General features: G+C 37.5%; 3 protein-coding genes across 4 annotated transcripts; 1 reads left to right on the top strand and 2 right to left on the bottom strand.

The window, feature by feature from the left end:
• Nucleotides 1–7,546: 7,546 nt before the first annotated feature.
• LOC140242332 (organic cation transporter protein-like) lies at nt 7,547–27,763 on the bottom strand. Its single transcript, XM_072322071.1, has 11 exons — nt 27,614–27,763; nt 22,779–23,033; nt 21,679–21,782; nt 20,284–20,438; nt 18,021–18,189; nt 15,272–15,410; nt 12,368–12,459; nt 11,787–11,995; nt 9,767–9,875; nt 8,749–8,967; nt 7,547–7,679 (listed from the first exon to the last, which is right to left on the bottom strand). The coding sequence occupies exons 1-11, from the start codon at nt 27,761–27,763 to the stop codon at nt 7,547–7,549; spliced, it is 1,734 nt and encodes a 577-aa protein (XP_072178172.1).
• A 7,607-nt stretch (nt 27,764–35,370) lies between these two features.
• Nucleotides 35,371–37,596, top strand: LOC140242331 (protein-glucosylgalactosylhydroxylysine glucosidase-like). The gene has a single exon (XM_072322070.1). It carries the CDS (start codon nt 35,371–35,373, stop codon nt 37,594–37,596), a length of 2,226 nt encoding a protein of 741 aa, XP_072178171.1.
• Nucleotides 37,597–39,216: 1,620 nt separating this feature from the next.
• LOC140242618 (dimethyladenosine transferase 1, mitochondrial-like) lies at nt 39,217–49,050 on the bottom strand. 2 transcript variants are annotated; one of them, XM_072322371.1, is made up of 7 exons: nt 48,884–49,050; nt 46,111–46,262; nt 44,983–45,091; nt 44,052–44,203; nt 42,805–42,924; nt 41,567–41,694; nt 39,217–40,920 (listed from the first exon to the last, which is right to left on the bottom strand). In XM_072322371.1, the coding sequence occupies exons 1-7, from the start codon at nt 48,945–48,947 to the stop codon at nt 40,746–40,748; spliced, it is 900 nt and encodes a 299-aa protein (XP_072178472.1). In that variant the 5' UTR covers nt 48,948–49,050; the 3' UTR covers nt 39,217–40,745. The 2 variants fall into 2 exon arrangements, with proteins under 2 accessions (XP_072178472.1, XP_072178471.1); XM_072322370.1 differs by having other exon boundaries at nt 48,888–49,050.
• Nucleotides 49,051–55,001: the final 5,951 nt, after the last annotated feature.

Here is a 55,001-nt window from a genome sequence, read left to right as displayed (position 1 = left end):
TTTTTTTCTTCATATTCTATGTTGAAATAAGTGCCTGTATAGGCGAAAGAGGAAAAATACCTTTGGGTAATTAAACTTTGCTGTAAGACAAGTGATATGTTGCTACAAAATGAATGAAGACTAGCAGCAGATGACGTTATGACAAGCGGTTGAGGCCACTTTTATATCTGCTCAATATTAACTCAGCACCATTTGAAAACTTTTAATTCACACAAACATAAGATCATTGGCATTTTGAGACCGTTGCCCAGAGAGCGTCAAGAAAGAGAGAGAAACCAAGAACAGGTGATTACTTGATAGACATCTTTCCAACACATTCTTTAGAAATGTGATCTTACACTTTCTGCACCTCTGTGGTGTGAAATTTGAATATTTGTTTGTTTGCATGTTTCTCTTTCTGTCTTGGGGTATAGAAAAAAAAAGGTAGGCCTACAGCTATTCATCTCTTCTACCATGCCAGACCTGGTGAGTGTGTTGAGACTGGCCGTTTGTAAGCGTTAAGGAATCATACCATGATGTTATTAATTATAGCCAAACCAAGTAAAAAAAAAAAATAATAAATACACACATATACAAGACTCAAACAAATGTTAAAGGTACTGTTTACCATATTGGGAGCAGTAATTAAAAAAAATAATGTTCGAGATATCACATTTGATGCATATGTGTAGGTCAGTTGTATCACAAAACATCCTGCAAAAAACACTACAGCTGGATTTTTATTTCATCAGCAAATGGAAGATAATGCCTTTAAAGAAAATAGTCCTCTTCTTCAGCCGTATTATGAAATACGAAGGGAAGTCATTATAAGTTATGTCCAAGCTTCTTCCAATTCAGACCAGGACAGCATCACTATGTAAATTTAAAAATGTGAAATCTTCATATAGAATCAACTAAGAAGATGGATGACTTTTCATTCATCATTGTATTCATCACGTTCATTCCAGATATTAATGTGTATTTTGATCAAAGGATCCGAACACCGGTTCTATGTCATAGTGTGATGAAACGTATAGTTCGTCGTCACTACTAGTATGCTGCTCTGAAAGTCTCTTTTAAGCCCCATTCTACTTTCGATGATTTAGGCAGATATGATATTCGCTACAAGAAGTGAAACGACTCGTGTAAGATGATTATAGTTGTATAAAAGATTCTCTTAAACCATGTTTGATAAATACTCCATCTCTAAATGCTTAATGGAGAAAAAAAAAACTACGAATCACTGCAAGAAGATAGTTTGCGTTGAAACAGAAATTGATAATTGTCATGACGTATTGATAGCGAATACTTATAATAGGACCTTCAAATTACCGGCATTGCGTCCTATGAATAAGGACCTATTTATGAATTTATGAATTTATAAATTGATGAATTTATGAATTTGTAAATTTATGAATGTATGAATCTTTGAATTGATGAATTTATAAATCTGTTAATCCATGAATTTATGAATTCACAAATCTATGGCTTGATAAACATTTATAAAATATTTATGGATTAAGTACACACGTTCAGTATGCTCGCTATGAAACAAGTCAACAGGGGTTAATAAGGAGCACTGTCGTATAGTGGATAAAATTCTTGACATTGAAACGGAGGCCCCGATTTCGAGTCTTGCCGATTGCTTAAGTCCTTGGACGAGATGTTTTTAACCATGATGTCGCTCTAGACCGAGGTGTGAAAATTGGTACCGATGCTGAGGTAATGGTAATAATGGCATGGCCCTCTATGAGAACAGTACTAACACTTAAAGAGTCTATTCCCTGGGAAAAAGACTGTGTTATTATCTTTATGATTATTTTTACGTTACCTCAATTTCATAACCATGAAACAACACAATCGGACAGCTAATTTTCAGTTCACTTGATAGGCCTAGACCAATGACTTATAAATTCTAAATTACTCATATGAATGCCCAGATATGTATAGACAAAGATTTTCTGTTTCAAATATATTTCATAATTCCCCTATTTTCCCGTACTTAGGTTACGGTTCGGGATTCATACAAGGTTTGTTATTCAAAACGTTCGTTAGTCCGAAAATGCATGAGATGAGGTTCGTAAATTTCTAAGCTTTGTTAATCCCAAAATTAGATACGTTTTGTAATTTCTAGGGTTTGTTGGTACGTATATACTTTCTTTCTTTCTTTCTTTTTTTCATTTTCGGATTAGCATTTAATTTAATCCCGATTTGTATTTGAATTTCGATTCTAAAAAGGTTTGGAAATTGTGGAACGTGTCCTTTTGTACATAAATGGTAAACAAAGAAAAGAAAAGGATTGACAAAATAACACACACACAAACAAAAGAGAAAAACAGCTCTAGGCCTTGGCATGAAATGAAGGAGTTAAGTTTTCCATATACTAGTATCTTTTAAATATATGTGATACAATCAAACTCGCCACAACTATAGGTTAACCTACATGAAATCCTATAAATAGCATGTATAAGCAAAATAGGTTAGAATACTGGAGATTAAAAGTTACCGCATTTTTATTTACCTCCACCCCCCCCCCGAATTTAAAAAAAAAAAAAAAAATCTTTCATGTGGCTTATGTCCCTTTGCAACCCCTGATAACTTCACTGATTTCTCCCTCAAAAAATGCAAACAAACAAGAAAAGCTACTACGGTCACACAAATGTTCTTTGATTTTAACAATGATGCATGTATAGTGAAAGCGATACTGTGAAAACCGGTCCATGGAAAGTATGTTGTTGCGACAATGCTGCTACCATAATTTTGATTTTGTAGTTGTGACATTTCTGCCGCATATGTCTGTCTTACCTGACACCAGTGATCAGATTCCCCGGCCAGGAACACCTGGGCCATTTGATGCATGGCAACGGGGACAGCAGTTAAACAGAGAGTAAAATAGATCCATCGCTGGTACCGCCCAAATTCTCCAAGCTGTCCCAAAATCTCGTCAAATCCCATTCTTCCTTCGTCACATTCAAGATGTTATTAATCCAACACTTTCGATCCTGCTGAAGTGGGAGTTTTCTTCAGTATGTCTAATGGTCTAATCGACAGTTGACTGCCAAATGTGATCTTAATATTGCGGCTCTTAGCTTCATCACCTTACGTCACAGCATATCTTGCATGCAATAAATCATTACAAGGATGAAGACAATTTCGGGTAGATAACCGTAGTCTGCATTTTGCGTTCAAGGCGATGCGTATTACATCACGCAACTCTGCAATTCATGAGATAGTATCTATCCTCCTATTGGTTCTAAAGACAATAAATGCACCGGAGACAATGCATACATTTTCACGGATAATATGACAATAAAAAGATTTAATATCATGGTGCCTTTGTTACCAGGGGACTAATAAAGATGAAAACCGTTATTAAAAAGAAAAAATCAAGAAAAAAAGTGAGCGAAGCCTGGAAAAAAGAATATTAACGACCTTTGTATCCGAGCTTGTTCTTGGCCGATAACAAGTGTAACTCTGTCCAACAGCTCAAAACTAAAGACCGAAGAAGTTAACGCCCCTCGTCCGAAGGACAATACCTGTTTTTCGATCATTTATTACCAATGCCTTAAGAACTGTTGATTTTCTCTCCTGTTAATGGTGTTGATACATTACGTGACAACGAAACGCAATGCTCGCCAATGCTTAAAACTGTGAGAGATCTTAGAAAAAGTCAATCTTATCCGTGTTTTTCGAAGAATACTAGTCCCCCTTTAACTGTGAACCTCTGTGGAACGCTCTGCTCCGTATACTATGGATTTAGTTTAGCGTTTTAAGGAAACAATAATGATTAAAGTTTAGCGAATCTTTTTAGGAGGTTAAGATTATTTTGATCAAGTTATAGAAGCAGACTACCCAAAAAAAAAGAAAAAAAATACTCGAACAACTTGAACAAAGGAATGCGGTATTCAAAAGCACGAAACTGAAAGAAGGAAGGACATGTGTAGGCCTACTTGGAACGAAAGAAAGTATGGATGATTGGATGTATTTATGCAATATAAACTAAAGAACAGGATGATGAGGAATTTAAGGTCATATACAGTCACCCGATAGTTAAACGCGATGTGAATGTCGCCTTTCCTTCAAGTTTGGAATACATAAAAAAAAGCTTTGTATTAATTTCTATTTACTGATAGTAAAGTCCGATCACTCGTTATCAATGCTAATTTGCTCATCATGTTGGTCGTTAGGCATTGTGGATGTAGTTGCTTTTTTTCAGGCAAATTATCATGTAGGGCATTAAAAGCACTGGCGTTATAGCAGCATTCACGTTTTTAATTCATAAACTGAAAACATTCGGTTTGTAAGGGAGGGAAACCATATTATTCGTTCTTTCAGTAACTATGATTGTGCAAGTATTTAGGCATTGGTCCCATCAAAATCGACCTATATCCCAATTAATTTATCACGAATCTTAAAGCTCCAATTATAAGACTACGCATGAAGATGTTAGTACATATCCCCATTATTCCATTATCGTCGCGACCTATTGATAAAAGCGAGTACACCGCACAATCCTGAATACTGCAAGTTTCTTGTTATGAGAGATAATGTGGTTGACATGTCATAAAAGGCTATCGCACAACGCCTGGACCTACGAGGACAGCCAACGGGAGTCCTAATCGTATCTAAACCTAGTTGGCCAAGTTACTTTGTAGGTAAATTGGTAATATGAGCATGCTGGTTGTAGGAGGCGAGCATATGCTCATTTTGTCATTTTATTACTGATTTGATGACTCCTTAGCATAGAATGGTCTCAAATGATTACATAATTTGTGGGGTTTTTTTCTGTTCTGTCTTTTCTATAGGGAAACCATGTGAAACGATAGTGAAAGATTGTGTCGTTCTCTTTTTTTTTTTGACGTATACACGTGAGACACTTATCTATATATACATATATGTATATATATATATATATATATATATATATATATATATATATATGTATATATATATATATATATATGTGTGTGTGTGTGTGTGTGTGTGTGTGTCTGTGTCTGTGTCTGTGTTTATCTGTTCCATGCATTCATTATACTGACCATGAAATATCAATATACATCACGTGAATATTCGTGAGTTGTTTTTCCACAGAAGAACATATCAACTGTATCTCGTTATACATGATATTGTATAATTATACTCAAATGAACATGTATAAGTACATAACATATCATACTTACATGTATTCATGCATGTTCATTTGTACTTGTAAGCCACTTCTCTCACATAATATAATTTTGAAAAAACCCGATTTTTAAGGCAAAAAAAGGCGTTCTGAAAATATCATAGCAATTTAATACAAATCTCTCTCTTATGAATACACGGTTGAGTGAGATAAATGTTATCACAACTGTTCCACATAACGGGAAAGAGCGTCAAGGGAAATTAATATAATGACCAGCGAGGCTACTCTTACTCCCTCTCAAATTCTGTTTCTAAATATTACGAGTATGGATTGCAAGGGGTTTGTGGTGCATTTAACACACCGGTAATTAGCTTTATGACCGCTACAAAAGGTTCCCTGAAGTATAAATGCTTGTTGATTTGTGTGGATTTATGACATCCTCAACATTACTTTTGCGGTAAAACGAATATCTAGAAACATTCCATTTATTTTTAACAAACCAACATGCATTTGTATTTCAGGGTACCTTTAAATATTGTCAACGACACAGTGATATTGTAGAAATTTCATAAACACTTCTCAAAGACATATCTTTCTTTAAAAGTTGATATCAGATATTAAGCCAATTGGCTTTAAAAGAGTGCCGAAGTAAGGATGTCACTGTCTATTGTTATAACTTATGGAACCAGGTGCAAGCATGGTTAGCAACAAGTGTTCGTAGACCGCTTAAGGTGTAGAACCGGTTTCCATGGCGATGAATGGTTATGACATCACACTTTGGTACTCTACTGATTCACACGTCATCACAACCATATGCAAATTATGTTTATCTATAAGTTATGAGTTGCACCATGTGTTACAAAAAAGGAAACGTATATAATGCCACTAAAACAGGAGAAATGGGATTGGTACAAGTTTTGAACGCACAGCACGAAATGAGATATGTTCTTTCAACATATTCAATGTCTCAATTTCGTTGAATACCTCAGGAAATTTAACAAACGGTTTCAGCTGCATTAAGTCAGATAATACGTATTTTTCCGTGGTTGTCAAAGTTGCAAAGTTTTAAAATATGATCAAGCGCATTTTTACATACAAGTCCTTACTGCAATAATTTTCCATGTGTTTACATAATTCCAGAAGCTCACATTTTGATTCCACTCGTAAATAAAACAGCTTACTTGGTTCTGGAGACTTTTTTTTGAAGATCTAGAAATGGATTCTAGTACGACGTCGTAATAGAAAAAAGGAATGAAGAATATCGATGCAGTCATCGGAAATTTGTCTGTTAAATTTGAAACATAAAATCGTTGCAACAATGCGAACTTTTTGTCGTTTTCTTTTGTTGTTGTTTTTTCTTTGCCGAAAATTATTGTAAATAATGATTCATCAGTACATATGTCTACAAATATACAAAGTAAACTTACTCTAATTTTCTTTTGTTCCTTTAAAGAGAATGTACATTCAAACATTTGAGTCCATCTGATATGCATTGTCGTATACATCACCTGAAAAGAAGATAAATGAGGTTGACAAGGTATACGTTTAGTAAGAAATATGTGAAAACGTATAAACACTATCAAAACAAGGTCCTCAGTTAATGCAGCTATAGATTACTCAATACTTTCGATGCCACATACTGCTTTTGTTTCTCATGTTTCCTTTTTTCTTTTTCTTTTTTTTTTTTTAGATAATCCCATTTCACTCAAGAGAAGTGAAGGAATTGGTTTACTCTGTAACGTCTCACATAACTCTCTTTCTTTCGAAGCATTCTAGGATTTCCGATCAGTGGTGACCCAATCACATCTGTGTGGAACCCTTTGAGACCCTTTGAGACAACTTCCAAACACCAAACAATGATGCGGATGCGTACACATTTAAATTGATTATAGACAATAAATACAATAACCTTCTAATCTCCATTTTTGTGCCTTCTCCTCTGATATCTCTTCATTAAGTCAAGGATGAATTTCCTTCTCAGGGAGACTTTTGCGATGCCTTACTGGCATGACTGGGGCCTACGACGTGCAATAAGGAGATACTCGAATGTTCCTTTTTTCTTCATCATCATCTTTCTTAATCTTCAAAGGGCTATGAAGCCTATATCAAGAAGATCAACGCGAGCTCATGTTATGAGGAGGTGCGTGGTCCTAATCAGAAGCTGTTGCGAAATGGCCTATAAGGAGATCTTGAGGTTTGTTTTTTGTTTTTTGTCTTTATTGCGATTGGTCTTATACATGAGGATTGTACACCAAAAGGTCTATAGCTGGGACTATCTATTACCATTTTCTTTTCTCAGTTATGTGACGGTGTACAAACGCAACCCAAACATAATATGATGTTATAATCATAAAGATACGTGTGCTTAAAAACATGTCCAGCAGAACTACAGCAAGACGATTGGCAGCGACAGTATGAACCTGAGAGCATCACTCGATGGGACTAGACTTTCTCCGTCGACGTGGAGTCGTCGACGAACCCCTTATTGACGGCCCCGTTGCCATTCTCCTGGTAGGCGTGTTCTTTCTTGTCGACAGAAGATGAGACCGTATTGAGTTCGTATTCCTTCTCCTTCCTGCAGCAGTAAAAAAGAAATCAAGCATGAAGATTATGTATAAAGCTTCATTGATTTCCATTGAAAAGACAGAACAAGTGATTACAACGTATAACATAGCGTTGTATACTAGATCATTATGGTGAGAGGTCCATGCAGATGATTCATCACAATTTCAAACTCCTAAGACCTAAAAAGGTGCTAGTATACTGTACTGTTCATTAAAAGGATACCGCCATTATTATTACAAAAAAAAAAAATGTTACGGACGCATGCACGAAGTGACGGCGGGGATCTGAAAGCGTACCACTCCTACTTTTTGGCGTATAGGCATGATGACAAAGGTATTGCAACTGATTGACAAATTGCCCTGCATCGACGTGATTAAGCACTGAATTGATCAGTGTTTTAGTAGTAGCCATGATAAAAAATCATGGGCGTACATACTCGAGCGGGATTCGAACCCACGACCTTCTGATCACCGGACAGGCGTCATCTCCACTAGACCACCGAGATTTCGTCCGACAGCAAGTGTTGGTTCTAATCCTATAGCATGCAGCGGGTACTGCGTAACAATATTCCAATTCATGAATTCTTCCGTCGAGATGCTTTCATTGCAACTGATTGACAAATTGCCCTGCATCTCGACGGAAGAATTTCATGAATTGGAATATTATTACGCAGTACCCGCTGCATGCTATAAGATTAGAACCAACACTTGCTGTCGGGAGAAAGCTCGGTGGTCTAGTGGAGATGACGCCTGTCCGGTGATCAGGAGGTCGTGGGTTCGAATCCCGCTCGAGTATGTACTCCCATGATTTTTTATCATGGCTACTACTAAAACACTGATCAATTCAATGCTTAATCACGTCGATGCAGGGCAATTTGTCAATCAGTTGCAATGAAAGCATCTCGACGGAAGAATTTCATGAATTGGGACAAAGGTATTGTTTTCGAATGAGTAGATTAAAGTAATTTATTACGATCAATGGGGTCATTATTCTCCAGGTCAATGCTTGATGTAGTATGCCTGCATGAAATACTAGTAGTACACCTAGCCTTGAGATGACGATGCCATAAAATGACTTACGCCTTGCTTGTCCCGAACAGCTCTCCTTCCTCGATGGTCTCCGGAAGCCTCTGGCCCAGAGTTTCGGGTAAGAAAAGGATGAGCAGACCGGCGGCGATTGAGGCGATGCCAAAGATAAGGACTGGCAGTGGCTCCCAAGTTTCGGCGAGTAGGAGGATAATAGGGGCTAGGATTCCAGCTATACGAGCGCTCATGGAGCATATTCCCACACCAACGCTCCTGGATAGAAGTATAGATATAGGGCGAGAACTTCAAATGTGTAGGGTCCTATACTTCCTTCACTTTTCCACAGGTGCGCGTGCGCCTTCACACACACACACACACACACACACGCATACACAAATAAATTCACATATATATGCATTACATAATATACAAATGTATGATATAAACAATAATAATAAGGCACATTTATAATGCGCAGCTACTATAATAATATACTCTACTGCACATTACAAAGTAATAATCACGATATACATAATTCAAACATAAAATGCATTGTTTAAAAGATGAGCTTTTGACCTTGGGCCGTTTCATAAAACTTGTTATCAATGACAACTACCCGATTTCTATCACAAATGTGCTCTTAGCCAATCAGATGTTAGGATTTCAGTAGCTTATAACAACTATGGCAACTTGTCACTGATAACAAATTTTATGAAACCAGGGTCCTGGTCTTTATCTCATTAACTGGAGCTGCTTGCCTTACAAACAGTGGTGATATAATAATAGATGGAAAAGAAGAAATGAACAAAGGGAAATACTGAGAGGGATTCAGTATCCACGGATTAAAAGTTATCGCCCTGAATTTTTACTACATCCTCGATGAAAGGTTCAACCAAGTGATATCCTGAGTACCCCGAGAAAATACTCAAAGTAAATCAACAACAATAAAAACTAATAGGTAAATTAATTGATATATTGATTATCATATGAATATAATCTTATGCAGGAAAATGAGATATGAAGAAATGATAAATAAAGTTCAGGGGGAAAAAAGTAATACTGGTAGCAGTACCTGACTGGTGTCGGAAAAAGTTCTGCAGAGTAAACGTAGATGATAGCGAAGGAGGCTGCGATGCCGAATTTCCCCAACATAGCAACAGTAGTGCGCCACGCACCGAGTGCTGTAGAACAGGTGAAGATCAAAGTGACGTCACAATTCATGATGGTGATAAAATGTGGACTGAAATTAAGATGATAAGATTATGATGTCATAGGAAGACGTTGATGGGTTTGTGAGAGAATGACGCATGTACATTAAAGGCATAATTTACCATTTGCAGATGAAAGCATTAGTGCTTTAAAATAATACTAAAATGTGAGTTAGGGATAGAAACAACCACTGTCAAAATTTGAATCCGTATAATGGATGTTAAGTGTTGTTAAATACACAAAATGTGAACAACAGTTATAATAAAAATGTTTCCAGACTAAACCGTATACAGTTACGGTTTATTGAGAAAAATCCTGATATCTCCTTATATTTTAGGTTTTATGGCAAATATTTCATATGGTAGGATGTTTTATGATACAACAGACCTACACATATGCATTAAATGTGATATCTTGAACATTTTTGAAATCACTGCTCCCAAAGGTAAACTGGACCTTTAATGTACCTGAGATTCAAGAAAAATGAGATGAAAATTTAAATAGACCTTCGTGCCGAACCATTAACCCATCATTTAAAGGGATGATATAGTTTTGGCTGTGGTACTGATAAAAGTTGTGTCCCACCTTTTATCAAGACCATTGTTTGTTTATGGATTTTCATCAAATAAACGTTGAATACCTCATAGTAATGATAAGAAATTTGTATGATCTTTCATAGTTAAAAAGTGGTTTATTTGATGAATACATTCTTTCATAATTCATAAGTAGTTTCATATTTTGTCACAAAAAAAAAGAATGAAGCCCGATATCAACCAAAACTACACCATCCCCGCCATTTACGTCAGTAGCAACTATAAGTCAGATGAGAATAAAGGATGGCTGGAATGATGCCAACAACAATGACGAGCAGTGATTCTTAGTGGCGGATCCAGAGGGGGGCCCACCGGGCGCGTGCCCCCTCTTTATTTTTTTTTTGTTAAAACAAAAGAAATAAAAAGAACAAAAGGGGGTGCCTGCGCCCCTCTAGTTTTGCGGAGGCGCCTCCCCTTTACGGAATTCCTGGATCCGCCCCTGATTCCGACATCACATCGCGTGCCATAGGAAGAGTTCTAAAGTAGGGCACAAGGATGGCATAAGAATAGCAGGTGGTTTGTCGATGGATGAACCATTTCACTGTAACCTGTCAGTAAACGGTTTACGCTCTGTCTTTTGCTTTTGCTTTTCTTCTCATTGTTATTCTTCGTTTTCCTGTTGGGGAAGACCAAGAGATGTCCTGTTTCGGTCAAGAAACGCCTGTCACCTGTTATCAGATGTACATGAAACCATGAATTCGGGAAGGACTTGTCGCAAACGTCACAGTCACATCATGATGACTTTTTGTGTTTACCAGATCGAGATAAAAGTGGTTTTTTTTTTTTCTATTTCATTTTTATGGAAGGGGCATGGTACAAGTACGTCCACCACTAACGACCCATTCCATTCTTTGCCTTTTCCCCCTTAGTTCGACGTGCAAAAAAAAAAATAAAAAACATCGAGAATAACTGACATACAACACATACTCATAAAGTGTGTGTATGTGTGCGTGTGTGTGCGCATGTGGAGGAATTCAAACATTTATCCGAGTCCCTGCGCTCATATTGTTTGCCATTTAATTTCCCATTTCTTGCGGTAACCTTCAGTCATAGCTCGAATTATTTCAAAGTGCATTATAGTTTTCCGATTAAAGGGCAACTTCTTAGTCCATCGAGCAACTGGATAAAGGTGTGCCCTCGGACATGCAAGATTGTATTCTTTGGCTTAAAAGGCTCTGCCCATGCACTTTTTTATATAACAATATGTGTGTAGATACAATGTATGTCATAATATAATGTGAGCGTTTTGCTTCCCACAGTCCGAACTCATCAGTATCCATATACACGTACGAGTGAAAATAGTACAGAGACACGCCACGCCGCCAAAGACCATGTAGCCGAAGGTGCTCCACTTCCTCCCGATGTACTCGATGGCGAACATGCCAGAGATAATGGCGGGAATCTCCACTCCACCGGATATGAAGAACGCTACGTAGTCGTTGACCCCGAGGTCGGAGGTGCTCAAAGACAGGCCATAGTAAACCAGCGTGTTGACGAACCTGAGGTTGCGATGACAGACACGGCTAATTTGCTATCACTATAAATGTGATTAATCTTGCAACCATTAATAACTTACATGTATAACTGTATAATTATTACCCGCCGTCATATTCATCCATAACTCCATTATCAACACTTTTTTCTTAAAGTTTTGAAAAGAAACATATTTGACAGTGCATAATGAAAATGTAAACAGTGAATTTTCTATAGTACTGTTGTTATCAAATGGTTGCTACAGAAAAGAGAGATATATTATTTTGTTTTCATGCAGATGGTTTGTATACTTTTAACTTTTGTTTGCGGTGGAAATCGCTGAAGTACGTTTCGTATGAAATACAGAGTAAGAAAGAATACGAAAGCGTAGCACTCACCAGTTAAACATACAGTTCAGTGTCCGTAATCTCAGATTCCTTGTTTTGAAAAGATCAAGGGCTGTGGCTTGTTTCGCTTTCAGTGCAATTTCCTGAAGTTCAGTAAATGAAACAATCCAAAACTGGTTATCATTCCGCCTACAGATCGTTCTGATCGGAGTTCATGAACTCGAGCAGAAATTTTCAAGAAAGAAACCTAAAGTACAGGTCATTTCACAGTACCCCCTTTGAGACAAGCCCAGGGCTGTCACCAACATTGAACTACAGTGGATTCCCGTTATAACGAAGTCCTCGGGACCGGCAGTTTTCTTTTGTTAGATCGAAATTTCGTTATAACCGAAAATAAACTATCAAAAACATAAAGCAAATAATGTTGCGTCCTGAATTTTTACTTCGTTGTAACCGGAATTTCGTTATAACCATGTTCGCTATAACGGGAGTGCACTGTATAGGAGGAAGAGTACATGAGACTTTGTCAGGGATCGCAGCTACCAGGGGAGAGGGGGGAATAGAGAGGCTCTAAAAGTGAATATATCAGAACCTTCTTCAGTTTTCATCATGACGACATCATGGCTACGGGTGTATTATTTCAGTAAATGTATTTGCGTTATGCATATATTAGGACTATGATTACGGTCCTGAATGGGTTTCATAATATCAGAATGAGAATCGCTACACATGAAATGGTCGGGCTCTGATCAGGCAGAAGTATTTTTTTTTTTCAGTTTTCAGTCCAGTAATATTTATGATGCTTGTCAGATACTCTTTCTCTCTTGTCCCAAGTGAGATTTCATATTCTATCAGCCCAGGAAATATGGAAAATTAATGTATTGAGTGTCACACGCTCAACGCACGCGACTTGACAGCAATGCACAAAGAAAAATCCACTGTCGCGATAAAAAAAAAAAAGGAAATCTGCTACACGCGGCCGAGTTTTCAATGTGCCTAGTGAACATTTAGTGAATGGCATGCGCAGTGGATAAAGTAATGGATTCAGATCGTGGTCTCAACGTTCAATAACCAATTAAAGGTCCAGTTCACCTTAGGGAGAAGTGATTTCAAAAATCTTCAAGATATCACATTTGATGCATATGTGTAGGTCTGTTGTATCACAAAACATCCTACCATGTGCAATTTTCGCGATAAAGCCTAAAATATAAGGAGATATCAATGTTTTTCTCAATAGACCGCAACTGTATACGATTTAGTCTGGAAACATTTTTATTATAACTATTGTTCACATTTTATGTATTTAACAACACTTAACACCGATTTATACAGATTCAAATTTCTACAGTGTTTTTTTTTTTTCTATCCCTAACTCACATTTTAGAACTATTTTAAAGCACTAATGCTGGGTTTTTGTTTCATCTGCAAATGGTAAATTATGCCTTTGAGTCACTGATCAAGATGTTTTATCCCCTATGTTATAATCTTGGTGCAGCAGCATTAAGAGGACCAGGGGGTGTTTCACAAAGAATTTAAGGCTAAGATTTTAGAATCAACTGAAAATTTTGGCAGGTTGTGTGTGATTTCAATAAAATTCAATTCTTCATAAAAGAATGAACATTTTGGAGACTTTTTCATACAGATATTGATAAACAAAATGAAGTAAGGGATAAAGAATTTTTTCAGCAATTTGTTATGATAACTTGAAATGGATTCTGAAATTATTAGATAAAATTGAAAAGAGAAACCAACGGCGCATGCCATAATTTTAAGTCTGCCTTAACTTTTAAGTTCAACTTAAATTCTTCGTGAAATACCCTCAGAAATGTTAGGGTAGGCCCTATGATAGTGGCACTGCCGTTTAGGAGAACATGCAGCACATCTTGTGATAAGATCATCTCGGTATTGTCATAATTGTCAATATCAGTGTTTCTGAAATGATTAAGTTTTATGTACAACATATCATTGAAAAGACACCAATAGTATGATGCATTAATTAAGTTGTGCCTTAATTGATTTAATAAAATCGCAAGCTCAACAGACAATTTCTGAGGAATATTCCATACACTGAAACCTGATTTGAGTCAAAGAGTGTACTTTTGGTTGAATTGGCGAGCTCAAAGATGATAATTTGCGTACAGGACTATAAAAAAAAATATATATATATAAACGCGTGCCTTCCCTGACCCTTTCTCGTCACTATATACTGTCATTGTTCTCTTCTATTTTCAGCTCCCAACTTTCAAGAACGCGAGATCAATTATCGAATTTACCAAAAGGGGATATCGAGCATGTTTCCATTTGGAAATTCCCAAAGAGGAAGATCTGGGGTAAGTGTGGCTCATTAAGCCGATGTTTATCAGAGCTGTGATAACATGAGTAGGCACGTCGTTTTCCCAGTGGCTTTCGTGGTTGGTAACAAAGGGAAACAATATGTTTATGTGTGAGGGTCAAATCCTGACTGAATTGCTAGGTCAAAGATTAGTTAGTGTTAATCCAATCCCATCATCATTATTCCAAATCTTCATATTCTGGGTCATTATAAAACTCAATATGTCAAAGTCAATATATCAAACTCAGGTATGCATCAGAAATGCTGTCAAATCCTGCATTGCATTGCTCTCTTCTGTTCTCATTGTTTTAGCTTGATCGTAAAAGAGAAAAACATCGTGTAATATGTAATGAGCAAATGTTTTGGTAATTCAGGGGCATTTTCTATACAGCTCTTAACAATTCCGAGAATAAAGCCCAACACTCTCCTTCTCCAGTTACACATTTATTCTCAGTTGGTATATCAACTAGCATAGATGGCGTTTTAAAGTCCACTACCCCCCCCCCCCCCCCATCTTGAACGGAGTTCGTCCACTTTTGAACCTTCTTATAGAAAGGTCAGAGGGTTTTAAGAATGATAGAATACGTATATGTCTTTCAAGGGCGTGCCTATAATGTACATACCTGCTCCTTGATTTCCTCGTCAGTGAAGATGGGATCGGGAAGCGTTGCTTTGTTCACCGTGGCGGCCTTCTCCACTACTTTGGTGGCCGCTTCAGTGCGGCCTTTACTGATCAGCCAACGAGCAGACTCTGGAATGAACCTATAAGGAGATATAGACAGATACATTTATAGAGACATAATGCATCTTAAAAACAAAAATATAAATACAAGAATGCTTTAACGATTTAACTAAATCAATCATTCCAATATAGCAAACATGCACGCAAAGAGATCGAACGCAAAAGAAAGAGAAAACGCCATTTTAATTCTTTGAAGTTTGGTCATCATCAAAATTGATAGAAAAATGAAAATATTTTCGATCTTTTACTGCATTCGTTACAAAACTATTAATATCTTTGAAGATATTGCTAAAATCATGACACATACTTTGATTACATTACATTATATTAATCACAACCTATGACGAATATACAAATTAGATGGGGATGATATCACGTCTGCGTTTCCTATTTGCTCGCACGCAAATCTTCAATAAACTTTCACCATTCTGTTTGTTTAACTTTTGGACTGCCATTGCCAGAGGCAACTCATCCAGGATTTAAGATCCCTGTTAGGAGTGAAGGGCGTATATCTCACTGAGCGGCGAATGTTTGCGAATAAACGCAGCGAATGGATGTTTCGTTATGGATCGTAAACAGTTGCAATTAAGTTCGTAAACATTTGCAATCGAATTGGGAAAAACAGTCTACAGTGTCGAAAACAACTTGTTGTTTGTTTTTTTTTCTTGCCGCAACTTGTCGCAAAGAAAGTTTGAAAGTATTAAAAATTTCTGTGCAACTAATTGACAAATTGCCCTACATCGGCGTAAATGAGCACTGAATTGATCAGTGTTTTAGTAGTAGCCATGATAAAAAACAAAAACATAACAAACATGAGCGCACGTACTACGTTTATGTCGATGTAGGGCAATTTGTCAATCAGTTGCAATGAAAATATCTCGACGGAAGAATTTCATAAATTTGAATCAAAAGAAGCTGCTTGCGACAATGGTAACTGTTTATGGATTTTATTGTTTAACTGATTTCGAGCCCTGACGAAATTTGAAATTCTCTAAAATTTCGCAGGTAGACGTTCTCAAACATTCCCTCTCTCAGTGAAATATTTCCCGTTGGGGATGGCGGCGTGATGATCCCAAATTTCTATCCCAAATGATGAGTTGATTATGATGACGTCTTAAACGACGATGCATAGTAATTCAATAATCACCTCAAGGGTATCTCCTTTGATGACAGTCATCCCCTACCTAATCATTTCTGAAATTCAGTGTTTGAGCATGGCAACGATCCCTATAACAAGCTCACATTATATTGTTACAAATGCAGTTCAATCGCACAGGATATTACCAAAACGATCACTATACTGAACGGGAATAAGCGACTCGGCGTTGCCTATCGATAGGTCTACAATTGCGCGGCTGATGTCTTGTGATGTACTTGGCTGTTGAAATACAATGACGTCCTTAATGGAGTCAGTCGGGTTCAGATTTGCGTAAAAGAAGGTCTTCTTTATTGTCCAATAAAGCTCATATAATTCTGATGGGATCCTACAGGACATGTCTAGGACATTATGATATGTGCATTTGCACTTCGTGTGCCCATGTCTGATAGTACGATTACACTTCCTCAATGTGTAAAACAATGCGAGTGAAAACTCTTAATCTACCAAGGTGAAACTTCTTTTTTTTTCAGCAGCTTTATCATGGGAGATTCTGTCCTCTAACATTGTACTACATTATTCTTGTGACCTAGATAAAATATTGTTCCTATTTTGCTGATGATGTGGCAGAACTGGCCGGATAAGTGATCTACATCACATATCTAATCGATTTGACTGGAGTCAAAGTCCACGATTTGTGTAGCTTAATTGCTTCGGGGAGGTTTGGAAATGAAACAAAAAGGCTGTTGTTAAGCTGATGTATACAATGTATGCGTGCGTCAATATTCGAGTTTGGCAGAAACACCGTTGCAACGTTCTGCAACGGGATGCAAGTTACAGGGTGTCATTGTTGCACCTTCATTTGGGTCAAGCTGTTCTAGCAGACTAATCATTTAAACAATCGCACCTTCACACACTACACCTTTGATAAGTCAACTCATTTTCGTGTTTCACCTGCACCCTCAAACCTATCGCCTTCCTTTACGTCTTCCGGCTAGTCTTTTGATAACGTCTAAGTGTCTGAGATCTAAACTGCCCTATTTCGGCAAAAAAAAAAAAGAAGCAAGTGACGAAAGTGTTGTTCCTTGTGACATTGCAGTTTATAAGCCGTTTTCAGTTACAGCTTTTCAAAGGTACAACGCCTTAAATATTTCTCAGGAGAATGAGTTCTGTGAATTGTTGTTCTTGTTGTTGTTTTTCTCGAAACTTTATCATTCAAGAAGAACTTACCGCGTCGAATCTGAAATAAAAAGAACGATCAACATACCACATTTTGGTGCGTTTTATTACTATCTTCACTCTACTATGTCTTCGTCCCGTTCCCAAGGTAGCTTCGTGTCGCTGTATTTGGAATGTATTTTCATGATATACATTTGTATATAACTATACACAAATTGTATATATGATTATTGCCACAACTTCTTGTCAAGAGGGTATACTTTTGTTTGTCTGTCTGTCTGTCTGTCTGTCTGTCTGTCTGTCTGTCTGTCTGTCTGTCTGTCTGTCTGTCTGTAAAGCCTACGCAAGGACTCACGGGTAAAAGAAAAACAAAAGGAAGGACGGGACCGTGATGACGAGTTGTAGGATCCACCAATCCCTGATGAAGTAGGCGTAGACGGCGATGATCATATAACCCACGGAGAAGGCTAGGTTGATCCCCATTCCGGCGAAAGTTCTCTTGCTCGGTCCCACAAACTCGGTCCCTAATTGTTGTCAAATTAATGAAAATAATGACAAAAAGAGAGATAGAAACAAAACACATTAATAAATCAATATTCTTCCTATAAGTTTTTTTTCGGGGGGGGGGTATTCGGCCCATGAGTTTCTGGTTTTGAGACTCATTGAATGATTTAATGTCTGCTTTTGTGCTATAATGACAAGCATGATTTTGACAAAGGTACCACACATATTTTGGTAATGTGTGAGTATGTAAATTATGTTTATGTTACACGTATACGCATGGATGCATTATGTTTATATATGCCTATATACGCGTAGATATTCATTACGTGTCTGTGTATATTACGTGTCCTTTGTGACCTTAAGTACATTACGTGTCCTTTGTGACTGTATGTGATGAAAGTTAAATATGTTTCGATATACATAGGCGTTGAACCAACTTAATAGGGTGTCATCCGCACATAACCAAACAAAATCCCGCTATACAAATATGTGCGCGCGGGTTTGAGAAGCACCGACAAAAGAATAAGAGGTCCAATGTTCAACATACGGGTGAACTGCCTGAACACCGTAGGATAAACAGTTTTGTCAATTAGGAAGAAATTGACTGAAGTATACTCTTCAACAAATCGTCTTCAGTACTGGCTGCCTCGGTCAAAATGATTACAACAGGGAAGTAATCTTCCGCTTCAAACGTCACAGTCCAAAGAAAACAGAGTCAATAATTTTGACGTGTGTAAAGTGCTTCCACTCGAGCTGGCGCCCGACAGCCTCACAATCAGTACGCACTGACAAATACTTTATTATCCTTTCATCGTTAAGTGTGCAGCACATGAAGGGTAATACATACAATTAATGCATCTCTCTTCTTAATCAAGATTTCACATAGTTACTCCGCCCTGACTGATGAAATTTAAAAAAAAAAAAAAGAATCTACAGATACTCTATATACGATCAAAATAAGAATATATTGATTCAACAACAAACGTGGTTTCTAGAGAGAAAAAAAGAGAAAATCACGCAAAATGGTCGTTTCGACATAAACATTCAACGATTTTCTTCAATTGCAATGTCACATTCTCAATACTGGCTTTCATATTAAGATAGTGGAGTTAAAGCTGACGTCACTATAATATATCAGAAATCCCCCTTTCGGTCTACACCCAAATCTTCATTTCGTTTTCCATTCTTTCACATGAAATATAGGGGGAACTTTATATCCATACAGTTTACGCGCACTTGTGTGTGTGTGTTTGTGCGTGTGTGCGTGCGTGTGTGTTTGTGTGAAGTGTGTGTTAAAGCGTGTGTTCCAATGACCTATATAGCAAAGAAGACTTTCACGGTGAGAAAGGGTTTTGGTTGCTAAAAGTACGTGATTTATTCCTGCACATTCCAACGGGTACCGGACAGACCGATCAAATAATGACATACCGGTAATCTTGATCTCAACAATAATTATACATCATTCGCAAAATCATTATTCAGTGGAAACATATTTATTAGTCTTCTATTTTCCATAACTTTGTTATCAAATTCTGATTCTAGTGAAACTCCTGACTATCTGTTGGCTAAGTTTACTATAATTCATTTCATCAAATTTATTATGTCAATCACACGTGTCAATTTTGATTTATTATCAATCAAAGTCAGCTTAACAATGTTAAACTATTTCAATATATTCTATATAATAAAAAAAAATAAAGGCTTTCAACTGCCCAGGGAATCCAGCTTGCATCTCCTGGGACTTGTTGCATAAAACTTTTGGCCTGAGAAAAAACCTCACTTAATTTCTAGCAATGTTTTCCCTGTGTTAAGACAATGGCAGCATCTTACCAGGGTTTTTCTCAGGTTAAACGTTTTATGCAACAGGCCACTGGTGGAATCGAGGGGCTATATCCCGGGAAAATCCTGAGTTTTAGGTTTGTGACTCATTGATGTTTATGTTTTTGCGGGTTTTTTTTTTCACCTGAATGCGGGGGAGCTGAAGGCCCCCCCCCCCCCCCGCCCATTTTTCTTTCCCCCACGATTGCGTGACCGATGTTAACAGTTTGTCTGTACATGTAAAGCTGTCAATTCCACAACTCAGTCCATTCATTATGTCGGACTGATGTGCTCACCAATGATGAAACATAGAAGGAAGACCCCCATGTTGGCCCCGGCCAAGACCATACGGAGACTAGTAAAGACCCAGTAACTAGGGGAGAAGGCAATCCCAACGCCCACAGTGCACTGCCCGAATAGGGCAATGAAGAGAGTATAGCGTCGACCAATGCTGTGAGAAAAGTGAAGAAGACAATGTTGATATGATTGAAAATGTGAAAACTGAATCTATTTCAACACGAAACTTACAGAACATTAAATAGGGCCGACACACACGAACACACTTGATATACAGCGCAATCCCGTTATAACGAACATGTTTATAACGAAATTCCGGTTACAACGAAGTAAAAAATTCAGACAGCAACATAATCAACTCTATCTTTATTACTTTCATTTTTTATTCGTTGAGTTATAAAGAAATTTGAATATAACGAAAGAAAACTGCCGATCCCAAGGACTTCGTTATAACGGGAGTCCACTGTATAGGTAAACATCATAATGCATCTCATTAACTCATGACTTTTTTCACTTCCGTCTTTGTTTTCATTAAGTTTAGTACTGCTGTACATTAGAATGTAGTAACTAATTTAATGTTCACAACAAAAAGCTAGGGGACGGTTATTATTCATGGACGCAACAACGCCAATGTAAAACATGTAGCCTACTGTTGAGATCTTATATTTTGAATGGTGTTGGTATATACACATGAAGAGACAATTCAGTATCAGTAAGTTCTATGTCTTCATTGTACGAAAAAAAAATGTGACAACATTAAACATATTAAGAAGTCATGAAAATATAAACAAGAGTTGTCATTACAAATATAATGTGCATAATACATATATTTCATGACAAATCATTAAGTATACAGGTGGTCACACGAGACCGTTATCAATTACGGCTTGTAACAATTCTTTCTTCTTCTTCTTCTTCTTTTTGGGACAAACAAAATACGAGAATAAGGGACAAGAATAAGAGGGTATCGAATAGGAAAAAAGAGAGAAAAGCAGAGAAGAGAAGGGAAGGGAATAAAAGCGATGGTATGCACTGTGTTCATGAGTTGGGAGCTTATAACAGTGTAATTTCCTATTAAAGTGGTACATTACTAGAAGAATTCAAGACTTTCATTGAAATAAGATGTGTTATGACGTGCTTATGTTGTAGTTAATTCATGTCTGTTGAAATGGCAGTAGCGGAAACGAATTAAATTAGGTGCGCTGTTGTTACATTTTCTTTTTCATCCAGAATTATATCGGGTTTTTTGTTTAACTTGTCAATGTGAGTTGTATCTATGGACACAATTTTCATAAAGTCAAACACATGACTGTTTATTTCGCTGTATGATGATTATACCATGATTTGAATGAAATCTTAATAAATATTAAAAAAAAAACTGCAATGTAACTTACATGTCGGAGAGGGCGCCAAACAACAAAGAGCCGACAAGCACGCCGACAAAGTAAAGCGACTGGGCTAAACTGTCAAGATTCGCGTCATCACATACGAGGTTGAACTGTGTAAAAAAAAAGTACATCAGACATGAGAGAAGAAAATTACATACACCGTGATCACAAATTACAAATCCACCCCCCCCCCACACACACACACACCGACAGCAGTCTCATTCATAAAGTAAGAGCTGCTTTAATTCATTGTCACCATGGATTACGTTATGAGTTAGTCATTATTTTATCAATACCCTCCTCAAATTTATTTAAATGTGTGGAGTTTCTACCATTATTTTGAATTGTGTTTCTATATTTGCTTTATAATGACGAAGATAGCGATAGCAAAAGCTGTCTGTGATTTCCAAAGATGAAATCAAAGAAATTAAACATAAGCCGGTTTTTTTTTTTTTTTTGATATTTTATTCGAGTCGAACGTTTTGCATTGTTATTGTATCTGCATTATCTATGAAATTTACATACATGATTAGATTGTGAGCACAGTTAAAGAATATTTTCGTCAAAGCCCAGCAGAATCCTATTCGATAGGGGTATTCGATAGGGGTATTTAATCAGTCTGGAAGGAATATATATATATATATATATATATATATATATATATATATATCATATTATATTATATTCAAGTGCTTGACTATTTTCACACTGAATCTCTTGGATGAAGTCAAAACATTATTTTTTTTTTTCACGAGCATAATTTACCCCATCCTTTGCTTCGAGTTCATTCATTTCTTTATCTACCTCCTTGTAGTAGAAAGGACACATACGTCATATCAGTCCTATACAGTTAATTCGACACTGGCAATCGGAGTGTTGTTAATCTTACAATGCACAATTCGTCGAAATTTTGGTTATCTGGGAATGTAATTTAAAAAGCAATATTTCTGCTTTCTTTGGCTTTGATTCGTTCTGTTCTTATGTTCTTATGTTCTGTTTAGTTCTCTTTTGTTTTGTTTTGCTTTGTTTTATGTGTTTTGCTCTGTATTGTTTTGTCTGTTCTGTTGGTTTTATTACAGCGCCTAAAAGTAGCAGATTGTCCTCACGTCTTGGATTATAGAAGACTTGTACTGGCTCTTGTCATAGACCCAGCCGTCGTTGCACTCGATGAGCGTGGTGTCGTTGTAACTTGTAGGATTCAGCCCCGGGTGGAACTCCATCTCGTCGACCACTTCGTACTTGTAGCACTGCAGCTGGTCTTCGGTGCCGTTCATCGGCGAGCTCGCGTTTCGCTTGAGATCGGCGCAGTCGGCGTCGGAGAGTCCGTTAGCCTCGCAGTCGTAGTCCTGCCACGAAGCAACCTACCATCCAATCATTGAAATGGAACGACATTATGTATTCATATACAAACAAAGAGACGTTCAGACAAATTGACAGATGGAATTGATGAATGAAACAGACGAAAGATTAAATTCAGGCGACAGTGCTCTGGATCATTTCAAAACATGTCGCAATGAAAATGGTAATCATTGCGAATCTGAATATAATAAGTAAGTACATTCAAAACACATAGATAACGGAGACTGAAATTAAAACTAAACAAGTATCTCAAAATTTAAAGTGCATGTACATCATACTAGAAATGTGAACCTGAAACTCAGACAAAATGCAAATATCATTAAGCGATTGGAAATATCAAGCAAACAAAAAAAAAACGTATTTCATGAAAACCATGCATGGACACATAATTATAAAACCGTCAAAATGGCAAGTTGTTGGTTAAGTTGTAGTGAGATTTCCATTTGGATAAAACGTGTAAAGAGTGACCAGTCAAAAAAAAAAATTGAAGAAGACAGTTTGTTCGGGTGATGTTCGTTATTCCAAAGGTCCATTACAGGGGAAGGGGAACGTTGTTTTTGTTTTTGTTTTTATTTGCTTTTAGAGCGGTGGACTGAGGGGGTCAGGGGTCTGTGGTACCCCCCCCCCCTCCTCTTTTGTGTAATGTATCCCTCTTATGTAAGTTACGTTGTTTGTCTGTCCATTATTATGTAATGCTTTAATCAATCGCAAGAACAGCACTACTTTGAACATAAAAACTAACAAAAATATACTCCTATGAGTATCATCTTCTTTCAAAAGTCCCTTGAGGAGACTTAATAAATGATTGTAAACGACTCAAGTCATCAACTTTTTCTTTTTGCTTTACGTTGTTGCAAATCTAAAAAGACTGACGCCTGACTAATGAATAAGTGGCATATTTCCATACGAAATGTGAAGAGTAAGATATTGAAGACAAAGGTGAAATTTGCACATTATTCAGTACATTCCATGATCACGACAGATTATCTTCTCGATATGAATGTTAATTTACACTGAAAGTGCAACATTAAAGATATTTAGTACTTATTCAAAATGTATGTCTGGCAATCACCTGTCTGCATTTCAAAATTTTCCGACTGATGAAGATTATAAAATCAGAAAGCTGGAGGATTTAGAATCTTTCACTAGTCCAACGACATTAAACACAGATAATGTGGAAGGGAGAAAAGGGAAAACCTTCCACCTCCCTGGAAGAGAATTTTTTTGTGATATACCTTGCATGATTGCGGTCTCTATTATTCACTCAATAAGAATGCCTTTTTTCTCAAACGGAGGAGATTTAAACGTACTCAATGTCTCTGCAGTATAAAAAAAAAAAAAAAAAGATGATCTGAAAGTTGTTAGGTGACTCCGGGTTTGAGTTTGAGTTTGAGTGTATTTTGTTTGACAACAATAACAAAATCAATGCTTAACAGCAATTAATAAAAGCAAAAATGTATCGTATAAGAGAGCAACTTATACACGTACTCTCTAAAAAAAAAATCGAGTGAAAATATTCACTCATGAAGGAGTGAATAACAAAAAAGAGTGAATTTTTAGTATAATTGGAGTGAATTTTGAGTGAAAATGTTAATTTTCACTCATTTTGGAGTGACCTCAGGGATCAGTCGAAGATTTTGGAGTGATCCTGAGGTCACTATAAAGTGAGTGAAAATGAACATTTTCACTCAAAATTCACTCTCTTTTCTGTTATTCACTCCTTCAAGAGTAAATATTTTCACTCGATTTTATAGAGAATAACATTAGTAGTAAAAATATATAGATTTACCTAATAATATTGCTACATATAAATACGAGACATTACGGTAAATATGATTACATAGAATGTGTCTATATACAGTGTGCATCATATACGTACTATACAATTACTTAACAATTTTTTTTTAAATCAAAGTTATTACAATAGTAACAATAATATCAGAGTTGATACGAAGGAACCAGAGAGTAGCACAAGTGCTAGCCGATCATGATTCCTACAATCTTTTGAAATGTATGAAATGAAATACTCGTTTTTCTAAAGGTTTGATATTCCGAAGGTTCGTAATTCCGAAAACAATGAACATTATGAGGATGGTTATTCCGAAAGCTCGTTTTATAGTACTCACTGTTTTTTCCCCTCATTTTCTGATTAAAAACCTCATATATTTTCTCTTTTTTTCGATTAACAAACCTTCGTAATAACTGAGCTTATTCTATGTTATTTAGTCTAACTAACGTATCTCTTGAACGACTCAATAAATGTTAGCATTAAGGAACTCCAGTTCATTTCGGATAATCGAATATAAACATATGTACACCGAATATGTCTGAATTGGAACGAATCTTCGGAATAACTAAAATCGCCCATCAATTTAACCACAGAAAAAAAAAAACATAAAGTACCTGCACAAATATCTTATAACATATAAACAATAACATTTTTTCTAATGCTAAAAAGTGGACAAATCTAAATATTTATTTGGTTTGATTTGATAGATTTATAAACAATTACGTTCAGATTAGTTTCAAATACTTTGTAACACCGTGTTGAAATGGGTTTTGTCATAGCTACGTTTGCAACCTTATTAAAAAAAAAAAATAATGGATTTGTTTACCTAGCTTACAAAGACCAGCGCTATTTTTTTGGTGTTGGAAAGTTTAAATTGTCTTTGAAGAAAATATTCTTTTTGGTATAGAAGACAGTTAAGTGATGTCTAGAGCTCATAAATTTCACACAGGCATGACAGGTTTCCATCCTTTATCTCTCTTTCCCGCATTTTTGTTATTATCATTAATATGTGGCACTCAACAGCAAGTTTCAAAATTACGCACTGAAAGCCTAAAAGTAATTGATGTTGATATTTATCCTGTTGATTCTGCACGGAATCTGGGAGTGTAGTTTGATTCACGCCTGGCCTTTGACAGACATATCTCTGAAGTATGTAAAAATTCATTTTATCATTTGTTTAATACTGCACATATTAGGAAGCATTTGACACGGGAAAGTACTGAAAAATCCATGCGTTTGTCACAAGCAGATTGGATTATTGTAACAGTTTATTTTACGGCTTACCTGATAATCGATTAGGTAAATTACAAAGGGTGCAAAATGCATGTGCTAGATTAGTTTGTAATTCTCCTCGTTTTTCTCATTGTAGTCCATTACTACGTATTACATTGGTTGCCTGTAAAGCAGAGAATCATATTTAAAACTCTGCTATGGTACAGCACCAGTGTACATACAGGAACTTGTAGAGTTGAAAACATCATTTCAAACATTTTATCACCTTCGAAGTTCACGAGATCAAACATTATTGAAATATCCATCGGGGAAATCAAAAGTTGCTCTTGGTGACAGGGCATTTTTGTACGCTGCACCAAAATTATGGAATAATCTCCCTTTGTTTGTAAGACAAGCAGTTACAAGTAAAAAGTCATCTCTTGAAGTAATGTATTTTCTGTTTGAATTTCTTGTATGTATGTCATTTTGTAATGCGCAGTAGAGTATATTATTATAGTAGCTGCGCAATATAAATGTCCTTTATTATTATTATTATTAACATTATTATTATTATATCGTCCCTCAACCCTCGGATATAGTTATATGGAATTCCAGCTTTTGACCTTTCCTTTTCTATATGTCATTTGATTTTCATTTTTGCCAAAAAGATGTTAGTTAGCATTAAAGGAGACCTCCGGATGATTTTCAGATTTTTACAATTGAACAACTATAAATTAGTTATACTGAGGACAGAGTTTCAGAATTTGTGATAATTGGGATGAAGAATAAGAATATTTTCAAAATCTAAAACAAATTACAATGAACAAGGATGATGACATGGCAGAGTCACCATAAGAATGCATGAGTTCTGGCTCAAGGAAGCAGAACAAAAGGAGGCATGCATAGATTATATACAGGTGAACTCGCAAGCAAGCGGTATTGTAATGGAACTACACTGCTACATCTCTGAAATATGTGAACCTCCTATCATCATCCTTGTTCAGTGTAAGTTGTTTAAGGTTTTTCAAAGTATTGTTTCTCTGCTCAAGAACCACAATAAATTTCACAAATCTATACATGGAGTTGTCGATTTATGTACTACATGATGTGAAATTATGAAAATCGTCTGGAATGTCCCTTTAAGTGAGAGCCACTCATGCCTGATGATGCCAAGGCGTCCAAAATCTCTGGCCCAATCTAGACCATTGCATCTGTTCGTAAAGACCCTGGGTTTATTCGCACTGTCAAACTGCCTCCTTATACAGTGCAATTCGAAAGAGACTGTTTTACACACGTATTCTCATTTTATGTTTAGTAAAGTACAGACTGTCTTCGTCTTTCACTTTTTTTCACGACGTACCCAACATGGACATAGCTCTAAAACATTTAAATCGGACTCAAAGCGCATTTTGAAAACAATGTGGTTGACAGGAATCTCTAGATTAATAGCTAGATTGAAATTGAAATTTCTCAATTCAAGGTCATAGGAGAATGATAACGATACGCATAAAGTTTGATACATTGTTAGTAAAGCGGTCTCAGATACGCATCGCGTCATTAAGACCCGCTGGTCTCACTTACCTCACACCAGTGGTCAGAGGCTCCGGCCAAAAAGACCTGAGCCATCTGGTGGAAGGCCACTGGGATGGACGTGATGATGACCATGGTGTAAACCCATCGCTGGTATCGACCGAACTCGCCGATTTCTAACAAAATGTCGTCGAACTTCATTGCTTGCAGATACAATGCACTTGGCAACACACAAGATTCACGCTGTAAGTCAAGTAACCGGTGGTTTATTTCCAAGCAATTACCACATTCCGTTCTCCACCTATTCCCCTAGAAGTGCCGGTTGCCATGAAAACAGCATCCAGCCAATCTTACGTCTTGCTCCAGTCAAAGGCTATCATACACTGACTCTATGTAATCCTTTGCCACACGTAAATAACAGGAGGGGTATAGCCTTGATGAATTCAATGCGAAGGCGATTGCAACCCTTGATACAGCGTGTCAAGAGTTTACCTTATTCTCCGTTCAAGGTGTTAAAAAATATCAAGGGCTCAAACGGAATAAGCCTTTTGATGGACTATGTATATAACATGATATTCTTTGTCATATCTATACTGACACAAATATCATTCAAATGAGAATTTTACACATAATTACTAGGGCGTGTCGAGATTATGATTGACGTTATGAGTGATGGTACGGACCCTCAGGACCACGCCCTCAATCTACCATTAACTTTGAGCGATGAAGATGGACAATGAAAGAGTTGAGGAGTACATATCGCCATCATTTACTCCAACTATAAGGCTTAGACGGCTGGAGTGTGAGACAATGTTCTTCTGTTTGTGTAATTCGTGCATGGTAATGGTTAACCCTGTCGCAAACTGTAGAAGGGTTAAACTCACCTAGTAACGATACCGACCTAGAATAGGCCCTATCTTTACACATCTGTGCTCAAGAAGTGTAGCAAAGGCTTAGTGCAAAGTCCTCTTTACAATCAGAAGCAAAGATAACCGGAGACTATCTCTGCTGGTGGTGGACAAAGGGGCGGGGTGAAGTGTTACTATGGATTCCTTCCACTTCTTGATAAAGGCGAATCATGATAACACTCGTTCACATATACACCCAAACACAAATATGATACATATCTGTACGTACACACTCAATTGTCTTTAATCAAGATTCGGTTTATCTTAACTTATTCGTTATGATCCGGATATCTCTCTTTCTCTCTCATAGAACGGGTTCTTTAACTATTGTCCCACATTTTTATATAAGTCAAGGTATCTCCTGACAGCTCCCAGCAAGACAAGTTCGACTATGTTCGGGCGCAGAATAACGAAACGCTTCCGGACAGGGGCGAACTTGTAAAGAATGGCTGACAAAGATTACCAGTAGTTAGTGCTGTGTATAGTTCCTTCCATGCTTTCAACACCTATTACACATCTAGTACGTTATACGACGGAACTGACTCCATGATTATACCCACACATGTATGACAGAGGTTCCAAATAACTCCATGATTACGCTTATAAACAAAGGTTTCTCTGAGAACCAGAAAGTTTGCTCGAGTTTTACCCAAACAGAGCAATATTCAATGTGAATTGGATTCTAAGTATCAAAACGCATGCCATGCAATCAGGTAAACTAAGCAGCTCGTAATCAAAACTATATATATTTTATAGGGACAAAATATCCATTCCGATGTTAAATGAATTCTTGTTCCTCCCGGTCTATTTACGTCCATTAGCAAATGCTTTAGAGAGAGTAGAAGATGGCAAGGCGTATCAATAACGGGTATTCTCTATATACGCGAAACGACCATCTATCAGTATTTGACATAAGTTTTGAATCTCTTCACACCTGCCCTGAAAGCGGTGTCACACGGTTAACCCTGTAATTACCATAATCAACCCTCCTATATATATTGCATTTGTCATTTTACATACTTGGTGACGAGAGGATTAAAATCTACTCATTGCGTCGGACAAACGTCATTGCGTAACGCACTGTCTCACTTGCGTACGATTAATTGTCCTATATCTATCATCTCCTAAGTAGTTAAGCGATTTCTTTATCTAAGGTAATCCGACTGTCCGTGCTCCAAAACAGTTAACAGCAAATACAGAGGGGTGATTTCAAGTGCCCTTGATGAACACACAACGACGAACTAAAGAATCATAGATACGAGAATGATAAAAAATACATGAGCGTGCACATAACAAATGTACACGCACAGTTTTTGTGTAGACTTTTTTTTCGTTTTTGTTTTTGTTTTGTTTTTTATCAATAATCAGTGCACTTAAACACGCAACGCCCATATAGGTTGTCACCTGGCATAAGAAGAAGATATCAAGCACAGACAAAATTGCATAACAGACTCTTCAAAGTATCATAGAAATATCACAAAATGATATCTGAATTGACGTTAACATAACTCAGCAGTTATACACTATATCGAACAGTTGAAGATGATATAGTCACCACTACCATCAAGATTGCTCACATGAACATATTAATAAAGCTCTGTTGTATTCGATTCCAAAACATACATTTTTAAGTTTCTCTCATATCCTGCTTTCTTTCTCCCTCTTCCTTAGCTCTTACTGTTGCACACACTCTCTCTCTCCCATGCACCATTTCAATTTTCGCAAGCCTCCTTCTATTTCATCACCTGCATGCCCCTCCCTCCCCCTTCTTTCTCCCTCTATCTCCCCCCCCCCCCCTCCGTCCTTGCCCTTAAAGGAGATCTTAAAGGAGACCTCCGGATGATTTTCAGACTTTTACATAAATTATGAACAATTATAAAGTGGTTACACTGGGTGCACAGTTTCACAATTTGTAGTGATTGGCATGAGGAATATGAGTGTTTTCAAAATTTATAACGAATCACAATGAACAAGGATGATGACATTGCAGCCTCACAACAATTAAGAATGCGTGAGTGGGGGCTCAAGGAAGCAGAACAAAAGAAAGAGGCATGCATAAATTCTACACAGGAGAATTTGTTAAGCATGTGGTATTGTAATGGAGTTACACTGCATATACATTTCTGAATAATTGATGTGAGGCTCCTATATGTCGTCATCTTTGTTCAGTGAAATTTGTTTGGAGTTTTCAGAGTATTGATTTCTCTGCTCAAGGACCAAATTCCACCGCATATCTATATATGGAGCTGATGATTTATGTACTTACCGGATGTGAAATTATGAAAATCGTCTGGAATGTCCCTTTGAACCCGTCTCCCTCTGCTCTTCGCCCCCCCCCCCCCCTTCTTATTTACCGTCTTCCTTTTAATTCATTTTGCACTATAACTCTCCCAGATTGTATTTTATTTTCCCGTTAAAAAAAAAAAAATAAATTCTGACATCTATATCGTGTATTTGTAATAAAGCGAAACTAGATTTTTTTTTTTTTTTTTGGTCATGGTGTAGCCACTGTCTTCATGTTCCAAGAGAGCTTTTCACGAACATCATAACCTTTAATGGTATACATAACAATAATAATCCCCTGTGTGGGCGTATACTCAGAATATAATTATGCTCATTAGTAATAGGGTACGGTGACTCACCTCCCCTGCATTAGGAGAAAGACTTTTATTTATTTGTAAGATCGTCGCCATCAGATGTGTAACGGCATAAGATCATGGGTGCGGTATCAAAAGACACAGTTCCATGTCAGTGATAATAAAATGCAGGTTGAAATTACGTTGGGAAATTACGGCTGTTTGCATTTAAGTATGTGTTTGTAATATGAGTAAGTTCTGCGTTGTAGGCCTATCATGTCCATGTGCGCCTTCTGTATAAATAAAAAGCGCATAGATATTAATGACAAATGAATGATTGGCGAGAATTCAAAACGTATCTGTGTGTGAGTGCTTGCGCCTTAATGTACTTACTATCGGTTAACATGCAACCGAGCATAATTATGTCCTAGAGTTTGTATAATAATCACACCACCAAAATACAAACAGCCCTCGCCTTATTTCAAAGGTCGGACTAACGGTCTGAAACTCGGCAACTGTGCCAAGGTTGGACTGCAGTATAGCTATCCATATCCACAGTGAAACACTCCACAGATAAGATAATCACGTCTTTAAGGATTCTGTGTATTTGCTTTACCATTCTAAAATAACAAATTGTCTTCCTAAACACTTGCTTTGATTGCTTCAGTGTATGAATTAGTATGTACATAACATTTTGATGGTGTCAGCTCAAAATAAGAGCGACTGCAACTGAGTCAAAGCAGTTCAGAACAACACGACACTCCATGTTAAAATATAGAAGAATTCGTAAGTTATTACGACACCGCGATATCATTGTGTGAAGATTGCGTTTCTTTCTTTTGAAATGAAATTATGTGAAGCTTGCTTGGGTACAGGTCAGAGGGAGATTCACGAGGCAATGACATTATTATCTCGTTGAATTTGCATAATTATGGGGGTGTAGCAATTACACTGTTACTTGGGGGAAATAAAAAAAACTTTAAAAGAAAATACCACCTTCTTCATACCCCATGTCTTCTTGCACTCAATGAAAGTAAAAAAATACACAATAAAAGTTTGAAAGACAAAATAGTATTTTATTAAGATATAGTGATGTATCGCAGTCATAATACTGAAATGCACAAAAATACATCGTAACAAGACAATAATGTTTACAAAACAATTAATATCGAAGAAAGGGTGTTAAAGTACACATTAGGGTCACGCATAAATAAAACGAGCTCTTATCACTGAGAATAATGCGTATCGGGGAAAGCCGTAAACTGATACCTTTAATAAATATGAATATATTTTATAAATATTGTTTGTTTGAATTTACTTCTGGCATAAGGCCAACTTGAAGATGGAGTATCTCTGCACTTTAAAACAACACACTTATCAACCACAGAAGTAATGATGTCGATCTGTATGGGTCCATATTGATGGGTGATATATAACAGGCATGAAATTAGGGGGTTAGGCTTATATTTCCTTTCTTGAGGCGTTTGCGCTCTTGCAAACAGGTAAAAGGTTGCAGGGTAAATAGAAGGTGAAGAAAATTTGCAAAGTTAATACTCTCATTGGAATTTAAACTGAATGCAGTGTGCATGCTGCAGCCAACGTAGCGTTCTGGTTAGAAGCAGAGAGTTTGTGCGTCAAAAAAAAAAATGCCTTCATAAAGGATTGACGTGAATTATCAATGTTCCAACTTTCAAGTAGGTCTATGTATGCGAGTCACGTCATTAAAACCTACTCACGGTGGTAAAAGAACGAGTAGCGGAGCAAACAGCAGACTGATAATGCCCCGGTCACATAGAAAGTATGTGTCAGTCACTTATTAGTGGATTATTCCATGATATACTAGGTCACGTTCGCTAAAAGAGATTGAAATAAAATACAAACGCTGAAAACAAAAGATATCCAAGGTCATCGTATTGATAATCTCTCTCTTGACTTGAAAGAGTACTGATATCGTCTCCTTAAAGACTGCAGATATAACCCACATTGTTCGGACTGATAATTATCATGGCCGTTGATGATAAAGACGCAAGGGTCAAAAGAATGAAGGAGTCCCAGTTTCTTTGCCAATATAATTCATTTGATGTTGAATTCTAGTAAAGAATGCTTGAAAGTTTGGACTGATGTGCATTTATAGTCAGGAAGGGGGGCAACGTGTTTGGTAGTCTGCTGTCTGATGTACACTGTACTACTATACCTTTCAACAACTAAACGTTGAGAGAAAAAGATGAAGATGATGATGATGATGATGATGATGATGCAGCTGATGATGATGATGATGATGACGATGATGATGATGATGATAAACAGCACTAAAATATACCGCCCTCTATCTGTAAAGAACATTCAAAGGCACCCTGCTCCCGCAGTATATGTCACATATCATTCACAAAGTTGCTGCTTGGAAAAGACAGCTCTTCTAGTTCAGATTTGAAGGTATCGAGGTTGTTACAATTCCGAAGTTGGATTGGTAGAAAGTTCCACAGACGTGATGGAGCAACCGAAGAAGAGGATACATCCCAGTATATTCTAGGCGGGAAGGTTGGGCGCTTGAAGATTCAGTCTTGCACGTAGTCCTGGCAGCCGCTGACGTTTACACTAATTAGTGCAGATGGACATTATACGCAAGCAGCAATATCATATAATGCAAGAGTGTAAGAGGAGTTAATAACTTTGAAGCCATCCGGCATAATTATAACCCTAATAACCATTGCCTTGTTTTGAAATCCAACAACGATCCTACAATTAGGACTTAGGTGTCTGATCTAAAATACCCGACTCTGGGCGTAACGTCTAAATAAACAGTACTTTACACCCTCCCGTGTCTTGCGGTAAATGCCGCTTTTTTTCTAAAGCTTTACGTTCGATACAAAATATCTAATGCCAAAATTAACCTTCAAGTCACGTGTTAGCCTTTCACACGGTGCGAGGGAATTAGGTCTGATATATAAATACATAAATAAATGAATGAATGAATGAATATTGTATGTATATATACATGTATATAAATGTTATATAAAACTGTTAGAGAGTGCAGGAAAAAACAATGTAGTCTTTCACACAGTGGGCTTGAAGGAATCAGGAAGGTTGTCTGTCCGATAGGTCTACCGGTTCTCCTGGAGGGAACCGTAAATAAGTGTCGCTCTCACGAAACTTGCCCTTGAATGCCATGGAACAGCTTGTGTGATAAAGACAATGGCGGGCCAGTAAAGTTGCCTACACACTGATTACTCGTTTTAAATGACATGAAAAGAATGATAAACTAGAACCAAGGTACTCTTGAAAGGATAATCCTGGTACTGTGATGCCGGAAGGTAGGCGACTACTTCATTTCACGACGTTTTTGTTTGTTGGTTTGTTTGTTTTTGTTTTTGTTTTAGTTTCTTGGTTTGTCTGCTTGCTTGTTTTGTCTGCTTTTGTCTTAGCGTTTTTGTATTGTTTTGTTTTTGTTGTTGCTGTTCTTGGTTTGTTTGTTGTTGTTCTTTTTTTGTTTCGGTTTTTTGCATTCGACTTACATGTATATCAAATCAAATCAACTACAATGCTTGCGCTGACATGGCCCTTTTTACCCCCAATATACACGCGTACGCGCAGATACATACACACGCTACTATTCTGATCTCTTGAGCAACCTAAAATGCTAGCAAGAAATGTAACAAAGCATTTCCTAGGAAACACATAAAACTGAATATCAACTAGCCCCTTGTCAGATTCTGAAATCCCCATAGATTTAGTAGAAAGAAAAATCAGGTTCCAGTTTATCTAGGTTCCAGTTTAACAATAATAGCTGAATTCACCTCGATCTCTAAGAGATAGGCAGAATAATCGTTGTATAGTAAAACATTGCAGCTGATGGATGTGAGCGCAATGTAGGCCTACAGGCCTACGGGTATGTTGGTTGCTTGTTTGCTTGCTTGTTTGTTTGCCTTCACAAAACAAAGTATAATTCTCGTCGTATGTCGGAACTCATGCCACATCAAACATAAATTAGTCTATGACCCAGTTAAGATATAATATAATTTGTAAATATTTTTCCTCTCTCTCTCTCTCTCTCCACTCTCTTCGATGGTAATTCTGCAGTTAAAATGGGGGAAAAAAAGTTGGAGAAAATGGAGTTTGACCCCAATATCAACGCACGTACAACACACCGGATGTAGTTAACCTTCCACAGCCAGTCACTTCCGGTTAATGACGGAGATAAACCAGCTACTAATAACTGACATATATGTGCGCCGAGTAACTCATACACTGACAATACTATTGAGCACATTGGATATCGTAATTGGTTCTCTTCTTCACAAACAAGACCAAGTTATAGCTCGTCACTATGGTTGCTCAGCTGCTACACGTGGTTTTCGCGCTCTACGTTACAGCGAGCTACCAGCTGGTCGTAACGAGCGGATGCGACTGCAGCTCCTATCCCGACGTTTCAGCCGAGGCAACTGTCTTTGAGAGCCCGAGTTTGCCGTCGGATGTGTGCTGCATGGCCTCTGTTGGGAATGGCTATCTGGCTACCGTGGTTTTTAGTGACACTATCCACTTGAACAGAGTTTATAACGGGAGGTATGGCTCAAGTCACCGGGCCCATATCCCTTCCCCAGCACATATCAGGGTAGACACTAACTCCATTAACATCGGCAATGAAACTTATTCCTTGGATGTGTTGAACGGAACGTTTCACCGCCGAGCAAGTACGGAAGTGGTTCACATACACCATAAGGTGTACGCTCACCAGGTTTTGACCCGTCTTCTTATCAACGAAATAACACTGAAGAGGAAACCCGGAACTGCGGGTCAAATATCGGTAGACTTAGCCCTTAAGTTCAACCCAGAGAGTGAAGATGTAAACATCACTGTGGTGCCTCCAACAAACGAAGATGCTTGGTTTGCATTCGGAAATACCACAACCTCAGAGACACCAACCAGTGCAGTATCGACAGTGTACATGTACTGGACGGACATCCCAAAGGTACTTACTCTTGCGCCAGAAGAAGACACACACACTTGGTGTTTCGTCACTTCCGTTTCCACGAGTAAAGCAGACGCCCTCGATTCGTACGTTGTTGGCGAAGCTCTGGGGCGGAGACTCTCGTTGTTCAGCAGTCATGCCGAGGCGTGGAGAGACAAATGGGATGAGGGTCGCATCGACGTGACTGGAAACCTCTACCTTGCGAAAGCGATCTACGGCAGCCTGTATTACATCATGAGCTTCTTGCCTCCTCTCACGCAAAAGCAGACCGCTCCCTTTCGCTTCTACGGCATCAATCCTGGAGGACTTGCGCATGGTGGACTTTCCCCAGCTGGTTACAAAGGACATATATTCTGGGACCAAGAGACCTGGATGTACCCAACAATTCTGATACTCCATCCACAACTGGCGCTAGAGATACTGAAAACAAGAACCAGCCAGCTAGACGCAGCGAAAAAGAACGCCCAGAAGAATGGGTACAGAGGAGCTCAGTTCCCTTGGGAGATGGCGTTCACAGGGACGGAAGTGTGTCCGGCAACGCCTTATCCCACGCATGAACTTCACATCACTGGAGACATAGCTTTCGCCGTTCAGCAGTACCTCTCGGCAACCAATGATACGGACTTTCTTCTCAAAGAAAGGGGTTTTGAAATGATCATTGAAATTGCGGAGTTCTGGGCGAGCAAAGCGAAGTTTGACCAAAGCCGGAAGATGTATACAATCAATGACGTCATGCCCCCAGATGAATACCATCAGAGTGTTAATAACTCAGTGTACACCAACGCCATAGCACAGATCAGTCTCCGACTGCCAGCTTACGCTGCCTCGATGATCAATAAAACTGTCCCTGACAACTGGACGCAAATTGCGGAACAGTTGTACATTCCGTACGACAAAAATCGCGAGTACCATCCGGAGTATGAGGGATACACTCTCGGAACAGAAGTCAAGCAGGCAGATGCCATCCTCTTGGGATTTCCCCTCATGCACAACATGTCCACAGCGGCTCGACGCAATGACCTCATGTTCTACGAAGCTTACAACGGTGTCAACGTGACCGACCCAAACGGCCCAGCGATGACATGGGGTATGTTCGCCGTCGGGTGGCTGGAGCTCGGGAACCAATCCAAGGCTGGGGAGCTCTTCGAGAAAAGCTACGCTAACATCCAACAACCGTTCAAGATTTGGACCGAAACCGCTCAGGGTGAAGGCGCGATCAATTTCGTCACCGGCATGGGAGGTTTCTTACAGGCAGTCATGTACGGGTATGGTGGGATGCGACTGCGGGAGACTGGTCTCTATATGAACATCACAATCCCTCCAGAATCTCAGAGCATAACTTTCTCAGGGATCGAATACTTCGGCAACTCTCTGAGCATCTCAGCGAAGGAAGACACAGTGAAAGTAGTGTTGACCAGTAACAGTGGAGCGTACGGACGAGGAGTAGACTTAGAGGTCCTACAAGGCACGGATGTACACTCACTCGTGATTGATACTCCCGTCATTCTTTTTAGAGAGGCATTTCTGATTCGAGTGTCACTACAAGCATCTTCAAATAAGATCACAAACAGCACTCATCGCTAATTTCAATGACATTTACCCATGTTGCAAACACTGATTTATTCTACCTATCTCCTGGGACATCCCGAAGACAGGATTCTTTATATTGTATGTACAGTATATTCCTAAGGTCGAAATGTACAGTATCAGTCATAGCAATGAACATGATTGACAAAACAGGCCCCTTGCTTCCTTTTTAAACAGTAACAGTTACTTACCGTATGTCATCAAGAGATGATCCGACTAGTTTAGATAATTTTTCCAAGGACAAAAGCTCTCCCGGTAACATTTCAGGACTGATATTCTCCTGTAAGACGAAAGGTCTGTCTGAGTAAATTTTCTGAAGTGGGTCTGTCAAATAATTTGATATAAAGGAGAAAAATATTTCTAGATGAAATAAGATGAAAGATTATTTGAATTTGCATTCTTTTCAGGCTCCATCACGTAGCTCAAGTCAAATACTACCATCACTTGAAGTGTGGGATGAAAATGCAAACGTTGCTCTATAAAGTGTAGGTCAGTGCTGCATCGAATCGAAGTGGCATATACAGTAGGACTCGTAATCTTGGTATTACGAGTACACATAATACATGTATATGTACAACATTCGGGACATGCAGTAATAGGTCTCATCAGAATGGTCTAATATTTGTTACAATTCCTAAGATTCATGAACTGCTGCTTTTTGTTGTAATTCACTTTTTGGTTTGTTTCTGTCATATCAGGTGTCACTGGGATAGCAGTAATACATGTATTGATGACTTTTCAGCATTTTGTGGGTTTCTTTTTTTTTTCTTTTCTTTTCTTTTTTTCTTCTTCTTCTTCGAGTGTCTTAATGTAAGCAATACAAATGTATCACACATGAATATATGAATGTAGGAGTGAAACGGGTGTGCAGTGGATAAAATTACAGCCAGATCTGCATTCATACAAGTTTGTTCCTTGTCACTTTTGATGTCTTTAATGGAGTATATGGTATTTCATCCTTACAAATGTGCTTGATTGCTAAAATAATAACTTATCTCCTGTGGAATAAACAACAATAATCTATAGGCCAAGAGTATAGTTAGTTGTGTCAGGAACAGCTATCACAGTACAACTGTATACAGATCCCCTGTCTTTATTCAGTATAATAGTTTGCTCTGGACAATTTCTCTGACAGTTACTTCATTTCTTAAATCATATCTGGCTTATCTCTAATAAAAAAAAAAAAAAAAGAGAGAGAGAGAAAATGTATGTTTGTATGTTTGTTTGTATGTGTATACAGTATGCACGTTTCATGGCTGCGTAAAGTGGTTTCATGCATTTAGGGATGTTTTCAGTTCTGGTCTTTTTGTCAGAATGAATGAAAAACATTGGAGTAGCACTTCCTCAGATGTAATGAGAGCACAAAAACTAGTTGCAGGAAACTTTCTTTTCATGTCATGTCTTATTCAAATGATAGCACAAGTGACCTTACTCAACTATAGGATACAGAATGAAATTGTTTGGAAAATGTCTTGGGGTCAAATCCATTTTTTTTTTTAAGAAAAAAAAAGATTTGTAATCATCATGAGTTACAAAAAAGTGTACATGTATTACCATGGTAGCAGTCACAACAGGACCAATCAGCCATGATCATCAAAGTGGTTGCTGTAGCAACTACAATTATTGCAACTTACAATTGCTAATGCCATTATGAATTAGGTTGGTGGACTCTTCTCTTGGGTACAGACACTGTAAAGATGCACATGACAAAGCCAAAACTTTGAGGATTCATTCTCTTTTATTGTACTCTTAACAGACAAGCTAAAATAACTTGAAATAAATATAGCAGGCTGCATTTTTTGCTGATTAACCTCTGATTCATGTGTCCTGCTTCATTATTCTGACTGCATGAATTTATTTTTTTTTTTAATAAATAAAAAATGATGTCAAGAACGCATGTGGACAATGTCACAAAGTTCTCATATTATTGCACTCATTTGGCTACTTTTTCAGCAAATGTTTGGATTCATTATTCTGCATTGGTGTCAATTACTTGTAACTGTAAACCAGCAATACTGTCAGGGTACTTGAAATTATTTTTTTTAGCAAGTAATTAGAGGTTGTTATTATCTCACCATACACAATCGTTTAATGAAGCAAGGTATTATTCAGAGAAGTGAAGGTTCAGGTGAAAGTTTTTCTCAATTTGTCTCCCTCGTAGCCAACTGCTGATCTATAAATTAACAAAAATGTTGGAAAAAAGGAACCAGTGGGACTCGAACCTTGCTTTCATTTAATATGCCTTGTCCGCCTTGGACTACTAAACATAACGATGTCAGACTTTCGGAGCCTGGGTATTTGTTTCATGTTAATCTTGTCACTGCTAGCAATCAGGGACAGCCTGGTGGTAATGTCGCTGCCTGGAAAGCAGTAGATGACAGCTTTGAGTCCCACTGTTTCCTTTTTTCCAATATGTTTGTTAATTTACAGATCAGCAGTTGCAATCTTTACAAATTTTCATTTGTAGAGGGAGACAAATTGAAGAAAACTCACACCTGAACAATTGTTCAATCTGACATATGAAAACAAGGCTTCTTGAAAGTCTTGATTTCATTTCTTTTAGAGATTTTTCTTTGCTGTCTGTTATTTTTCTTTTTCAGCAAAGATTATTTGATTGAAATTTTGTACACTCTCCTCACACTTATTGTACACCCTTAGTACAAGAGTAACATCTGGCATCATTTCATCATGCATTTTGGATATATTTATGATGTATGTATATGTACTACACATTGCCCACATCACCAGTGTTTGGAGACCATGCCGAGTCAAAACTTATTCTGAATACCACATTGATTTTCATCCCACAATCTCAGTCGCTCTAACGGTCCTTGTTGCAATTCAGAAAAAACACATCTCTGCATCTTAGAACCAAAATGAAATTACAAGGCACCTTCACACTTTTTGCAGTGTTGAGGAAAGATGTAACAAGTACACATCATCAATGTACCTGGGTATCCTAAATATGTTCTCAATCTGCATCACATCATGACGACATTCATATCTAGTCCTTGCCTCTCAATGGTGTTTCACAGGAGGTTTTCTCATACAAACGAGTTGCATTGTGATGTAACTTGTGACAGAGAGTTTTATGACACATTCATTTCAAAGTCATCTGTGAGTTTTCCCCTCCGATCACTGTGGTGTCACCTGTAGTTATAGTGGAAGATGCCTGGTATCCTCTGACAGATGTCATGGTAGGAGAGGCAGAGTGCGTTGAACTCTTCCATGGTCAGTCTGAATGGTCGGCGAGAGGGGTCGACACCCGAGGTTTCAAACATCTCCTTTGTTAGATCCTGGCGCTCAATGGGGAAAAGGATCCTTAGGATATGAGGAGGAATATAAAAATGTAGAAACTCCTGTTAAATTTCTTGCACATCACCATACAGTCCTACGACAATGTACATGTACCACAAGTACATTGTACAGTGGTTGAAACAAAGATTGCAAAATAATTTCATGAATAAAAGCAGAACCATGGAGTATTCTAATAGTCTACATGAATCATGATCAACGTGTGAAGTAGGATTTCATGATTTTTATGTTTACCTTCAATAATTCAATTAGAAAACTTCAGCATAAGCACATTCCAAAAAGTGCATTTTTTAATTTATTTATTCATTAATTGGTCTTATTTTTACAGGGTGGCTCCACCAGTGAGTTGAACACTGTTGTTAGAGTCCCTGCATGGACAGTATACACAATGAGAGCATACTTTGTAATGAAGAAATATATAATTTGCTGTCAGTAATGTCTAACGTGGCTTTATAATATCAAAAACACAGAATGAAAATCAGTATTGAAATAAAGAAGAAGCATATTCAATGCAAAAGCCACTACAAGCATTAAATGCACAAAAATGGCTCATGCTCACTGCATCAACTGACTTAGCAATCAAATAAGTCTCTGGACTCTAAGGATGAATTTCATTCAATGCGTTCCCACAAAGGTAACCAGGGCAACTCACTCTACTCCTCGCTTGCAGTATTTCTGCCTGAAGTGGAAGACACTCCGTACAAGTTTTTCCACCAGCTTGAAGGGGAGGTCAATGCGAGGCTGCACAAGTGGAGTAAAATGAACCACACCCACATCTACCTGTAATGTGTATACAATTTTGTGCACAGAATCACATTAATATACAAATGATGCACAGGATAGAGTGCGTTAGTGTAGGCGTAGCGCACTCGAGGGTATTTACAATTGTGAAACATGCACGAGGCGAAGCCAAGTGCATGTTGCACTACATTGTAAATACCCGAGAGTGAGCTGCGTCTCCACTAACGCCACGAAATAATCCTGAGCATCATTTGTTTTACAAAATGGGTCGAAAACTAACAGCATTTTCACGTACCTTTGTGGGTCAATAGTCCAGTCAGCTACATGTAGCACTCGCTCGAGAGAGTCAAGTCAAGCACGTCGCACTCGGAAATCCCGCACATGTAAGTACTGTACGTATAAGAGTACTGTATACGTACGCCACATATGTAATATGTTATGCACACAAGAAAGGCCGGCCGGCATACGCAGCCCCAACTAGAAGTTGTTTACAGGTATTGACAGCGCATATAGTAGCGCGCGACGCACTTGTAACAACTGATTGAGTGCGCACTGGTACTGCAGTGCAATGGTACTAAAGTAATCAAAGCCCACGTGACTCATTTCAGCGCTTCCTATTGGCTACGTTCTTGAACCCATTTTATAAACACATAATATTATAAACCTGTGAGTGCACACATCATCACATACAGTATAACACATTATACAAGTTTAGTACACTTGTATGGATGTATGAATGTGTACAATGTATATAATAGAGTACTATTCATACACTATGTAGTAAGGCACATCAAAACATGTGACAGACAAAAGAATACACTCATCATGCTGATGGTGAAATTGGCCCATTGAAGACTAGTCCCAAGTAAACTTGCGCAGGTGTCTATGGAGAACTGAGCATTATAGCAAAATCAGCCCGTCCTCAATGGGTTAAGAACTGTCTTTACTTTATTTCTTGCCAAGAGGTAAAAATCATTTAGTTATATTTGCATCCTTTCTAAGACTAAATTTAGTGTATGGCATTCTTATTTTGACAGCAATTGACACATAGAGCACTACTAGTGTCAGTCCAGAATAAAGTTCTTCATATCTTCACGATGATTGAATGAACAATCTTCCAATTTTTAGACGGTGCATTTGGAAGTTTACCTTTGGTTTTGGTACAAATGCTGTCCCGGGTATTGTAAAGCAATGCTTAACTTCACACAGGTGTTGGGCAATGATGGAAAGTCTGCTCCTTTGTTCATCACCAGGGGGAGCTGTCAGCCTCTTGATAATCAACACAAAATGGGTCATGAGCTATGTGCTTGCTGCATACTTGGTCACATACAAATTGGATATTTCAGAAACTATAACAGATAAGTCAATATTCATGTATATGCACTTATGCGTACGATACAGATGATTGGACTGCCATTCAGAAAACATTTGTCTTTCCCACGGTAAATGAAATTATCATATGGTCCCATCAAACTGTTTTGAATTGCCCAAAAGTTGATTCAGTGTTCAAGAACTGATTTATTCCGTTACTCATGATAGCCTAAAGGGTTTAGAAACCCCAGTATGTAAAATATAACCTCTGCCAGTGCTCCTTCACAGGCAGATTAGATGACCACCATTATTGCAGCCATTACATAACAGTTGGCCATTTAACATTTACAGAATCAAGTCTCTTTGATTTACCATTCTTAATCTTTGAAGACTTTTGTTCTTTACTCCTTTGGCCAGCTTGAGCCATGCAATTTAGTCAGGAATTCTGAGCAAATTCTTCAGGAGCCTCCTTTTAACCCTCTGCCTACCACATTGATTTCTTGTCCATAGGAAATTGTGTGAACTTTGTGCATTTGACTCATTGGCATAAAAAGGGTTAAAGGGATGGTATGGTATTGGTGGAGATGAGAAATTGGCTTTTAGCTTTTTGGGAGATATCAAGAAACCACTTGTGAAATAGCACACAGCATACTATTCTTGGTGGAATTCAGAGTTTATTTAATGAAAATTGGTTTTGGAATGACCGAGACATCCAAAAACAAAGTAAAACAAAGCTATCGAAATAAAAGGTTGGTATAATCTTTTATTAGTATTGCTCATTTTGGGTATCTCAGCCATTTCAAAACCAATCTTAATCAAATAAACATTGAATTTCTCTTGGAATTGCATGCCCCTTCACATTTCATATGAGGTTTTTCATTATCTCACCTATAAAAGCTAGAAACCTGAAGTTACATTTGTAGGCCTCAACCAAAACTATATGATCCCTTTAAACTCCTTAAGCCCATCCTACACCCAATGCCAACCCACGGAGCCCTGAACAAGGGAATGTTATGCCTTTGCTTAAAAGAAAGCACATGATAAATTACCCTGAATTACTGGTATGACACAAACAAGACTCTCACCTCAGCCACCTCCTTTTGGAAGGTGAGCAACATCTGGGTCCTGCCAAAGGAAAATGGGCCCGTCTGATTGGACGCTGCTTCCATCCATTGCAGGATGAGGGGAAGTGAAACGTTGAATGGCAAGTTGCCAATCACATGCAGGTTAGGAGGATCTAAAACAAAAATCATACATTGTGTCGTTGAATATCAAGTTCTCGTAAGAAACAACTAAATAGCAAACCTTCCTATGTATCTACTGCTCTTACAATGCTCTCATTTTCATACAGAAAGTACACTTGTGTCGTTAAATATCAAGTTCTCGTAAGAAACAATTAAATAGCAAACCTTCCTATGTATCTACTGCTCTTACAATGCTCTCATTTTCATACAGAAAGTACACTTGTGTCAAAGGGTAAGCTCATTAGAAATGCAAAATTTTTTTTTTGTCTGAACATTTTGCTATCAGAAGCAAACACCCCATCCTTCAATGATGTCATTCTCCGCATGTAGCAACAGACGTGAATAGACTGCCTATAGTTCTAAGAAATTTCTGTAATTGCCTGGGATTGTGACCTTGGACAGATTTCAATACAAACAAGGATCTCCCACATTAGGGTAAATGCTGCATTGAGAGTACAATCACAGTGATGTGGTATGAGTACAGTAGTTCATGGCAAGATGGCAAACATAAATCAATGTCAAATTTTGCTCAAACCAGCTCTCAATTTGTCAGTGTTAAATGCTATATAGCAATGCTATATAGCAATGCTTTATAGCAATGTATCTTGTGGACACAATCATCCACTTGTTTTACAAGCTGACTGCTGTAAGATGCATTGCAGATATATCAAATTCAATTGATTGAATGGAATGGATCTATACAAACACTAAGGAAGTAATAAATGCTTGTAAGAGAACAACCACCCGACTAATAAATGGGGTTTAAAATTACCATCATCCCACTGTTTCTTCAGGTGATGTGGAAAGGCGTCCCTGAAGTCAAATTTTAGGATGTCTCCGCAAGCAACTCTCACTTTGCCCTCACTGGCTTCACTCAGAATCTGAATGAAAAGAGACAAACAATCACAAGGTTTTATTGTGGGACAATGAGACAATCTGAGACAATCAAATATTGTATAAGCTGTTTTCACATACAGATATATTTGCAGCTGAGGCCACAAACACTTTTGCGAGATGCTGTTTTCACGAATGGACACCGAGGTTACTGAAAATGCACTATCACCCTAGCGCCAGGCACATTTTCGCTCATTGTTGAATTTGTTGTCCAACAATGATTCACAAAATTCCTGAAAATTAAACCCTCGCAAAAATAACAGCTTACACAGTAAATAATTACTCATGAGCTATGATCAGAATTTTTTATGGTGTTGATAAAAATATTAATGATTACATTACATATTTGATTGGAATCAACGTGTAAATATGATATATGCTATATATGCTGAAGGCAGTTTTGTGCTTTTTAATCAGAGTATGATTTGTACTCATTATGCTCTTGGAATACAGACTTTTTCCAGCATGGACTTGTTGAAGAACAGCCCGGGGCTGAAGCAGTCTATGCTATGCTTAAACAAAACATTCATTTACTGAAAGTGACAGTGATCTTGATGAGGAAGAGAAATGAGGAAGAGGAGGTGGAGCTGGAAGAGAAAATTGACACGATGCAGAATTTAGTGATAAGAGCAGGTGGTGTGCGAAGTATAGAGACCTGGTTTGATATATTCTGCTTGTAAAAACATTCAGATTACGAGGCTTAGATTCACAGAGCTATTTGCAGTCATGGTAACATACAATACGAACAGATACCACATAAACTATTCAAATGCTTACAATTTATCAGTTGGTGACTGTTCAATTTTGCTGTCACCAAGATTCAAATTTTGTATATACAGTATTGAATGTTTTGTATAGGAATTCATAAAATAAGGTCCAAATGCAATCAATCCTCCCATCAACCTTTCAACCACTGATACAACCACAACAAACTAAAAATTTGTTGATACTTTTGAAACAACCTCTAAGCACTTAATCAAAGAATGATTTGTCAATAGAATTGTACCTCCAGACTTGGTATGAACCTAGCATCTTTCTCAACCACCAACAGATCCGCCACACCCTGGTTGACAATGGATCTTGTGATACCCCCTGGTCCAGGCCCCACCTCACAGACATGACAACCTTGCAGCTTGCCAGCTTGTCTCACCAGCTTATCTGAGGAGGAGAAAACAAACAAACAAACAAACATGCTTATAATGAAGTAAGACTACCGGTACATTGTCTACACAGAAAGAGCAATTAGCAGCCAACTATAATTATTAAAGCACCTTGCATCTAATATATGGTAATATCCAATAGAATCCAATAGAATGAGTGTTAGAGAAGTTCACTACATGTGTAATTTCATGCAATACATCAACGCTGAACATACACTGGTACTGCCGATCGTCCCAGACCAGTAAAAATCATTGACAAAACAGCAACTTTTCATGGATTGCTGAATTTATTGGTCTGACAAGACAGGTAAAATAACAAAAATTACATTGTTGTGGCCAGTTGAAGAAAAAAAAAATACAGGACCAGCAAATTCAAGGTTTGGATCGAAAAGGAAAATGGGTTAGTGTGCAACCCTTAATACATATGCTAATGCCCCATCCCACCACCATTTCAAAAAAGTCACCACATAACATTAATATTGCAGCACGGTGCTCCAAATCAAGATGCCTGCTTATTAATGCTTATCAGGGACACCTCAAAAACACTGTTGAATGAGTGAAATGAATGGCTAGATCTTGTACTTGTCTGTAGTAAATATTTTGGAAACTTGCTTAAGAGCCCATTTGCCCTGGGCAAGTGAGAAACTGTTTCTTGTGTAATGCCCTGCATAGACTGCAATTGGTGACAATAAGATCTGTCAGAGTACTGCACACAGCATATACTTGGTGGCATAGAATCCTCTTTATAATACCATTGGCAATCTAGTAGTATTATTCGTAGTACTCCACATTGTCATCAATTTGGGGAAAACGAGAAACTGACTCCCACTGCCCATTCAGTTCTTGCACCATGGAAAAAAAAAATTAAAACCAGTAATAGTGTCATTTATGTTTTGTTAACTACTTGTGATGGTAATAATTGAATGTGACTAAACTTCAGACAATTGAACAGATTCTAAAGTTGTAAGAGCTAGTACATTTTAATCAGATTTCATTGACTCTAATATGACCAAAAAAGAAAAAGAATATTCATAAACATACACAGCACTGCTGCTTGATTGAGACCAGAGGGCCGAGTATATCACATTGTTGTACAACACAACGTCTACACATGTAGCCAAAGAAGTAATGATCCCTATAGATTTAGATCACTTATTACAAATATGGAAAATGAGTTGTGTATGTAGACTCTATTCTGTGACAATACTAACTATACACAGCCCAGTCGCTGTCGTTTCGCATAGCGTAACAGTGTCTGGTCGGGCTATGACAATACCAAAATATGCATGTACATGATACAGACATGGTAATACATGTACCACATACCATGATAATTCTGATCACATACAGATTTAAAGTTTTATCTCTCCATAGTTATGACATTTTAGGGCCTACAGCTACGCTAGCCTAGGCTAAGACTTAGAGACTTCACAGACCTATCTCATTAAACGTTGCATGGGCCAAAAACCACCAAAATGCAACACAAAGATGCGTATGCTAAGTAATTCACATTTAACTTCAGATTTTAAGAAGAAGACTTAGATTTATCACAAGATTTCAATGCATAAAGTGTTTGAAATGTGTATATAAAATTTACTTTACCTTTCAGTTTTACAAACAATACGAAATTTAAGTCTCATTTGCCATTTTTCTCTTCGCATTTGTCATTCCCTCAGAATCCCATGAATGTGTCCTGTAAATTGTGGGTATGTGTAATGATTCTGATGCATGAATATGAGTTAAGTGAAAGACATTGATTATTCCATTACGAAAATCGTGTTCGGAATTAACAAAATTCAAATCTATGCGATTTTGCATCGCGAGAAACGTAAATTTTTTGTGGAGGGATCCGGTTGGGTTATTACCATCATGCCATGATTACTTTAAGTTTAAAGGGACTGTACAGTACCTGTACTGGTTGAGGTTGGGATTTATGTTTTGAACATTTTTAAGTGAGATAATGAGAAATCTCTTGTGAAATATGAAAAAGTATGTAATTTTAAGAAGGATTCAACGTTTATTTGATGAAAATTGGTTTTCAAATGGCCGAGATATAAAAAAAAAAATGATAATAATATTAATAAAAGGTGATAGGCCATGCCTGCGCCTTTTATTAGGATCTCTTTGTTTCACCTTGTTTTTGGATATCTCAACCATTTCGAAACCCATTTTTGTCAAATAAACTTTTGATATCCCTTACAATTGCATGCTCTTTGACATCTCATAGTGGGTGGTTTCTGAATATCTCCCAAAATGTTAAAAGCTCCAAAAACCTCGCCTCGACCAGAACTGTACACACCCTTTTATAAACGGTTAAGTAGAGTAGGAGAGTCAGACGTGAGAGAGAAAATCATTCAAATTATTTTGCGAAATTCGTAATTTTCAGGACTTTATGAATAACAAGTGCTGCTTCTGCTCGAATTTTCATCTTCTAAGGACGTAACTCAGAGCAGCGAAAAATAAGTGTCCGGTACTCATCTAGACTCTCCTACTAAACGTACGCGTACGCTGCACCGAACGAGTCGCCCAAGAGCACTGCCCCAGCACCACCGGCGAGAACCAACCAGTCGACAGTCCTTGTTCGCGGACTTTGTGGGCCTTAATAAACACGACATTTACCTACCCGTAAGCTTGAGATCGAGGATAAAATTCTGAGCCAGTTGCTTTTCTGCTCGAAGACCATATAGCCTAATTATTTCTCGAATTGTAGGTAACGGCGGTAATCTTGCAACAGCCATAATACGGCCTCCCCAAAATGTTCAGCTTCTGTCCGTTCCGAGAGGGCTCGCAGCTAGCAGCCACCATTCATTAGTCAGCATAGATACCGCACTTGCACTTCGGCACATAGGAAGTTGCACGTGTGTAAAAAGTGCATTGACCTTATCCCTCACAATCAGTTATCTTTAATTGTCGCTAAAATTCGCAAACACTTCTTCATTATGTATAATAAAATTTAAAATCATAAATTTAAATTCTTGTAGATTTTCAGTATATCTTTAAGGAATCAATATGAATAATTCATAATGATATGTGCCTTTTATGCTACTAGTAAATGCTCGAGCCTAGAAATTCCGTACTCTTGCTGTCGCCAAGAACGCCGATGACACAGACTCTGTGAGCGACGACTATCTGCTGAATTTAGTAAGTGGAATTCCGCTGAAATTATTTACCTTTTTTTTTCTCTACATTCAGTTGCTTCTTAAGTTCATATATTCAAATATTATTTACGTGAAGTTGGTCTGACAGAAGAACAGTGACGTGACCAGTGCAGTGGTACTGAGTAGCTGAGTGCAGGGCATACTGTGTACGGCTGTATGTCAGTGGCCACAGCCAGTGCAGCAGTGACATGGCAGTGACTGCGCTAGCACTTCGCTCTGCTCTGCAGTAGGCCTACTAATACTATAGACTGGAGTCACAGTGCTAGGAGTAATAATGTATTTCTTTGACATTTAATAGCTCTAAAGCAACGTTAGATGACATCATACAATACATCATGCAGTCACTACCTTCAATTACACTGACTTAGCATCAGCTAAAAAATGGCACTACATACCTGTAGTGTAGAATCTAGTCTAGTTATATTAGAACCACTAAATGCTATCATTCAAGCTAGCACTAAAATACAGTTGTAGTATTAGTAAGGGTACTAGGTCTCGCGCAGGTCTCGCGCAAGTTATTATTATGATCGCGCATAGCGTAACTGCGTATAGCAAGCAATATTACGCGTAGGACTTAGCGCAAAATTTGCCGATACGCCCATGGAATAAACATACCTGACAACCGCTAAACATGAGAAGGAAGCAGGTAAGAAATTTTGATTTCGAACAAATTTTTCACTAAATTTCCAATTTTTTGGAACAAATTTTTCACTAAATTTCCAATTTTTTACCTCCGTCATCGTATCATCAGGAGATTCTGGGAGGTGATTTTTCTGCATTTTCGTGATATTTATTGAGAAATTCAGGTACATTTGTGGAATAATTTCTATTATAAGAGCATCAAAAATTTTTGTGCGCGATATCTAGACCCCTCAACCATACTGTAGACTAGTACAGTACTAGTTTACTGAAGTTAAATACTTACTGAAAGTGGGAGAACATTTATAAAGATCTGGGGGGTGTTTCATCAACAAGTTTGTCGGAGATTTCACCGACAAATTTGCTATCAGCCAATCAGACCAAGGATTTCATTAGCTTTTAACAGTTGTCAGTGTAAATCATTGCGTCTGATTGGCTGATAGCAAATTCGTCGGTGAAAACCTCCGACGAACTCGTTGATGAAACGCCCCCCAGGGGGGTGTTTCATCAACGCTTGTCGGCGCCGACAATTGTCACCGCTGACCAATTTCAGCAAAATCCTTGGTTTTGATTGGCTGAGATGCTCTGGGCACTGACTGTTACTATGGTGATTCAAGTTGTCAGCGCCGACAAACGTTGATGAAACACCCCCCAGATCATTCATATGGAGTGAAAGATCCATAGTCGCCTATTATTATGTAGTCTAATTGTCCCCGCCGAACGAGTTCGAGCAGGGGACTATGAAACGGGCTCCGTACGTGTGTGTGTCCGTGCGTCCGTCCGTGCGTCCGTGTGTGATCAAAATGTTCAATTTGCTACTTCTCTGTCATTTATGAGCCAATTTTGATTCTGTTTGCTTTATATGATAGCGCTACATGGGAGCTTTAAAACTTCTACACAGAACTTCAGTTGTGACCTTTGACCTTGACCTTTGACCTATATTGTACATTTTGCTACAAAATGCTACTTCTTCGCCATTTCTAACCCGATTTTGATTCCGTTTGCTTTATGTGATGGCACTAGGTGAGGGCTTCAAAACTTCTACACAGAATTTTGACCTTTGACCTTGATTTTTGACCTATATTGTACATTTTGCTACAAAATGCTACTCCTTCGCCATTTCTAACCCGATTTCGATTCCGTTTGCTTTATATGATGGCACTAGTTGAGGGCTTCAAAACTTCTACACAGAATTTTGACCTTTGACTTCTTTGACCTTTGACCTTGATTTTTTACCTACGGTTGTATATTGTACATTGGCTACAAAATGCTACTCCTTCGCCATTTCTAACCCAATTTCGATTCCATTTGCTTTATGTGATGGCACTAGGTGAGGGCTTCAAAACTTCTACACAGAATTTTGACCTTTGACTTCTTTGACCTTTGACCTTGATTTTTTACCTATATTGCACATTTTGTTACAAAATGCTACTTCCGGCGGGGACATATATTACGCACCGCGTAATCTCTACTTTTCCTTGTTCACCTAGCACCTAGAGTCTACTTGCTGTCGGCTGGCCCCTTGAATTAAAGTAGGGTGTCTGGAGCATTTTGCAACTTTTGAAATTCATCTTAAGGGCAGTTCCAGCGTTACGGACATTACATTTCAGACAAAATTTGCAACTTTAAAAGGTCATTAAGATAACAAAATATTTTCATTTTGAACTCATACAGTGGAATCACTCACATATGAGGCTAAATCATAAAAAGTGAAAATTTCAATCCATTTCACCACATCATATGGCACTTGCTGCATAAAATGTTGGCCGTTACGGACATTACATTTTTTGGACATGACTTTTTGCATGCCTATACAACCATTGAAAAGTTTGTGAGTTTAAGCACATAATTAGACCAATGTAGGAATAAATTGAAAGGTAAAGAAATGTTTAAAGAAAATAAAATCAAATTTAGTGAAACAGATGGCACATGTACCTCCTATAGCCATAATTGTGGTGTTACGGACATTACATTCTAAGCGTTACGGACATTACAGTTTTGTCCACTTACATTAAGTGGCAGGAGTCACATGCAAGTATTAATAATTTTTATCCTTTTCACTTGGATGGTAATCAATACACATTGGACAATGCTACTATAGCCCTTTCAGGAGATTTTTTATTTCAGGAGTTGCCAATTTGAGGACTATTTGGTCAGTATGGACCCCTACTTTAACAATTTGTTGACTTTTCTATCATATTGGAATTTAATCAACTTATTTAATGCCTGCAATGAAGTTATGATCTATAAATAACATATAGATCAGCCTTTTGACTTTCTATTATGATATTCAAACTTTTAATTACTCAAAATGTAATTTTAAAGAAATGTTACGGACATTACACTTTTTATTCACATCTGCATAGCCATCACTGAGCATAACTCTGCATGAATAAACAACTTTTATTTTAATCAAAACTAATGCATAATCAAAATCAAATAAAATAATGGTTCAACAAATGCTCAGTATGTATTTTTACACAATGAATGTTTAGTTTTACTTTCTTTTTTCCCCAACAGTTTGTTGAAGTACAACAGTCTTTTCCAGGGTCAGAAAAGTCTGTTTTGGAGAATATTGTTTATTCTGCTTCCAAATCAATCACCTTGGAAGCAAGAAAGGTGTTCTTGACCAATTGTTGGAGAGGGTCTAATACTAATGATTCCATCCTGTTCTAAAAATGGCTCTCCTTCACTACACTCAAAGAAATATTCATAAATCCTTGTCTTTTCAGAAATTTCATAATCGATGGACTATCCTCATTACATAAAGTCCAACCTCAGTTATCCAGCAATCACTTTTCTGGATTGCTCTATTATCCAGATATGGACTGGCACATTATTTTTTTTTTTTTTTGCATAATTCGGTGCAAAATATGACTAAAAGTATGTATCACTTTTTTTATTCTTTACAAGGTAATTGTGATTTAGGACATAAATGTTAATCGCTATGGTACAACATTATATTTCTAACAACCAAAATACTGTTGCTAGAAGGAATAATGAGGAAGTGTATTTCATTCACATTCCATTTGATTTCCACATTATTGAATAATAAAACATGAAATTTTCATGTAAACTATAATATTGAATAGTCAATTAATAATATCCTACACAATTTGCCTACAAGTGTCATGCATGAGCATATCTCCCTTATCCAGCAATATCATTTTATCCAGATGGCTACTGTTCACGACATGGTTAGAACTTGAGGTTGGACTGTATTTCCTTAACAGACAAGTCAGACCACAACTGACCATACATTGTGTAAAAGGCCTTGTCCAGAGATGTCTTTGACTTTTTCTCTTCTTTAACAATGTTTTAACATACATTCTTGCCATTATAGTATAATTACTCAACTTGATATGCTGTTGCTGTAAGATAGCTTGCATCCATGTACACGTATTTCATGGGAGAAATAAGTAGACACAAGAAATAAGATTGTAGAGGAATGCAGAAGATTAGTCAAAACCTTGTTGAAACACTGCACTTGTTGCTGAGTAAAGTCCCAAATCAATTTTCATGCAAGGGCTAGGGCATTCATTGTGACAGTATATCAATATTGTAGGGTAGAATCCAAGCTATTCCTAATAATCATATGTAGCTAATACTTTTGCCACAAATGTGTAATGTCCGTAACGCATTAGTTATGTAATGTCCGTAACGCTTTTTAAAAGGAATTATGCAGGTTCCCGAAAAACTGTGTGGATATGTTGTGTGATATCACATTTTAGCTGTGCGTTTGAATTTAGAACAAAATTAGACCAAAACACAGTGTGTTACAAGAACTTTTACATCTAAAACGTTACGGACATTACACTTTGAAAGAGGTGGAAATTCCAAAAATTGAAATGCTCATCTTTTAAGAAAGAATTATTTTCTTTTGATATCAAGGAGGATGATGTAAAAATGAGTCATTAGCTTTATCATAGCATAAAAATGGTTGCCTGCAAGTCATTTTATAGGGAAAATTTCTACTTCAGAAGAATTACATGCAAATTATACTGAATTTTTCTGCAATGTCTTAGAAAAAACACATGATTTCAATACCTAAAAAATTACATTTTTTCCATATCGTACCAAATTTTTTCATCATATCAGTTTGATATGACCCTTCCTGAATACTTTCCAGGGTAAAACAAAGTTGTTTCTTGATTTTCATTTTTCCACCCTCGGTTAACATTTTTCACGGAATTGCCCTAAAATACTGAAAGATTGTTATTGCCCTTTTCCTCAACCAAGTTTTGCAGTGGCAGTCAGAAAGCATGTGTGTGTGCAGCCCCTTGTATCTTTTTCTTTCTTTTCTTTTTTTCATTTTCAGGTTTTTCTAACTTTCACTCTTCTTCCTGTGAATTATTTCTTTATGGTTTTCCTCTTGTCTAACTTTCTCAATTTCCTGTTCAATCTTACTTTCTGCCTAATTGTTCTTCGTTTATCTTTCCTTCCATCTACCTTTCCTTTCTTGCGTCTCCAATATCTTTTTCTTATGTTTCATTCTGATGTATCCTTTTCTTTATTTCCTTTTCGACTTGTATAATTCTTTCTTTCCTTCCTATTTATCTATGCTTTCATCCAGTTTTGATTCATCTTTCACTCTATTATTCTACCTACAGGTAGTGCTTTTTTTGTGTTTTCAATCTTTGATTCTTCTTTGCTTTCCGCTTTTCTTTTAAAACTTTTAAAACATATCCATCTGTCCCTTGCTTTCCTTAATGAAAGTTTCTCTTCTTTCTTTCCTTCCATTATCTTTTGTTTTTAGTTCACATATGTACAAAATGTAAGTGTACTTTCTATTTTGTAAACCTTTTGTTTCTGAAGTTCTGAAACTTTTTAGTTTTCACAGATGTGTAACTTAGAGACGATCTCTCATATATCACTTTTAATACATTGTAGTAATGATAACTGACTGAATATGTTATTACTTGACTTGGGGAAAACAATCA

Source organism: Diadema setosum, chromosome 19 (genome assembly GCF_964275005.1).
Source record: "Diadema setosum chromosome 19, eeDiaSeto1, whole genome shotgun sequence".
Taxonomy (NCBI): Eukaryota; Metazoa; Echinodermata; class Echinoidea; order Diadematoida; family Diadematidae; genus Diadema; species Diadema setosum.
The sequence above is the reverse complement of the archived record's forward strand: the minus strand, read 5'-3'. Positions and strand labels throughout refer to the sequence as shown.

Coding starts and splice junctions, on each gene's coding strand:
- LOC140242331 (XM_072322070.1), top strand. CDS start 35,371: ATGGTTGCTCAGCTGCTACACGTGGTTTTCGCGCTCTACGTTACAGCG.
- LOC140242332 (XM_072322071.1), bottom strand. CDS start 27,763: ATGAAGTTCGACGACATTTTGTTAGAAATCGGCGAGTTCGGTCGATAC. Junction 23,034..27,613: donor CCTCTGACCACTGGTGTGAG/GTAAGTGAGACC, acceptor ATTGGATGGTAG/GTTGCTTCGTGGCAGGACTA. Junction 20,439..21,678: donor TTTGGCGCCCTCTCCGACAT/GTAAGTTACATT, acceptor CTTTTCTCACAG/CATTGGTCGACGCTATACTC.
- LOC140242618 (XM_072322370.1), bottom strand. CDS start 49,002: ATGGCTGTTGCAAGATTACCGCCGTTACCTACAATTCGAGAAATAATT. Junction 46,263..48,887: donor CCTCGATCTCAAGCTTACGG/GTAGGTAAATGT, acceptor TCTCCTCCTCAG/ATAAGCTGGTGAGACAAGCT. Junction 45,092..46,110: donor GGTTCATACCAAGTCTGGAG/GTACAATTCTAT, acceptor CTTTTCATTCAG/ATTCTGAGTGAAGCCAGTGA.